Source organism: Salmo salar, chromosome ssa26, assembly GCF_905237065.1.
Source record: "Salmo salar chromosome ssa26, Ssal_v3.1, whole genome shotgun sequence".
NCBI lineage: Eukaryota > Metazoa > Chordata > Actinopteri > Salmoniformes > Salmonidae > Salmo > Salmo salar.
Genome location: NC_059467.1, coordinates 42293661 through 42365749, shown reverse-complemented (window position 1 = coordinate 42365749; position 72089 = coordinate 42293661). Strand labels below are relative to the sequence as shown.

Genomic DNA, 72089 nt, shown 5'->3' with positions numbered 1-72089 from the left:
TGTGTGAGTGATATGGGGGCCCATATTTCGACCAGGACATGGGCCCACAGCTGCACTGTAAATCACTCACCTCCGCTCATCAGGAGGGACCAAAATGGCTGCCATCCTTACCCTGAACTAAGGGGGGGGGGGGCTCTGCACCTGCCACCATATAACAAACACCTTTCTTCTTAAGTCCTCTCAACAAGTCACACTTATGGCTAAGAAAGACAAGACCCACACCGAAACAGCACTAGTGTTACTCACTCACAATGGAGTTTCTAAAACCCCCACAATGATGTGGATTTATCATTGTGCATTATCACAATACTATGACACTAATGTTTTCAGAATTCCATACACTTGACAATCATGGACTATCCCATGAGACACTTTTAATGAAATGTATCCTGATTGGTGCATTCATCTATGTAGCACAAAACACTTCCTGTCCATTTCCTGAATCAAGACGTAGCTTTTAGGAGAGCTGAAATGAGTTGTAAATGATACATAACGCCCCTTGAAAACGTGTCACAGGGTAGTTTAATCCCCTACAGGCCTCAAATTCAAATCTGGACGTCAAATCCCTTTCCCCTGATTTTGTTCATTCTTCCCCTCTAATCAGGGACTGATTTAGACGTGGCACACCAGGTGGGCGCCATTAACTATCAAGTAGAACAGAAGACCAGCAGTACCCGGGACCTCGTAGGGTGAGATTTGAATACCCCTGCCCTACAGGTATAGAGGGCTCTGAAATTGACTTCTACTAATCTGATTATACATAGAGTACCAGTCAAAAGTTTGGACACATACTCATTCAAGGGTTTTTCTTTATTTTAAAAGTTCTCTACATTGTAGAATAATGGTAAAGGCAAATATAAAAAAAAAATTTTTTGGTTACTACATGATTCCATATGTGTTATTTCATCGTTTTGATGTCTTCACTATTATTCTAAAATGTAGAAAATAGTAAAAATAAAGAAGAATCCTTGAATGAGTAGGTGTGTCCAAACTTTTGACTGGTACTGTATACATCAACTGAAGTTGACATATACACATTCAGGTATTGTAATGCATTATAGTATTTAGGCATGTGGATTGCTCATTTGCGGTGGAAACTTAAAAATAATCGGAGTCCTGTTTAGTACAAAGGCTCGTTAGCTAACGACGTTTACATTTTTAGGAAGTCTTTTATCATTTAAATTCCACTCTAGCTTCCTCATACTATTGTACTCAGTTTTCTCCTTTCCTCTAGCCGAATGTTTTGTAATGAGTTTCAATAGAGCAGAACTAGAGTTCACCCACATCAACGCTATGCCTACCAAACATCAATACTGGTACTTTATCTATGTGGGGTTAAGGACACTGAAAACACTGGTTGGTGAAATAAGAGGAAAGAGAGACAAACAGGTCTGTCTGGACAATGTGTTCTACTGCTAACAGACAATAGGGTTCAGTGTCTGTCTGGAGAATGTGTTCTACTGCTGACAGACAATAGGGTTCAGTGTCTGTCTGGAGAATGTGTTCTACTGTTGCCAGACAATAGGGTTCAGTGTCTGTCTGGAGAATGTGTTCTACTGCTGACAGACAATAGGGTTCAGTGTCTGTCTGGAGTAACTGTTCTACTGCTAACACACAATAGGGTTCAGTGTCTGTCTGGAGAATGTGTTCTACTGCTGACAGACAATAGGGTTCAGTGTCTGTCTGGAGAATGTGTTCTACTGCTGACAGACAATAAGGTTCAGTGTCTGTCTGGAGAATGTGTTCTACTGCTGCCAGACAATAGGGTTCAGTGTCTGTCTGGTTGTATCTGTTCTACTGCTGACAGACAATAGGGTTGAGTGTCTGTCTGGAGTATCTGTTCTACTGCTAACACACAATAGGGTTCAGTGTCTGTCTGGAGAATGTGTTCTACTGCTGACAGACAATAGGGTTCAGTGTCTGTCTGGAGAATGTGTTCTACTGCTGACAGACAATAGGGTTCAGTGTCTGTCTGGAGTACCTGTTCTAATGCTGACAGACAATAGGGCTCAGTGTCTGTCTGGAGAATGTGTTCTACTGCTGACAGACAATAGGGTTCAGTGTCTGTCTGGAGAATGTGTTCTACTGCTGACAGACAATAGGTTTCAGTGTCTGTCTGGAGAATGTGTTCTACTGCTGACAGACAATAGGGTTCAGTGTCTGTCTGGAGAATCTGTTCTAATGCTGACAGACAATATGTTTGTGGGGAATCTGTTCTAATGCTGACAGACCATATGTTTCTGGGTAATGTGTTCTAATGCTGACAGACAATAGGGGCACATAGGGTCAGTGTTTGCTGGGGAATGTGTTCTAATGCTGACAGACAGTAGGGGCAGCGTAGGGTGATTGTTTGTGGAGAATGTGTTAATACTGACAGACCACGTAGGGTGCTGACAGACCACGTAGGGTGATTGTTTGTTGGGGAATGTGTTAATGCTGACAGACAACGTAGGGTGATTGTTTGTTGGGGAATGTGTTAATGCTGACAGACCAAGTAGGGTGAGTGTCTGCTGGAGAATGTGTCTAATGCTGACAGACCAAGTAGGGATGTTTGTGGGGAATGTGTCTAATGCAGACAGACCATGTAGGATGATTGTTTGTGGGGAATGTGTTAATGCAGACAGACCAGCGGAATAGGGTGATTGTTTGTGGGGAATGTGTTAATGCTGACTGACCGTAGGGGCACGTAGGGTGATTGTTTGTGGGGAATGTGTTAATACTGACAGACCACGTAGGGTGCTGACAGACCACGTAGGGTGATTGTTTGTGGGGAATGTGTTAATGCTGACAGACCACGTAGGGTGATTGTTTGTGGGGAATGTGTTAATGCTGACAGACCACGTAGGGTGATTGTTTGTGGGGAATGTGTTAATGCTGACAGACCACGTAGGGTGATTGTTTGTGGGGAATGTGTTAATGCAGACAGACCATGTAGGATGATTGTTTGTGGGGAATGTGTTAATGCAGACAGACCACGTAGGGTGATTGTTTGTGGGGAATGTGTTAATGCAGATAGACCACGTAGGGTGATTGTTTGTGGGGAATGTGTTAATGCTGACTGACCACGTAGGGTGATTGTTTGTGGGGAATGTGTTAATGCAGACAGACCATGTAGGGTGATTGTTTGTGGGGAATGTGTTAATGCAGACAGACCACGTAGGGTGATTGTTTGTGGGGAATGTGTTAATGCTGACTGACCACGTAGGGTGATTGTTTGTGGGGAATGTGTTAATGCAGACAGACCACGTAGGGTGATTGTTTGTGGGGAATGTGTTAATGCAGACAGACCACGTAGGGTGATTGTTTGTGGGGAATGTGTTAATGCTGACTGACCACGTAGGGTGATTGTTTGTGGGGAATGTGTTAATGCAGACAGACCACGTAGGGTGATTGTTTGTGGGGAATGTGTTAATGCAGACAGACCACATAGGGTGATTGTTTGTGGGGAATGTGTTAATGCAGACAGACCACATAGGGTGATTGTTTGTGGGGAATGTGTTAATGCAGACAGACGACGTAGGGTGATTGTTTGTGGGGAATGTGTTAATGCTGACTGACCATGTAGGGTGATTGTTTGTGGGGAATGTCTTAATGCTGACTGACCACGTAGGGTGATTGTTTGTGGGGAATGTGTTAATGCTGACTGACCATAGGGGCACGTAGGGTGATTGTGGTGGATACGAGATAGAGTCTAGAAATCAGAGATCCTTGTAGTCAGCTTGTGAGTGGTGATAGGATACAAACATTTCTACAAAAGTCTCCGTAGAAATAGACTAAACTTTTTATTTAATAGGCAAGTCAGTTAAGAACAAATCCTTATTTACAATGACGGCCTAGGAACAGTGGGTTAACTGCCTTGTTCAGGGGCAGAACGACAGATTTTTACCTTGTCAGCTCAGGGATTCGATCCAGCAACCATTCGGTTACTGGCCCAATGCTCTAACCACTAGACTACCTGCCGCCAGAGACATCTTTATTTAAATGGGTTTAATCCTTTGTGTAAATACTTGGTTTTAAAATGTTTTTTAGGTTGAGTATCCAGAATGAAGGTGCTGATTATAAGGTATGCATTTGTTCACTGATCTGTCGATGGATTACCACAACCTACAATTAGGCTTTTTACCATTGATTACCCCACAGAAAAGGTTACATTACACAATTAAGCATTGTATTAGGTCAAGGAATAAAGGCCTCATCGTAGGTTTAAACACTTCCTTATGGGTTTAAACCTAAAAATGAAAATCAATCACACTTTTGAGTGACTTTCTGTTAAATTGTTAAATCCAAGAAGTCACTTCCATTCATTGTAATTGTTGTATTTCTTTGTCTGTTTACCTGCAGTGGAGCGGTCGGTCTGTGTGGGCCGCTCCTCCCACTGCCAAGTAATCACTCATTAGATAGAGCAAAGCCAAACAAACTCTCATTTAATAATAGAAAACAAGATGAGAGAGGGGGAAGGAGGGAGCGGGGGCAGATGATAATCTGTGTGGGTGCAACAGCAAACCCTCCTCTAGAGGGAACTCGCCGCGGTTCAGTGAGATCTGAACCGGCATCAGTCAACAACCAGGGCGCATTCCAGCGGGCTTCCTAGCGTTTGTGTTTATCAGCGGTTTTGGGTGTGTGTGTTTGTGTGAGCGGCACTGGTGCGTGGCCGGTGTGTGTGTGTGTGTGTGTGTGTGTGTGTGTGTGTGTGTGTGTGTGTGTGTGTGTGTGTGTGTGTGTGTGTGTGTGTGTGTGTGTGTGTGTGTGTGTGTGTGTGTGTGTGTGTGTGTGTGTGTGTGTGTGTGTGTGTGGTACTCACAGCAGACAGAGCAGTGTGTTCTTCTTCAGGGGCGTTGGTGACCTCAGCTGACGCGGGCCAGGAAGTGGTGTGTGACCATGGCTCGTCACCTGCATGGGAGAGGCCAAGAAGGGTGTGAGTGTGTGTGAACGTGCACACATGTACTAGGAATCATGCTAACTCCTGTTCTAAACACAACACAGTTATGGTGTCTTTCCCTTCAGCCATGTTGTGAAAATCACAACTCACTCACCTCTCTGACACCTCAATCCCTCAATTTTTCAACAATCATTTTCCTCAGCCATTGAAACCAATGCTCTCAACAGCGCTCAGTATCCGACTACATTGAAAAAAGAGACATTCTTCCCCGTAGGCCCAGGGCCACTCAGAGGTCAGGGTCCCTCAGAGGTCAAGCAGCAGGCTAATGGGAGAGTTGTGTGGAGAGAGAACATACTCAGAAAGAGCCAGCAGGAGGGCAAGTCTGGACAGGTCCTCTGGGAGGGAAACTAGTGTAGGTGGAGAGAGCAGGGAGGACAGGTAAGGGGAAGGTTAGACTGCAGGGCAGAAAGGTGAGAGAAAGGTTAGAGAGAAGGAGGTATATTTATGGTGAATGGCTTTTCTCTGATGTACAACATTAAGCTAATGTTGTTAACCTATCATTAATCCACTTATACTCAGAGATTGTACCCCAAACAATAACTGTTAGGCCTTACCATAATACCTTACCAAGTACCATAGCCAAGACCTTCCAGACCACACACTGTACTGTGGGTATTATACATATACATGATTGAACATATAGTATGTACACATTAAACCCACTCACCTTGAATGAATCTATGTAAAACTCAGATGTATGCCAGAAGGCTCTGTCAGTGCTGTGAGCCAGCGTTTGATTGATTTACAAGTGATGTTTTGCCAATTCCTTAATGTGTTGTGAATTACAAAAGGAGAAACAAGAGGTTCAGTGGCCCTCTCTGGAGATGTGTTCCTGTGGCTGACCAACGATAAGGTTTAACAGCTGTTTCAGTTTGTTATCGTCAGTCAGCATATTTGACTGTGTGACTAATAATAATGTCAATTCACTTCAGCTTTACCTCCCTCTGCTAGTCAGCTGAGTGGAGAGGAAGAACAGCTGGGTGTGGTTTTATTCTCACTCACTCACTCACTCACACTCACACACTCACTCACTCACTCACTCACTCACTCACTCACTCAGTCACTCAGTCACTCACTCACTCATTCACACTGACATTCATGGTGAGACACACAGACAGATACAAGTCAGGTTTGGTTTGGGGCTGTTTGTGCACAGCTGAGATGACATTACAAGGCCAACAGTAAGAAAGTCCTGGCAGGTGGTACGTTCGGGGAGGAGGACTGGAAGAAGGGAGGAGGAGGAGAGAGGGAAGGGTGTGGGGCCCTCCAGACTTGTGTAACCTGTGGTTTGCACCATGTCGACATGACAGAACAGAACCACCTCATGGTATGAGGTACAGTATCTCACATTTCATCAGACTAACCCTACCTGCTCTTTACCTCACAAACACACACACACACACCCCTTTGCACCTCCACCCTGTACACACACTCCTTCATCCCCAAAAATCCCAGCAGCACCCCCCACACCCCTCCTTTTCAAACTCTGTCTCCCCTCCCAGATTTCACAAATGACCATAAATGAGGTCTTTAATTTGTAGAAAGTATGCCTGGCTGCCTCTGGCTGGAGCAGACAGCTAGTGATAATACGGTCAATATAAATTCATTCTAGTATCAGTTGATGCAGCAGACAGCAGAAGGATGAATGTCTGTGGCAGTGGTTCTCCATGAGGCTGGAGAGTGGAGGAATGATAGGTGGGTTGAAGTGTATGGCAGCTAGCCCCGCCTCCTCCACAAGGCCAACCAGAAAAGTCATCTCTTATGCATTGTCCGGGTTCCTCCGTGATTTAACTAATCATCATCACTCTTTTATCCAGAGCTTGTCAGGGGACCAGCAGAACCTGCTTTCATTGGTTGCCAGCGCTACATAATTAATGCTGTCTGTGTCATCAAGCTGTTTTTCCTTTATCTCTCCTCCTGTTATCTCTCCTAAATGTTGGCAGAGAGGACAAGATGGTTGTTGGGTTTCGGGGCTCGACCACAGTGTTCTCCTTCTGGAATGGGTGTAGTAAATGTCTGTCTGGGTCTTTATTCCTGTGACTGAGCGTGGTGCTTTTTGCTGGCTATGAATGAGACATTTACATGCTGTGGTGGTAATTTAACCTTTATTTAACTAGGAAAGTCAGTTTTAAATTAAGAACTAATTCTTATTTACAGTGACGGCCTACCCCAGACAACACTGGGCCAATTGTGTGCTGGGTTATGGGAATCCCAATCACAGCTGGATGTGATGCAGTCTGGATTTGAACCAGGGACTGCAGTGACACCTCTTGCACTGAGATGCAGTGTTTTAGACTACTGTGCCACTGGTGGTCAGGATTTATACACATACTGAGTATTCATAGATAGATATGGGACACACACGCACACACCCAGTCACACGGTGTTACCAGATATGTGAATGTGTTCATGTCCTTCCTGAGATATGTTACTGTTGCATACATTGTACAGTATGTGTGGATTCACACTGACATGTTTATGGGTGAGCATACACCTCCTTTCTCTTCCTGGTCTCTCTGCAGTGTCCCTCTCTCTCCTTCCCTCCACTCTGCATTCACACTTCTTCAAATGAAGGCTGCTCTTTGGTCCTCACATTTATCCAGCAGCTTCCCCACCACACCACACTGGCCGCCAGGAGACGGATAACATTACAGTGACAAATCAATTTCTTTCACTTGCCTTTTTGTCTCCATCTGAACAGTCCCTGTCAGTGGTTTTATGAGAGGGATTACCCATAATCCTCAGAGTCATCTGGACGCCTGCAGTCCCTGTCCCACAGTCCTCTGGTCTCCCATGGTGCCGAGTGGCTGGAAACTTCCTCAGCAGCCAGCCAATTAGCTGTCCTAATGAAGATTAGCATGGCAACGACATTGTAATCAGACTGGCCGGATCTCTTCGCATCTTAGTCCGGGGCCATTGCTGGAAATAAGAGCCTGTCATTGAGCATTTTGGTTAATTACAAACACAAACAATCACATTCAGATGCATGCACCGCGCAACACACACACACACACACACACACACACACACACACACACACACACACACACACACACACACACACACACACACACACACACACACACACACACACACACAAGCGCGCACACACACACACACACACACACACACACCCTCTACGGAGTAATATAAATACATGGTCCAGTACAGTATTGAATATAAATGTATTTCTATTGACAGTACCGTAATGGATTGGGGTTATAATGTGTTATTTCTATTGACAGTACCACAATAGATTGGGGTTCTGTGTTATTTCTATTGACAGTACCATAATAGATTGGGTTCTAATGTGTTATTTCTGTTGACAGTACCTCAATATATTGGGTTCTAATGTGTTATTTCTGTTGACAGTACCGTAATGGATTGGGTTTCTAATGTGTTATTTCTATTGACAGTACCGTAATAGATTGGGGTTATAATGTGTTATTTCTATTGACAGTACCGTAATGGATTGGGGTTATAATGTGTTATTTCTATTGACAGTACCACAATAGATTGGGGTTATAATGTGTTATTTCGATTGACAGTACCGTAATGGATTGGGGTTATAATGTGTTATTTCTATTGACAGTACCACAATAGATTGGGGTTATAATGTGTTATTTCTATTGACAGTACCGTAATGGATTGGGGTTATAATGTGTTATTTCTATTGACAGTACCTCAATATATTGGGTTCTAATGTGTTATTTCTATTGACAGTACCGTAATGGATTGGGGTTCTAATGTGTTATTTCTATTGACAGTACCACAATAGATTGTGGTTATAATGGGTTATTTTTATTGATATTACTGTAGTGGATTGGGTTTATAATGTGTTACTCGGTAGGGTCATAATTGTTTTGGACAGTTCCGAGCTGTATTGCTGACAGACAGTGAGCTGCTCTTTGGCTCAGGTTTGGGGCTGGATGCAAGCAGGCTGTTAGGAGGGCTGTCAGCTGAGGGACAATAGAATGGTAGACTGGAGCCCTTCTCCCTGCAGGAGAACAAATCTTCCCTGTCAGAAAGAGACAGCGCAGAAAACTTCATCCACCTCGGGCCCTGACAATACACTCTTAACAGCTATGTCTTCTGGCCCTGGCCTGTGGAAAAATCCCCCATTCGGCCATGCATGAATGAGTCTGAATTGGCCCTGAAATGTGGATTTATGAAATGTGAGGGAAATACTGAATGATACTGAGGACTTTGAATGGAGCTGTGTAGCTGTTTTGGATGTTAATGGTTTGGTAATGATTCTGAGCGGAACAGGTGGCTGTCTAGGAATCTGCAAGGGAACAGAATGTCATGAGGGAAGCAATCTGATGAAGTCACTCTCCGAGGGGGAAGACTAATGCCCATGCTCTCAATTGAGATGGCCGTGTGCCGAGCCACAAGCTGGGCCAAATGGAATTAAGAGAACACGGAAACGTTTACCGAGAGGTTAGGCAGCGATGTCTGTGTGGACTCAACAAAAATCAATTTGCGAACTTCCAAATCTAGTCCATGATTAATGAGAGGTTAATTTCATGGTCGGAGCGTCAATTTCCTCTCCGAAAATTAGATCTATTCCCCGATGCTAGCAGACTGGTGGAATATATAAATGTTTTGGAACTTTTGGGAACTTACATGATATGTCTTTCCACCACACATTGCTCTTGCTCTTTCTCTCTCAACCCGTGGGAGGGCGAGGGAAGAGGGGGAAAAGGTTCTTGGATCAGGTTGTATCCTGTTTAATGTTAAATACTGCACCTTCAGAAAGTATTCACAACCCCTTGACTTTTTACACATTTTGTTCTGTTACAGCCTGAACTTAAAATTGATTACATTTAGATTTTTTTTGTCATTGGCCTTAACACAATGCCCCATAATGTCAAAGTGGAATTTTGTTTTTTGAAATTTGTACTAAATAATAAAGAATCGAAAGCTGAAATGTCTTGAGTCAATAAGTATTAAACCCCTTTGTTATGACAACCATAAAAACATGTTCAGGAGTAAAAATGTGCTTAACAAGTCACATAATAAGTTGCATGGACTCAGTCTCTGTGCAATACTAGTGTTTAACATTTATTTTATAATGACTGCCTCAGCTCTGTACCCCACACATACAATTATCTGTAAGGTTCCTCCGTCGAGCAGTGAATTTCAAACACAGAACACAGATTCAACCACAAAGACCAGGGAGGTTTTCCAATACCTCGCAAAGAAGGGCACTGATTGGTAGACATTGAATATCCCTTTGAGCATGGTGAAGTTATTTATTTCACTTTGGATGGTGTATCAATACACCCAGTCACTACAAAGATACTGGCGTCCTTCCTAACTCGGTTACTGCTCAGGGATTCACCATGAAGCCAATGGTGACTTCAAAACAGTTAGAGCTTAATGGCTGTTATGGGAGAAAACTGAGGTTGGATCAACAACATTGTAGTTACTCCACAATACTAACCTAAATGAAAAGAAGGAAGATTATACAGAATAAACATTTTCCAAAACATGCATCCTGTTTGCAACAAGACACAAAAGTAATACTGCAAAATAATGTGGCAAAGCAATTCACTTTTTGTCCTGAATACAAGGTGTTATGTTTGGGGCAAATCCAATACAACACATTACTGAGTTACCACTCTCCATATTTTCAAGCATAGTGGTGGCTGCATCATGTTATGGGTACACTTGTAATTGTTAATTCTGGGGAGTTTTGGAGGATAAAAAATAAACGGAGCTAAGCACAAGCAAAATCCTGGAGGAAAACCTGGTTCAGTCTGCTTTCCACCAGACACTGGGAGATGAATTCATCTTTCAGCAGGACAATAACCTAAAACACAAGGCCAAATATACACTGGAATTGCTTACCAACAAGACAGTGAATGTTCCTGAGTGGGCAAGTTACAGTTTTGACTTAAATCTACTTGAAAATCTATGGCAAGACCTGAAAATGGTTGTCCATCAATGATCAACAACCAATTTGACAGAGCTTGAAGTATTTTGAAAGGAATAATGGGCAAATATTGTACAATTCAGGTGTGGAAAGCTCTTAGAGACTTACCCAGAAATACTCACAGCTGTAATCACCCCTGAACATGTATTGATTCAGAGGTGTGAATACTTATGTTAATGAGATATTTCTGTATTTCATTTTTAGAAGAAAAAAACTAAAATGTTTTCACTTTGTCACTATGTAGTATTGTGTGTAGATGGGTGAGGGGAAAAAACCCAATTCAATACATTTTGAATTCAGGCTGGAACAAGAAAATGTGTAATAAATCAAGGGGTATGAATACTTTCTGAAGGCACTACGTCATGTGGCGTAGCAAACGAAAACAGTACACGGTTAATTAAGTGGAACCACTGACATGTTCATGATTTACCCTCTACACAGCTGGAGGAAATATGGAGTGCTGTTGTTACACCCCAGACTACAGGTCCAAAGTAAACAGGAGGATAAGTGTGCCGGCCTGGTGAGAGTAACACCATGGATGAAACGTTTCAGTGTGACGGGGAGAATAAGTTCATACAGAAAGAGGTGCCTGGTTACAGAAGGGACACAGGAATAAAAACACGCAATAACTCAATAACTTCCTGTTTTAACCTCCAATAAGATCCAAGACGCTGATCCTCTCATCATCAACACGAGGGCCCCACAGGGGTGCATGCTCAGCCCCCTCCTGTACTCCCTGCTATCCCATTTCTGTGTGGCCACGCACGTCTCCAACTCAATCATCAAGTTTGCTGACAACACAACAGTGTTAGGCCTGATTACCAACAACGACGAGACAGCCTACAGGGTAAGAGGTGAGAGCCCTGGCGGAGTGGTGTCAGGAAAATAACCTCTCCCTCAACGTCAACAAAATGAAGGAGATGATCATGGACTACAGGAGACAGCAGAGAGAGCACACCCACATCACATCGACAGGGCCGCAGTGGAAAGGGTCAAAACTTCATATTCCTCGGTGTGCACATCACTGACTACCTGAAATGGTCGCTTCACAACCAACAGCATGGTGTAGAAGGCACAACAGCGCCTCTTGAACCTCTGGAGGCTAAAGAAAATTGGCTTGGCTCCTAAGACCCTCACAAACTCCTATAGATGCACTATCGAGAGCATTCTGCCGGGCTGTATCACCGCCTGGTATGGCAACTACACCGCCCGCAACCACAGGGCTCTCTAGAGGGTGGTGCAGCCAGCCCAATGCATCACCGGGGGCACACTGCCTGCCCTCCAGGACATCTACAGCACTCGGTGTCACAGGAAAGTCTAGAAGATCATCAAGAACCTCATCCTGCTACCATCTAGAAGGCTTAGACTGTACAGGTCCATCAAAGCTGGGATCAAGAGACTGAAAAACAGCTTCAATCTCCAGGCTATCAGACTGTTAAACAGTCATCCCTAGCCGGCCACCACCCGCTACCCTGCCCTGAACCTTAGATACTGTCACTATGAACATAGAGTCATTGAACACTGGTCACTTTAATAATATTTACATACTGTTTAACCCACTTCAGATGTATATAGTGTGTTCTAGTCATGGCTCATCCTATATAACTACTGCTGTACACACCTTTTCTATTCATATAATGTCCACACTGAATGTACACACCAATCATATATGTGACTCGTTTCAGGAAACTAGGCGTATGTCATGTACATCACTACTCCACAGGTGAGGCATTTGAACGTAAACATAATTTTTTCGAATCAAAATGTGTTTTTTTGTTGTTGGTAGAAATGCCTTCTGGAAAATGTGAACTTTCATGTGTTTTAATAACAAACTTGTATTCCATCCATAAATATGAATAAAATTGTTAAATTAATTAGTTGGTTTAGCTATGGAAAAAGTGAGGAACCTTCCTGCTAGCCATGATTGGCTGAGATAATAGCTGGGCTGGACATGCCGGGAGATGAATATGGATTGGTCTGGCATGTAGCATGTTTCTGTCTATAACGTCAACTGCTCAGTATGTGTTGATAGTACTGCACATTTCTACTGTTTTAAAGACATAACGTCAGCCATCGAGAACTACAAAAGTTTTGTTACTTTTCTCAACAACATTGATGCCCTGAATTTAGCGGGCGCAGTCGACAGATCAGTTGGAAAAAGTGATGGGCTACTTTCTGCACATGCCACGGTCAGTGTGAACCTGAGTGACTTGACACAATGCTGTCCAAAGATGCAACTACAAACAAAACTGAGCCAAATGGTTCCAGTCAGCCGTGAAGCATTCATCTATGTATACGGGTTACAGTCTAGCTACATTTTCCGATTTTATACATTTCAAATTTTGTCAGAAAGTCGTTTTCATTGCAAGTTAAAGCATACTGTTAGCTAGCTAGAGAACATTAGCTAGCCGGCTCACTAGCTAACGTTACGTGTATGACCCATTTGCATTGCTAGTTAAAGCCTAATGTTAGCTAGCTAACATTGAACCTAGTTGGTTAGCTCTTTAGCTACCTGCAGATTCCTACTACAGCTATGAAAACATTTGTATTGGTAGGAGTTGGGATTATTCCAGTTCATTGTTTAGCTAGCTTGCTACGTCTAAACAAAAGACTCCACTTCGCCAGATGATTGATTACATAACCCATCAAGTTAGCCAGGTGTGTCTGGGAGTGATTACGGCCATCTATTGTATTTCATAAACATGTGTACATGTCTAGACAATAGTGACCCATCCACTTAGCTAGAAGTGGCTGGGGGTTGGTTATAGCATTTCCTTCACATGACCCATCGATTTATACAAGTGTGTTGGGTAAGCATCATCTAATAATTATAAAATATTCATAAAATATTTTTATCTGGACACTTTCTGTTTTTGATATTTCTACTATGAAAGTAACCATTTCACTATACCATGTACACCTTCTGTATCCTGTGCATGTGACAAATAAACAGTGTGTGTTTACCAGAGACAGTAATGTGAAGAACAACATGACCTAAATCAAAGTCAGATTAGGATATAGACCAAGGACTAGATAAAGTTTATTTTTACCTGGAGTTTTTCCTTATTGTAGGCTACTACTTTTATCACTTTTAGTCTTGAAATCTGAGGTTGTTTACTAAACTACTCACTCTGTTTAGCACATGGCCTCACATGTGAATCCTTAAAGAGATTGGTGGGGATAAGGCTTAAGAGGGTGTGAATGATGCTGACTGGGTTTAGACAAAGAAGGGTTCTCCATATATATATGGAGAACCCTTCTTTGTCTAAACCCAGTCAGCATCATTCACAGTTAGTTTGAGGTTGTTTAGTAAACAAACTCAGATTTCAAGACTAAAAGTGATAAAAGTAGTATCTTACAATAAGGAAAAAACTCCAGGTAAAAATAAACTTTATCTAGTCATTTATCTAGTCCTATATACACTGCTCAAAAAAATAACACTAAAACACTAAAATAACACATCCTAGATCTGAATGAATGAAATAATCTTATTAAATACTTTTTTCTTTACGTAGTTGAATGTGCTGACAACAAAATCACACAAAAATAATCAATGGAAATCCAATTTATCAACCCATGGAGGTCTGGATTTGGAGTCACACTCAAAATTAAAGTGGAAAACCACACTACAGGCTGATCCAACTTTGATGTAATGTCCTTAAAACAAGTCAAAATGAGGCTCAGTAGTGTGTGTGGCCTCCACGTGCCTGTATGACCTCCCTACAACGCCTGGGCATGCTCCTGATGAGGTGGCGGATGATCTCCTGAGGGATCTCCTCCCAGACCTGGACTAAAGCATCCGCCAACTCCTGGACAGTCTGTGGTGCAACGTGGCGTTGGTGAATGGAGCGAGACATTATATCCCAGATGTGCTTAATTGGATTCAGGTCTGGGGAATGGGCGGGCCAGTCCATAGCATCAATGCCTTCCTCTTGCAGGAACTGCTGACACACTCCAGCCACATGAGGTATAGCATTGTCTTGCATTAGGAGGAACCCAGGGCCAACCGCACCAGCATATGGTCTCACAAGGGGTCTGAGGATCTCATCTCGGTACCTAATGGCAGTCAGGCTACCTCTGGCGAGCACATGGAGGGCTGTGCAGCCCCCCAAAGAAATGCCACCCCACACCATGACTGACCCACCGCCAAACCGGTCATGCTGGAGGATGTTGCAGGCAGCAGAACGTTCTCCATGGCGTCTCCAGACTCTGTCACGTCTGTCACGTGCTCAGTGTGAACCTGCTTTCATCTGTGAAGAGCACAGGGCGCCAGTGGCGAATTTGCCAATCTTGGTGTTCTCTGGCAAATGCCAAACGTCCTGCACGGTGTTGGGCTGTAAGCACAACCCCCACCTGTGGACGTCGGGCCCTCATACCACCCTCATGGAGTCTGTTTCTGACCGTTTGAGCAGACACATGCACATTTGTGGCCTGCTGGAGGTCATTTTGCAGGGCTCTGGCAGTGCTCCTCCTGCTCCTCCTTGCACAAAGGCAGAGGTAGCGGTCCTGCTGCTGGGTTGTTGCCCTCCTACGGCCTCCTCCACGTCTCCTGATGTACTGGCCTGTCTCCTGGTAGCACCTCCATGCTCTGGACACTACGTTGACAGACACAGCAAACCTTCTTGCCACAGCTCGTATTGATGTGCCATCCTGGATGAGCTGCACTACCTGAGCCACTTGTGTGGGTTGTAGACTCCGTCTCATGCTACCACTAGAGTGAAAGCATCGCCAGCATTCAAAAGTGACCAAAACATCAGCCAGGAAGCATAGGAACTGAGAAGTGGTCTGTGGTCACCACCTGCAGAACCACTCCTTTATTGGGGGTGTCTTGCTAATTGCCTATAATTTCCACCTGTTGTCTATTCCATTTGCACAACAGCATGTGAAATTTATTGTCAATCAGTGTTGCTTCCTAAGTGGACAGTTTGATTTCACAGAAGTGTGATTGACTTGGAGTTACATTGTGTTGTTTAAGTGTTCCCTTTATTTTTTTGAGCAGTGTATATAGTACCAGTCAACAGTTTGGACACACCTACTCATTGAAGGGTTTTCTTTATTTTTACTATTTTCTACATTGTAGAATAATAGTGAAGACATCAAAACTATGAAATAACACATATGGAATCACGTAGTAAACAAAAAAGTGTTTAAAAAATGTAAATATATTTTAGATTTTAGATTTTTCAAAGTAGCCACCCTTTGTCTTGATGACAGCTTTGCACACTCTTGGCATTCTCTCAACCAGCTTCATGAGGAATGCTTTTCCAACAGTCTTGAAGGAGTTCCCACATATGCTGAGCACTTGCTGGCTGCTTTTCCTCACTCTGCGGTCCAACTCATCCCAAACCATCTCAACTGGGTTGAGGTCGAGTGATTGTGGAGGCCAGGTCATCTGATGCAGCGCTCTATCACTAACCTTGGTCAAATAGCCCTTACACAGCCTGGAGGTGTGTTTTGGGTCATTGTCCTGTTGAAAAACAAATGAAAGTTCAGCTAAGCGCAAATCAGATGGGATGGCATATCACTGCAGAATTCTGTGATACAGTATCCATGCTGGTTAAGTGTGCCCTGATTTGTAAATAAATCACTGACAGTGTCACCAGCAAAGCACCACCACACCTCCTCCTCCATGCTTCACAGTGGGAACCACACATGCAGAGATCATCCGTTCACCTACTCCGTGTCACAGAAAGACACAGCGGTTGGAACCAAAAATCTCAGATTTCCACCGGTATAATGTCCATTGCTCGTGTTTCTTGGCCCAAGCAAGTCTCATATTATTATTGTGTCTTTTAGTAGTGGTTTCCTTGCAGCAATTTGACCATGAAGGCCTGATTCACACAGTCTCCTCTGAACAGTTGATGTTGAGATGTGTCTGTTACTTGAACTCTGTGAAGCATTTATTTGGGCTGGAATCTGAGGTGCAGTTAACTCTAACGAACTTATCCTTTGCAGCAGAGGTAACTCTTTGCCTTCCTTTTCTGTGGCGGTCCTCATGAGAGCCAGTTTCATCATAGCGCTTCATAGTTTGTGCGACTGCATTTGAAGAAACTTTCAAAGTTCTTGAAATTTTCCGCATTGACTGACCTTCATATCTTAAAGTAATGATGGACTGTCATATCTCTTTGCTTATTTGAGCTGTTCTTACCATAATATGGACTTGGTCCACATTAACACACAGTTTATGTAGCCTATGGAACACATCAATGGGAATCAACCAGTGGAGGCTGCTGATGGGAGGACATAATAATGTCTGGAATGGAGTATAATGGATGGAATGGAGTGTAATGGATGGAATGGAGTGTAATGGATGGAATGGCGTTTACGGGATGGAATGGAGTGTAATGGATGGAATGGATGGAATGGAGTGGAATGGATGGAATGGAGTGTAAGGGATGGAATGGAGTGTAAGGGATGGAATGGAGTGTAAGGATGGAACGGAGTGTAAGGGATGGAACGGAGTGTAAGGGATGGAACGGAGTGGAATGGATGGAACGGAGTGTAATGGATGGAACGGAGTGTAATGGATGAAATGGAGTGTAAGGGATGGAACGGAGTGTAAGGGATGGAATGGAGTGTAAGGGATGGAACGGAGTGTAAGGGATGGAACGGAGAGTAAGGGATGGAACGGAGTGTAAGGGATGGAACGGAGTTGAATGGATGGAACGGAGTGGAATGGATGGAATGGAGTGGAATGGATGGAACGCAGTGGAATGGATGGAACGGAGTATAATGGATGGAACGGAGTGTAATGGATGGAACGGAGTTGAATGGATGGAACGGAGTGGAATGGATGGAATGGAGTGTAAGGGATGGAACGGAGTGTAAGGGATGGAACGGAGTGGAATGGATGGAACGGAGTGTAATGGGTGGAACGGAGTGTAATGGATGGAACGGAGTGTAAGGGATGGAACGGAGTGTAAGGGATGGAACGGAGTGTAATGGATGGAACGGAGTGTAAGGGATGGAACGGAGTGTAATGGATGGAATGGAGTGTAAGGGATGGAATGGAGTGTAAGGGATGGAACGGAGTGTAAGGGATGGAACGGAGTGTAAGGGATGGAACGGAGTGTAATGGATGGAACGGAGTGTAATGGATGGAACGGAGTGTAAGGGATGGAACGGAGTGTAAGGGATGGAACGGAGTGTAAGGGATGGAACGGAGTGTAATGGATGGAACGGAGTGTAAGGGATGGAACGGAGTGTAAGGGATGGAACGGAGTGTAAGGGATGGAACGGAGTGTAAGGGATGGAATGGAGTGTAATGGATGGAATGGAGAATAAGGGATGGAACGGAGTGAATGGAATAGTATCAAACACATGAAAAGCATGTTTATGATGCCATTCCATTTAGTCAATAAAGATCCTATTAAATGACTATTCTAATTCCTAATTCTATAGAAACCACCATCTGAAAAAGTGGCACTATTGACTGACTCTAGTGTAGACATGAGGCCTGCTGTGGCATGCCATAAGATATGTCCTCGCTCTCTACAACACGCCAGAGGTGTGTGTCGCACACACACACACACACACACACACACACACACACACACACACACACACACACACACACACACACACACACACACACACACACACACACACACACACACACACACACACACACACACACACACACACACACACGTCAGCCAATGCCAGCAAGTCAGGGCAGGAATGCTGATGGCTCCTGTTGACACGGAACGAGGACATCTTCTGCAGGGACTGGGGCTCTTGGTACATCAGCACCTTCAGGACAGTCCACTGGTCAGGGATCCTTTCAACATGGATACCAGAGGTCTCCAGGACAGGCTTGAAGTGGTCCACCAGGGTTTCCAGTTCAGTGTCACCAAAATCTAGAATAATTGTATACATACATTACAACAAGCATCATGCAGTTTTAATTCTCTTCTCTACAGAAATATGATGATGAACCTGAACCCAACCTGACTGTCCTGTAATACAAAACATAAAGTAACCTGCTGCTGCATCTCCTGGCTCTGGTCAGTTGGTGAAGCTGACCAGCTTGGTGGAACACAGGACCTCTACACTGGTGTCCTGGAACCTGTCAGTCATACTCTCAACTAGCCTGTCAAGCATTTTGTCCTGTGATGTGACGAGGGTCAGGCTGTCACCTCTGGTCAGTGAAATTCCCTCATATCTGTTGGCCATTATGGCCTTCATCATGGGCCTTCTCTGATGAGAAAAGGCTAATTTTACCATCCTTTCAGAATTTTCCTTTACAACAAACTCTCTCACACTTTCTCTCCCTCCCTTATTGATGTAATCCTTTCTCTTAATTCTCTTAAGGTAAGTATTTCTTATTGCAGGTTAAATTAACATACCTGGTTGTGTACTTCTTAAGTACTGCCTGTGTTGAGCATGAGGAGCTGTGGACTTCTGCTATGGTGATGGTGGACCTCTGCAGACAGCCAGACAGGTTGCTCAGGTGTGTTAGTGTGTAATGCAGGAAGCCCCAGAAGTGGATAACAACAGCCTCCCTCGTAGTACTGTAGTATTTACTGGCCTTGGCCTGCTGGACACCTCAGACATTTTGGGCATCAGCAGATTGAATCTGAAATACACCAAGAACAAAGACATACAACTAGACAATTAATTGCTGTCCAAAAAACACTATATTAGATATGTCATATTTTATCAGTGCATAAAGCATTGAAACATGATGTTACCAATTGTAACTGTGTTTGTTGTTATTTACAGGACATTACATAGTGATGATGACTTTTGGACTATTTAACATAGCAATCTAGAGCCCCTACCTGTTCCAGGTGCTAGACAAGCCCCTGGTAACCTCGCAGGAAGTGGTCCAGTGCACGCAATAGGTGTCCTACCCATCGGGTCCCGCCAATTCTGGTGGGTACCAGTGGTGTGTGCCCAAGAGCCTGGAAGCTGTTACCAGGTTTACCCGGTTCAGTGGACTGGTGTGGTAGAAGGTGTGGAGCCCACTGAGGAGGTCTTCTACTTTCTGAAACATCACGTTGGACCGTATGGCATCAGAAAATGTCAGTTCAAGGTGGTGTGCCATACAGTGGATGCCGATGATGTAGGCCCTGTCCCCCTTCAGCCGACTGACCACACCATTCTTGGCTCCAATCATCACAGCAGCTCCATCTGTTCCCAGAGCGACCAACTTGTTCCACCAATCATCACACACTCCCTCCATGATGGCACTGATGGCGTTGCTTATGTGTGCCGCATCTGCCTTCTCCACTGACTTGATGCCAAAAGACTTTGACTCGATCTTGCCCTTGTGACAGAATCTGACATAAACAAACTTCTCTTTCACAGAACTGTCTGTGGAGCCATCTGACATAAACTAACTCCTTCTCTTTCACAGAACTGTCTGTGGAGCCATCTGACATAAACTAACTCCTTCTCTTTCACAGAAGTGTCTGTGGAGCCATCTGACATAAACTAACTCCTTCTCTTTCACAGAAGTGTCTGTGGAGCCATCTGACATGATGGAGAGAAATGTGATATTTATCAGGTTCTCTCTGATGTTGTTTCTCTCCACCTCTGCAATATGGTGCATAAACTATTTGGCCTGCTTCTCATTTCTATATGTTGAGCCCACAGCGATTCCTTTTTTTTCATCCAAACTGCAAAAATAAAACATAAAATTAATTCAATAATAATTAAATATACAATCATGTTATCCAATATAGCTGGCAGGTGATTTTTCTAAATTTGCCTTCTACCCTTTGTTTACTTAAGGATCAACACTATAAGGCAGTCAATTGTGTCACAATGGTTTAAATGTAAACAGCATCTGGAGACAAACATTAAAATAGAATGTTACAGAGACATAGGAAAGCATAGAGATCTATGTCAGCATCAGTAGGCCTAGGAGCTGTGGACTTCAGCTATGGTGATGGTGGACCTCTGAATATAATATTTGTCATCAGTGATGATAGCCATAGCCCTGCCCTAAAACTAATGGCCGAAGCTGCTTTTTGCATCTGACATTTAGATCTTTTTATCTAAATGATTCTTCCCACTCGGTCAGCACTGGACTGCCGAGTGGTGCAGGGGTCTAAGGCACTGCATCTCAGTGCAAAAGGCGTCACTACAGTCCCTGTATGGTATTTATACACTATTTTGAGGTGAACTGAAACTTATCAAGAGCTGAGAAATAACCTACAATACTGGACCACGTCTGCTAAATAGACTTGAATAAAATAGCTACAAATGTACTAGTCTAGCTACAAGAGTAACAACATTTTCACTTACTCACACAAGTCAGAAAGTGATCTCGCTTTCTTGCCAATGGGATGTACAGTCCTAAACAGTATGTTCATCTTCGTGCTGGTCTGCTCTGACATTGCCATTACCGCTGTCACAGAGGGTGTCAAGAGGAGAGGCTCTGATTGACCCGGGACACAGACTCGCAGGCAATGTCACACTTGCTGTGTTCATGGTCATGAATGTTCTCCAGCTTCATTGTATTATTTCTGATGAGAAATGAGTTGTTTCTGTTTTTATCTTTAGCATTCTGGCGACACCCAGAACAACTCATCACCACAGCCTCAGCCTCATACTGTAGCCAGCCTCTTGAAACTCCTTTATCTCCAAACCTCCATTTCTCACAAAACTTTATTTTTTTATGTGATTCGTCCTCCTTTTTGTAGGTGGGTTTTCGATTCAAAGGTTGGCTTACTCGAGGTAAATGTTGCCACATAACAGCTATTGTCACGTCCTGGCCAGTAAAAGGGTTAATTGTTATTGTAGTTTGGTCAGGACGTGGCAGAGGGTATTTGTTTTATGTGGTTCAGGGTGGTGTGTTAGTTAGGAGGGCGTTTGATTTATTATTTCCGGGTTTTGAGTTATGGTCTATGTTTATGTATTTCTATGTGTAGTCTAGTGAGTGTGTTTCTATGTTGAGTTAATTGGGGTGGACTTCCAATTGAAGGCAGCTGTTTGGTGTTGCCTTTGATTGGAAGTCCTATATTAGTTGGGTGTGTTTTGTCTTGTATTTGTGGGAGATTGTTCTGTGTTTAGCCTTGCCAGACTGTCTGTGGATCGGTCGTTCTCTTGTTTGTTGTTTTTGGTGTTCATTTTGATTTAATAAATGTTCAAAATGAACAAACACAGTCCTGCTGCATTTTGGTCCTCCTTCACCGACGATAACCGTGACAGCTATTTAATGAACGGTAACTAGCTGCAGACCCATGGCAAGTTAGCAATGTCGAGTAGCTGATGTCCCGTATGGTAAACAGTGCCGTGAAACTAGGAGCACTAGAGACGGTCTGTGGCTGGCAAACATGAGTAATTTCCTCAGAGCCATCATGCCAGATGTTTTATTACAAACATTTACTCGCCAGTGTGGCGGATAGCCTTCTGAAATTTACTCGCCAAACGGAAAATCTACCTGCATTTGGCGGGTGTTCATTTCGGACCACACACACACACACACACACACACACACACACACACACACACACACACACACACACACACACACACACACACACACACACACACACACACACACACACACACACACACAGCATCAGAAAAATAATCTGTGTGTCTGGGTCTAAACATGTGTGTTGCAGCTAGGTACAGTACATCCTGTATCTCCAAGGGGACACCATGTCTCTCTGTGATTAGGAAGTCAGTGGTGTAATCCATTACATGGGTTGTAATGTTTGTCATCAGTGATGATAGCCATAGCCCTGCCCTAAAGCTAATGGCCAAATCTGCTTTTTGCATCTGACATTTAGATCTTTAGGTTATCACTTTTTATTTAAATGATTCCTCCCACTCTGACAGCACTGGGCTCCCGAGTGGTGCAGGGGTCTAAGGCACTGCATCTCAGTGCATAAGGCTTCACTACAGTCCCTGGTTTGATTCCAGGCTGTATCACATTCGGCCGTGATTTGGAATCCCATAGGGCGGTACACAATTGGCCCAGCGTTGTCTGGGTTTGGCCAGGGTAGGCCGAACCCGTAAATAAATGGTAAATAAGAATTTGTTCTTAACTGACTTGCCTGGTTAAACAAATAACAATAAAAGAGCAATTTAAGTGTAATTGCTAAGGAGTAGACAAGGGCCAATGAAGACCTGGCCAACTTGTAATAAGGAAGTCTGTTTGCTCAAATAGAGAATGGCTGAGTCAAACAACATTGTGGTGTCCATGGATGGTAGCACATAGAAAGGTAAGCACACAAACTTTTCTCTCACACACACACAAACAGTCATGTTGGGAGGGCCATAATTCCCCATGTGAAGCGGTCCCTCCAGAGTGCTTATTTATATCCCTTGTCACTTCAGACCAGGGTCGTAAATCCTGCCATGCTTACCAAGCACAAATTTCCCCTTCATTAGGGATCCACACCCTGTGGAAGCACCAGTCGGAGGCCTGAAATAAATCAGGGATCCACACCCTGTGGAAGCACCAGTCGGAGCCCTGAAATAAATCAGGGATCCAAACCCTGTGGAAGCACCAGTCGGAGCCCTGAAATAAATCATGGATCCAAACCCTGTGGAAGCACCAGTCGGAGCCCTGAAATAAATCAGGGATCCAAACCCTGTGGAAGCACCAGTCGGAGCCCTGAAATAAATCAGGGATCCAAACCCTGTGGAAGCACCAGTCGGAGCCCTGAAATAAATCAGGGATCCAAACCCTGTGGAAGCACCAGTCGGAGCCCTGCAATAAATCAGGGATCCAAACCCTGTGGAAGCACCAGTCGGAGCCCTGCAATAAATCAGGGATCCAAACCCTGTGGAAGCACCAGTCGGAGCCCTGAAATACAGCCAAGTGACTAGAACAGGTTGTAACCTACTGGGAGCAATGCAGCAGACACAACATGTAAACACACACACACACACACACACACACACACACACACACACACACACACACACACACACACACACACACACACACACAAGATGGATCCTATTACTAACTTAAACTGATTCTTACTGTGGAATTCTAACTCATTATAACCTGCATATTAAATACATATCTTTGTTATTACTATGGAATAACATCACCTCGATATCATTGATAGTAGTGATTAAGTATTAGCTTATTCACTGTATCTATCCTGCGTGATCCAGGGGGTGGAATAATGAACAACATAATTTATGGTAAAGTGTAACACAGTATATGCTTCTTCTCATGCCACACACTGTACCACGTCAGTAACTGACAGTGGTGCGACGTCCTCTTTCTTCCCCACACCCCATAAATGTTCCTCTCTGTCTGTCTGTTTGTGTTTAACTATACTTGTGGGGACCAGAAGTCTCCAAGACAATAGTAAACAAACAAATAATTGACCAACTGGGAACATTTTGTTCGTCCCCTCAAGGTCAAATGCTATTTCTAGGGGGTTTGTGTGTCCACAGAGCTAATAGGATGTATCACTGTACTTGACCATGAGAGAGAAAGGATGACTGCATTCAGTCAGACCCAGTTGTTAGTCTTAGCTGGCTGGCTGGCTGGCTGGCTGGCTGGCTGGCTGACAGACAGACAGACAGACAGACAGACAGACAGACAGACAGACAGACAGACAGACAGACAGACAGACAGACAGACAGACAGACAGACAGACAGACAGACAGACAGACAGACAGGTAGGTCTCTGGATCCTGGCAACAGTAAATATCTCCCAGTCTCAGCTCTGCCTGTGGCTCACCTCCCAGTCTCACCTCCCAGTCTCAGCTCTGCACTGTGGCTCACCTCCCAGTCTCACCTCCCAGTCTCACCTCCCAGTCTGAGCTCTGTGGCTCTGCATCAGCTTTATCTGGCACACTCCCTCTGAAATTCAGACCACACACACACACACACACACACACTTACATGTACACACACATGTATGAACGCATACACACAGACACCCATACATAGTCTATACATATACACACATACGTACATTCTGTACACATTACAAACATGCAAGTGTGCAAAGATATACACACACATACACACACACACACACACACACACACACACACACACACACACACACACACAGGAAAAGGTGTGAGCAGGAATCACACAAATATAATAATGCAATTCCTTCCACACGACTTACTTGATGTGCCATCAGAGAGGTGAGAAAGCAGCTTGTCAGCACAGGCCAGGGGAGCAGCCTGGGGCTAGAGTTGGAGCTGCTCGGGCTTCCTGACGCTGTCTGGATACAGTGTGACAGGTGAGGCCCTGAGGCTAACAGCAGCACCGGGTACGTGTTTCCACAGAGGCCTAAGGGTAATGCGAATTCAAATTGACTTGGGTGAGCGTTAGATCAGCTCAGTGCTCATAATGTACTGCTGGAAGCACAGTTTAGTCCATCGACATGGAATGTTTGTTGCATTGCTATTAGCAGTGGTTAGCTATTAGCTTGTGGCAAACCAGCTGGCTTTTATTTATTTTTTTACTTGAGTAGCATGAGTACTCAGTCTAAGGGAACACAGGCCTAATAAAGACCATTAGAAAAGGCGATTAACAAAGAGGAAAGTCTGTAATTAGCACTCATAAAGATAGGATATTTTTTTCAAACAGTTACTGTTTAGTAGCTTAGTTGCTAGTGGATCTGAATCTGAGAAATGTCCTATAGCTTTGTGTATGGGATGGCAGGGCTGGTTTCCACGGGAGTTGGTTGTCACAGTGCTGTGTTAAAATCTGTGCGTTGCTGTGAATTGATGACAAACTTTCAGACGAGGACAAACATGGACCTGTTGATGTTCATGCTACAGTTGAAGTGGGAAGTTTACATACACTTAGGTTGGAGTCATTAAAACTTGTTTATCAACCACTCCACAAATTTCTTGTTAACAAACTATAGTTTTGGCAAGTCGGTTAAGACATCTTCTTTGTGCATGACACAAGTAATTGTTCCAACAATTGTTTACAGACAGATTATTTCACTTATAATTCACTGTATCACAATTCCAGTGGGTCAGAAGTTTACATACACTAAGTTGACTGTGCCTTTAAACAGCTTGAAAAATTCCAGAAAATGATGTCATGGCTTTAGAAGCCTCTGATAGGCTAATTGACATCTTTGAGTCAATTGGAGGTGTACCTGTGAATGGGTTTCAAGGCATACGTTCAAACTCAGTACCTCTTTGCTTGACATCATGGGAAAATCAAAAGAAATCAACCAAGACCTCAGAAAACAATTGTAGACCTCCACAAGCCTGGTTTATCCTTGGGAGCAATTTCCAAACGCCTGATGGTACCACGTTCGTCGATACAAACAATAGTACGCAAGTATAAACACCATGGGACCACGCAACGTCATACCACTCAGGAAGGAGACGCGTTCTGTCTCCTAGAGATTAACGTACTTTGGTTCGAATAGTGCAAATCAATCCCAGAACAACAGCAAAGGAGCTTGTGAAGATGCTGGAGGAAACGGGTACAAAAGTATCTATATCCATGGTAAAACGAGTCCTATATTGACATAACCTGAAAGTCCGCTCAGCAAGGAAGAAGCCACTGCTCCAAAACCGCCATAAAAAAAGCCAGACTACGGTTTGCAACTGCACATGGGGACAAAGATCGTACTTTCTGGAGAAATGTTCTCTGGTCTGATGAAACAAAAATCGGGGGGTGGCAGCATCGTGTTGTGGTGGTGCTTTGCTGCAGGAGGGACTGGTGCACTTCACAAAATAGATGGCATCATAAAGAGGGAAAATTGTGTGGATATATTGAAGCAACATCTCAAGAAATCAGTCAGGAAGTTAAAGCTTGGTCGCAAATGGGTCTTCCAAATGGACAATGACCCAAGCATACTTCCGAAGTTGTGGCAAAATGGCTTAAGAACAACAAAGTCAAGGTATTGGAGTGGCCATCTCAAAGCCCTGACCTCAATCCTATTGAGAATTTGTGGGCAGAACTGAAAAAGCATGTGCTGGCAAGGAGGCCTACAAACCTGACTTAGTTACACCAGCTCTGTCAGGTGGAATGGGCCAAAATTCACCCAACTTATTGTGGGAAGCTTGTGGAAGCCTACCTGAAATGTTTGACCCAAGCTAAACAATTTAAAGGCAATGCTACCAAATACTAATTGAGTGTATGTAAACTTCTGACCCACTGGGAATGTGATGAAAGAAATTAAATCTGAAATAAATCATTCTCTCTACTATTATTCTAACATTTCATATTCTTAAAATAAAGTGGTGATCGTGACTGACCTAAGACAGGGGATTTTTACTAGGATTAAATGTCAGGAATTGTGAAAAACTGAGTTTAAATGTATTTGGCTAAGGTGTATGTAAACTTCCGACTTCAACAGTATATGTTCTAAATCTTTGATGTTTTGGGGTTTCCATGAACTAAGCCGGTTGTTGTATAGAGTGAAGAAAGAGGCATGTACTGTAGGCTATATGATTCAGATGTTACACTTTATTAATAGATTCAGCTCGTTTCAAGACTTTTCAACAAAGAAGTTGTATGTATGTACAGTATGTGTCATTGTTATTATACATACAGTAAACAAACCATGAATAAACTGAGGCAAATTGAATAATATTACAAAGTATTGTTACATTTCATATTCTAATAAATATCTTTTATATATTTCATGTAAGCTTATAAGATAAGTACTGTTATAATGATGTAAGAAAATGGCCAAAACACCAAGTAGGAAAACAGAGGCAAAATGCTGCATAGCCTCTTGATTCCCTGAAAGAACATTCAGTATATCAATCATCTAACACTTACACTAGTGAGTCGTTTAATGGCAACAGAAAAGTCAAACCAAGATTTCAGAAGTTAGTCAGTGTTAATCTTCCAAATGTCAGAATCAATATCTTACATCTTCTCTGTGAAACATTTTCTTCAGGCTACTCCTTGAATTCCACTCCATTTTCTTGGCAAACTTGTAGACGCATCCAAAGAGATCAGGGAACATTGTCATCATGTCAACAGAATCCGCATCCTCAGTGCTTCAGAGAGAGAGAGACAAAATATTCAACCACCTTCAATGGTAAGAGAGTAAATAAAGTGAATGTACATGTTTTTAGACAAAACAATGAATGTCTTACTAGTGCTCATGAAGGTTGCGTATGAAGCGCAACAAACCCAATGTGTTGTCAGGGTAGGCCTTCTTTTTACCATCCAACTTGTCCATCAACTCAGGCGGCATCTGTGTACACAAATAAATAACAGTAAGTGTGACTACTACTAGACACTACACTAGGATGAATGTACAGGTAAAGTGTGTAGGTAAAGAGTGACTACTACTAGACTAGACACTACACTAGGATGAAGGTACAGGTAAAGTGTGTAGGTAAAGAGTGACTACTACTAGACACTACACTAGGATGAAGGTACAGGTAAATAACAGTAAGAGTGACTACTAGACTAGACACTACACTAGGATGAAGGTACAGGTAAATAACAGTAAGAGTGACTACTACTAGACACTACACTAGGATGAAGGTACAGGTAAATAACAGTAAGAGTGACTACTACTAGACACTACACTAGGATGAATGTACAGGTAAATAACAGTAAGAGTGACTACTACTAGACTAGACACTACACTAGGATGAAGGTACAGGTAAATAACAGTAAGAGTGACTACTAGACTAGACACTACACTAGGATGAAGGTACAGGTAAATAACAGTAAGAGTGACTACTACTAGACTAGACACTACACTAGGATGAATGTACAGGTAAATAACAGTAAGAGTGACTACTAGACTAGACACTACACTAGGATGAATGTACAGGTAAATAACAGTAAGAGTGACTACTACTAGACACTACACTAGGATGAATGTACAGGTAAATAACAGTAAGAGTGACTACTACTAGACTAGACACTACACTAGGATGAATGTACAGGTAAATAACAGTAAGTGTGACTACTACTAGACACTACACTAGGATGAATGTACAGGTAAATAACAGTAAGAGTGACTACTACTAGACACTACACTAGGATGAAGGTACAGGTAAATAACAGTAAGAGTGACTACTACTACTAGACACTACACTAGGATGAAGGTACAGGTAAATAACAGTAAGTGTGACTACTACTAGACACTACACTAGGATGAAGGTACAGGTAAATAACAGTAAGAGTGACTACTAGACTAGACACTACACTAGGATGAATGTACAGGTAAATAACAGTAAGAGTGACTACTACTACTAGACACTACACTAGGATGAAGGTACAGGTAAATAACAGTAAGAGTGACTACTACTAGACACTACACTAGGATGAATGTACAGGTAAATAACAGTAAGAGTGACTACTACTAGACTAGACACTACACTAGGATGAATGTACAGGTAAATAACAGTAAGAGTGACTACTACTAGACACTACACTAGGATGAATGTACAGGTAAATAACAGTAAGAGTGACTACTACTAGACACTACACTAGGATGAAGGTACAGGTAAATAACAGTAAGAGTGACTACTACTAGACACTACACTAGGATGAAGGTACAGGTAAATAACAGTAAGTGTGACTACTACTAGACTAGACACTACACTAGGATGAATGTACAGGTAAATAACAGTAAGAGTGACTACTACTAGACTAGACACTACACTAGGATGAATGTACAGGTAAATAACAGTAAGTGTGACTACTACTAGACACTACACTAGGATGAATGTACAGGTAAATAACAGTAAGAGTGACTACTACTAGACACTACACTAGGATGAAGGTACAGGTAAATAACAGTAAGAGTGACTACTACTAGACACTACACTAGGATGAATGTACAGGTAAATAACAGTAAGAGTGACTACTACTAGACACTACACTAGGATGAATGTACAGGTAAATAACAGTAAGTGTGACTACTACTAGACACTACACTAGGATGAAGGTACAGGTAAATAACAGTAAGAGTGACTACTACTAGACTAGACACTACACTAGGATGAATGTACAGGTAAATAACAGTAAGAGTGACTACTACTAGACACTACACTAGGATGAAGGTACAGGTAAATAACAGTAAGAGTGACTACTACTAGACTAGACACTACACTAGGATGAAGGTACAGGTAAATAACAGTAAGAGTGACTACTACTAGACACTACACTAGGATGAATGTACAGGTAAATAACAGTAAGAGTGACTACTACTAGACTAGACACTACACTAGGATGAAGGTACAGGTAAATAACAGTAAGAGTGACTACTACTAGACACTACACTAGGATGAAGGTACAGGTAAATAACAGTAAGAGTGACTACTACTAGACACTACACTAGGATGAAGGTACAGGTAAATAACAGTAAGAGTGACTACTACTAGACTAGACACTACACTAGGATGAATGTACAGGTAAATAACAGTAAGAGTGCCTACTACTAGACACTACACTAGGATGAAGGTACAGGTAAATAACAGTAAGAGTGACTACTACTAGACACTACACTAGGATGAATGTACAGGTAAATAACAGTAAGTGTGACTACTACTAGACACTACACTAGGATGAATGTACAGGTAAATAACAGTAAGAGTGACTACTACTAGACACTACACTAGGATGAATGTACAGGTAAATAACAGTAAGAGTGACTACTAGACTAGACACTACACTAGGATGAATGTACAGGTAAATAACAGTAAGTGTGACTACTACTAGACACTACACTAGGATGAAGGTACAGGTAAATAACAGTAAGAGTGACTACTACTAGACTAGACACTACACTAGGATGAATGTACAGGTAAATAACAGTAAGAGTGACTACTACTAGACTAGACACTACACTAGGATGAAGGTACAGGTAAATAACAGTAAGAGTGACTACTACTAGACTAGACACTACACTAGGATGAAGGTACAGGTAAATAACAGTAAGAGTGACTACTACTAGACACTACACTAGGATGAATGTACAGGTAAATAACAGTAAGAGTGACTACTACTAGACACTACACTAGGATGAAGGTACAGGTAAATAACAGTAAGAGTGACTACTACTAGACACTACACTAGGATGAATGTACAGGTAAATAACAGTAAGAGTGACTACTACTAGACACTACACTAGGATGAATGTACAGGTAAATAACAGTAAGAGTGACTACTACTAGACACTACACTAGGATGAATGTACAGGTAAATAACAGTAAGAGTGACTACTACTAGACACTACACTAGGATGAAGGTACAGGTAAATAACAGTAAGAGTGACTACTACTAGACACTACACTAGGATGAATGTACAGGTAAATAACAGTAAGAGTGACTACTACTAGACACTACACTAGGATGAAGGTACAGGTAAATAACAGTAAGAGTGACTACTACTAGACACTACACTAGGATGAAGGTACAGGTAAATAACAGTAAGAGTGACTACTACTAGACACTACACTAGGATGAATGTACAGGTAAATAACAGTAAGAGTGACTACTACTAGACACTACACTAGGATGAAGGTACAGGTAAATAACAGTAAGAGTGACTACTACTAGACACTACACTAGGATGAATGTACAGGTAAATAACAGTAAGAGTGACTACTACTAGACTAGACACTACACTAGGATGAAGGTACAGGTAAATAACAGTAAGAGTGACTACTACTAGACACTACACTAGGATGAATGTACAGGTAAATAACAGTAAGAGTGACTACTACTAGACACTACACTAGGATGAAGGTACAGGTAAATAACAGTAAGAGTGCCTACTACTAGACTAGACACTACACTAGGATGAAGGTACAGGTAAATAACAGTAAGAGTGACTACTACTAGACTAGACACTACACTAGGATGAATGTACAGGTAAATAACAGTAAGAGTGACTACTACTAGACTAGACACTAGGATGAAGGTACAGGTAAATAACAGTAAGAGTGACTACTACTAGACACTACACTAGGATGAATGTACAGGTAAATAACAGTAAGAGTGACTACTACTAGACACTACACTAGGATGAATGTACAGGTAAATAACAGTAAGAGTGACTACTACTAGACACTACACTAGGATGAATGTACAGGTAAATAACAGTAAGAGTGCCTACTACTAGACACTACACTAGGATGAAGGTACAGGTAAAGTGTGTAGGTAAAGAGTGACTACTACTAGACACTACACTAGGATGAATGTACAGGTAAATAACAGTAAGAGTGACTACTACTAGACACTACACTAGGATGAATGTACAGGTAAATAACAGTAAGAGTGACTACTACTAGACACTACACTAGGATGAAGGTACAGGTAAAGTGTGTAGGTAAAGAGTGACTACTACTAGACACTACACTAGGATGAAGGTACAGGTAAATAACAGTAAGAGTGACTACTACTAGACTAGACACTACACTAGGATGAATGTACAGGTAAATAACAGTAAGAGTGACTACTACTAGACTAGACACTACACTAGGATGAATGTACAGGTAAATAACAGTAAGAGTGACTACTACTAGACTAGACACTACACTAGGATGAATGTACAGGTAAATAACAGTAAGAGTGACTACTACTAGACACTACACTAGGATGAAGGTACAGGTAAATAACAGTAAGAGTGACTACTACTAGACACTACACTAGGATGAATGTACAGGTAAATAACAGTAAGAGTGACTACTACTAGACACTACACTAGGATGAAGGTACAGGTAAATAACAGTAAGAGTGACTACTACTAGACACTACACTAGGATGAATGTACAGGTAAATAACAGTAAGAGTGACTACTACTAGACACTACACTAGGATGAATGTACAGGTAAATAACAGTAAGAGTGACTACTACTAGACACTACACTAGGATGAAGGTACAGGTAAATAACAGTAAGAGTGACTAGTACTAGACACTACACTAGGATGAATGTACAGGTAAATAACAGTAAGAGTGACTACTACTAGACACTACACTAGGATGAATGTACAGGTAAATAACAGTAAGAGTGACTACTACTAGACACTACACTAGGATGAAGGTACAGGTAAATAACAGTAAGAGTGAATACTACTAGACACTACACTAGGATGAAGGTACAGGTAAATAACAGTAAGAGTGACTACTACTAGACTAGACACTACACTAGGATGAATGTACAGGTAAATAACAGTAAGAGTGACTACTACTAGACTAGACACTACACTAGGATGAATGTACAGGTAAATAACAGTAAGAGTGACTACTACTAGACTAGACACTACACTAGGATGAAGGTACAGGTAAATAACAGTAAGAGTGACTACTACTAGACACTACACTAGGATGAAGGTACAGGTAAATAACAGTAAGAGTGACTACTACTAGACTAGACACTACACTAGGATGAATGTACAGGTAAATAACAGTAAGAGTGACTACTACTAGACTAGACACTACACTAGGATGAAGGTACAGGTAAATAACAGTAAGTGTGACTACTACTAGACACTACACTAGGATGAAGGTACAGGTAAATAACAGTAAGTGTGACTACTACTAGACACTACACTAGGATGAAGGTACAGGTAAAGTGTGTAGGTAAAGAGTGACTACTACTAGACACTACACTAGGATGAAGGTACAGGTAAATAACAGTAAGAGTGACTACTACTAGACACTACACTAGGATGAAGGTACAGGTAAATAACAGTAAGAGTGACTACTACTAGACACTACACTAGGATGAAGGTACAGGTAAATAACAGTAAGAGTGACTACTAGACTAGACACTACACTAGGATGAAGGTACAGGTAAATAACAGTAAGAGTGACTACTACTAGACACTACACTAGGATGAATGTACAGGTAAATAACAGTAAGAGTGACTACTACTACTAGACACTACACTAGGATGAATGTACAGGTAAATAACAGTAAGAGTGACTACTACTACTAGACACTACACTAGGATGAAGGTACAGGTAAATAACAGTAAGAGTGACTACTACTAGACACTACACTAGGATGAATGTACAGGTAAATAACAGTAAGAGTGACTACTACTACTAGACACTACACTAGGATGAAGGTACAGGTAAATAACAGTAAGAGTGACTACTACTAGACACTACACTAGGATGAAGGTACAGGTAAATAACAGTAAGAGTGACTACTACTAGACTAGACACTACACTAGGATGAAGGTACAGGTAAATAACAGTAAGTGTGACTACTACTAGACACTACACTAGGATGAATGTACAGGTAAATAACAGTAAGAGTGACTACTACTACTAGACACTACACTAGGATGAATGTACAGGTAAATAACAGTAAGAGTGACTACTACTACTAGACACTACACTAGGATGAAGGTACAGGTAAATAACAGTAAGTGTGACTACTACTACTAGACACTACACTAGGATGAATGTACAGGTAAATAACAGTAAGAGTGACTACTACTAGACTAGACACTACACTAGGATGAAGGTACAGGTAAATAACAGTAAGTGTGACTACTACTAGACACTACACTAGGATGAATGTACAGGTAAATAACAGTAAGAGTGACTACTACTAGACACTACACTAGGATGAATGTACAGGTAAATAACAGTAAGTGTGACTACTACTAGACACTACACTAGGATGAAGGTACAGGTAAATAACAGTAAGAGTGACTACTACTAGACTAGACACTACACTAGGATGAAGGTACAGGTAAATAACAGTAAGAGTGACTACTACTAGACACTACACTAGGATGAAGGTACAGGTAAATAACAGTAAGAGTGACTACTACTAGACTAGACACTACACTAGGATGAATGTACAGGTAAATAACAGTAAGAGTGACTACTACTAGACACTACACTAGGATGAAGGTACAGGTAAATAACAGTAAGAGTGACTACTACTAGACACTACACTAGGATGAATGTACAGGTAAATAACAGTAAGAGTGACTACTACTAGACACTACACTAGGATGAAGGTACAGGTAAATAACAGTAAGAGTGACTACTACTAGACACTACACTAGGATGAAGGTACAGGTAAATAACAGTAAGAGTGACTACTACTAGACACTACACTAGGATGAAGGTACAGGTAAATAACAGTAAGAGTGACTACTACTAGACACTACACTAGGATGAAGGTACAGGTAAATAACAGTAAGAGTGACTACTACTAGACACTACACTAGGATGAAGGTACAGGTAAATAACAGTAAGAGTGACTACTAGACTAGACACTACACTAGGATGAATGTACAGGTAAATAACAGTAAGAGTGACTACTACTAGACACTACACTAGGATGAAGGTACAGGTAAATAACAGTAAGAGTGACTACTACTACTAGACACTACACTAGGATGAAGGTACAGGTAAATAACAGTAAGAGTGACTACTACTACTAGACACTACACTAGGATGAATGTACAGGTAAATAACAGTAAGTGTGACTACTACTAGACACTACACTAGGATGAATGTACAGGTAAATAACAGTAAGAGTGACTACTACTAGACACTACACTAGGATGAAGGTACAGGTAAATAACAGTAAGAGTGACTACTACTAGACACTACACTAGGATGAAGGTACAGGTAAATAACAGTAAGAGTGACTACTACTAGACACTACACTAGGATGAATGTACAGGTAAATAACAGTAAGAGTGACTACTACTAGACACTACACTAGGATGAATGTACAGGTAAATAACAGTAAGAGTGACTACTACTAGACTAGACACTACACTAGGATGAATGTACAGGTAAATAACAGTAAGAGTGACTACTACTAGACACTACACTAGGATGAAGGTACAGGTAAATAACAGTAAGAGTGACTACTACTAGACACTACACTAGGATGAATGTACAGGTAAATAACAGTAAGAGTGACTACTACTAGACACTACACTAGGATGAAGGTACAGGTAAATAACAGTAAGAGTGACTACTACTAGACACTACACTAGGATGAAGGTACAGGTAAATAACAGTAAGAGTGACTACTACTAGACTAGACACTACACTAGGATGAATGTACAGGTAAATAACAGTAAGAGTGACTACTACTAGACACTACACTAGGATGAATGTACAGGTAAATAACAGTAAGAGTGACTACTACTAGACACTACACTAGGATGAATGTACAGGTAAATAACAGTAAGAGTGACTACTACTAGACACTACACTAGGATGAAGGTACAGGTAAATAACAGTAAGAGTGACTACTACTAGACACTACACTAGGATGAATGTACAGGTAAATAACAGTAAGAGTGACTACTACTAGACACTACACTAGGATGAAGGTACAGGTAAATAACAGTAAGAGTGACTACTACTAGACACTACACTAGGATGAAGGTACAGGTAAATAACAGTAAGAGTGACTACTACTAGACACTACACTAGGATGAAGGTACAGGTAAATAACAGTAAGTGTGACTACTACTAGACTAGACACTACACTAGGATGAATGTACAGGTAAATAACAGTAAGAGTGACTACTACTAGACACTACACTAGGATGAATGTACAGGTAAATAACAGTAAGAGTGACTACTACTAGACACTACACTAGGATGAATGTACAGGTAAATAACAGTAAGAGTGACTACTACTAGACTAGACACTACACTAGGATGAATGTACAGGTAAATAACAGTAAGAGTGACTACTACTAGACTAGACACTAGGATGAAGGTACAGGTAAATAACAGTAAGAGTGACTACTACTAGACACTACACTAGGATGAAGGTACAGGTAAATAACAGTAAGAGTGACTACTACTAGACACTACACTAGGATGAAGGTACAGGTAAATAACAGTAAGAGTGACTACTACTAGACACTACACTAGGATGGATGTACAGGTAAATAACAGTAAGAGTGACTACTACTAGACACTACACTAGGATGAAGGTACAGGTAAATAACAGTAAGAGTGCCTACTACTAGACACTACACTAGGATGAATGTACAGGTAAATAACAGTAAGAGTGACTACTACTAGACACTACACTAGGATGAATGTACAGGTAAATAACAGTAAGAGTGACTACTACTAGACACTACACTAGGATGAATGTACAGGTAAATAACAGTAAGAGTGACTACTACTAGACTAGACACTAGGATGAAGGTACAGGTAAATAACAGTAAGAGTGACTACTACTAGACACTACACTAGGATGAAGGTACAGGTAAATAACAGTAAGAGTGACTACTACTAGACACTACACTAGGATGAAGGTACAGGTAAATAACAGTAAGAGTGACTACTACTAGACACTACACTAGGATGAAGGTACAGGTAAATAACAGTAAGAGTGACTACTACTACTAGACACTACACTAGGATGAATGTACAGGTAAATAACAGTAAGTGTGACTACTACTAGACTAGACACTAGGATGAATGTACAGGTAAATAACAGTAAGAGTGACTACTAGACTAGACACTACACTAGGATGAAGGTACAGGTAAATAACAGTAAGAGTGACTACTACTAGACTAGACACTACACTAGGATGAATGTACAGGTAAATAACAGTAAGAGTGACTACTAGACTAGACACTACACTAGGATGAATGTACAGGTAAATAACAGTAAGAGTGACTACTACTAGACACTACACTAGGATGAATGTACAGGTAAATAACAGTAAGAGTGACTACTACTACTAGACACTACACTAGGATGAAGGTACAGGTAAATAACAGTAAGTGTGACTACTACTAGACACTACACTAGGATGAAGGTACAGGTAAATAACAGTAAGAGTGCCTACTACTAGACACTACACTAGGATGAATGTACAGGTAAATAACAGTAAGTGTGACTACTACTAGACACTACACTAGGATGAAGGTACAGGTAAATAACAGTAAGTGTGACTACTACTAGACTAGACACTACACTAGGATGAATGTACAGGTAAATAACAGTAAGAGTGACTACTACTAGACTAGACACTACACTAGGATGAAGGTACAGGTAAATAACAGTAAGTGTGACTACTACTAGACACTACACTAGGATGAATGTACAGGTAAATAACAGTAAGAGTGACTACTACTAGACACTACACTAGGATGAATGTACAGGTAAATAACAGTAAGTGTGACTACTACTAGACACTACACTAGGATGAAGGTACAGGTAAAGTGTGTAGGTAAAGAGTGACTACTACTAGACTAGACACTAGGATGAAGGTACAGGTAAATAACAGTAAGTGTGACTACTACTAGACACTACACTAGGATGAAGGTACAGGTAAAGTGTGTAGGTAAAGAGTGACTACTACTAGACTAGACACTAGGATGAAGGTACAGGTAAATAACAGTAAGAGTGACTACTACTAGACACTACACTAGGATGAATGTACAGGTAAATAACAGTAAGAGTGACTACTACTAGACACTACACTAGGATGAAGGTACAGGTAAATAACAGTAAGAGTGACTACTACTAGACTAGACACTACACTAGGATGAAGGTACAGGTAAATAACAGTAAGTGTGACTACTACTAGACACTACACTAGGATGAATGTACAGGTAAATAACAGTAAGAGTGACTACTACTAGACACTACACTAGGATGAATGTACAGGTAAATAACAGTAAGTGTGACTACTACTAGACACTACACTAGGATGAAGGTACAGGTAAATAACAGTAAGAGTGACTACTACTAGACTAGACACTACACTAGGATGAAGGTACAGGTAAATAACAGTAAGAGTGACTACTACTAGACACTACACTAGGATGAAGGTACAGGTAAATAACAGTAAGAGTGACTACTACTAGACTAGACACTACACTAGGATGAATGTACAGGTAAATAACAGTAAGTGTGACTACTACTAGACACTACACTAGGATGAATGTACAGGTAAATAACAGTAAGAGTGACTACTACTAGACACTACACTAGGATGAAGGTACAGGTAAATAACAGTAAGAGTGACTACTACTAGACTAGACACTACACTAGGATGAAGGTACAGGTAAATAACAGTAAGAGTGACTACTACTAGACACTACACTAGGATGAATGTACAGGTAAATAACAGTAAGAGTGACTACTACTAGACACTACACTAGGATGAAGGTACAGGTAAATAACAGTAAGAGTGACTACTACTAGACACTACACTAGGATGAAGGTACAGGTAAATAACAGTAAGAGTGACTACTACTAGACTAGACACTAGGATGAAGGTACAGGTAAAGTGTGTAGGTAAAGAGTGACTACTACTACTAGACTAGACACTAGGATGAAGGTACAGGTAAATAACAGTAAGAGTGACTACTACTAGACTAGACACTAGGATGAAGGTACAGGTAAAGTGTGTAGGTAAAGAGTGACTACTAGACTAGACACTACACTAGGATGAATGTACAGGTAAATAACAGTAAGAGTGACTACTAGACTAGACACTACACTAGGATGAAGGTACAGGTAAATAACAGTAAGAGTGACTACTACTAGACACTACACTAGGATGAAGGTACAGGTAAATAACAGTAAGAGTGACTACTACTAGACACTACACTAGGATGAAGGTACAGGTAAATAACAGTAAGAGTGACTACTACTAGACACTACACTAGGATGAAGGTACAGGTAAATAACAGTAAGAGTGACTACTAGACTAGACACTACACTAGGATGAAGGTGCAGGTAAATAACAGTAAGAGTGACTACTACTAGACACTACACTAGGATGAAGGTACAGGTAAATAACAGTAAGAGTGACTACTACTAGACACTACACTAGGATGAAGGTACAGGTAAATAACAGTAAGAGTGACTACTACTAGACACTACACTAGGATGAAGGTACAGGTAAATAACAGTAAGAGTGACTACTACTAGACACTACACTAGGATGAATGTACAGGTAAATAACAGTAAGAGTGACTACTACTAGACTAGACACTACACTAGGATGAAGGTACAGGTAAATAACAGTAAGTGTGACTACTACTAGACTAGACACTACACTAGGATGAATGTACAGGTAAATAACAGTAAGAGTGACTACTACTAGACTAGACACTACACTAGGATGAATGTACAGGTAAATAACAGTAAGAGTGACTACTACTAGACACTACACTAGGATGAATGTACAGGTAAATAACAGTAAGAGTGACTACTACTAGACACTACACTAGGATGAATGTACAGGTAAATAACAGTAAGAGTGACTACTACTAGACACTACACTAGGATGAATGTACAGGTAAATAACAGTAAGAGTGACTACTACTAGACACTACACTAGGATGAAGGTACAGGTAAATAACAGTAAGAGTGACTACTACTAGACACTACACTAGGATGAATGTACAGGTAAATAACAGTAAGAGTGACTACTACTAGACACTACACTAGGATGAATGTACAGGTAAATAACAGTAAGAGTGACTACTACTAGACACTACACTAGGATGAATGTACAGGTAAATAACAGTAAGAGTGACTACTACTAGACACTACACTAGGATGAATGTACAGGTAAATAACAGTAAGAGTGACTACTACTAGACACTACACTAGGATGAAGGTACAGGTAAATAACAGTAAGAGTGACTACTAGACTAGACACTACACTAGGATGAAGGTACAGGTAAATAACAGTAAGAGTGACTACTACTAGACACTACACTAGGATGAAGGTACAGGTAAATAACAGTAAGAGTGACTACTACTAGACACTACACTAGGATGAAGGTACAGGTAAATAACAGTAAGAGTGACTACTACTAGACACTACACTAGGATGAATGTACAGGTAAATAACAGTAAGTGTGACTACTACTAGACTAGACACTACACTAGGATGAATGTACAGGTAAATAACAGTAAGAGTGACTACTACTAGACACTACACTAGGATGAAGGTACAGGTAAATAACAGTAAGAGTGACTACTACTAGACACTACACTAGGATGAAGGTACAGGTAAATAACAGTAAGAGTGACTACTACTAGACTAGACACTACACTAGGATGAATGTACAGGTAAATAACAGTAAGAGTGACTACTACTAGACACTACACTAGGATGAAGGTACAGGTAAATAACAGTAAGAGTGACTACTACTAGACACTACACTAGGATGAAGGTACAGGTAAATAACAGTAAGAGTGACTACTACTAGACACTACACTAGGATGAAGGTACAGGTAAATAACAGTAAGAGTGACTACTACTAGACTAGACACTAGGATGAAGGTACAGGTAAATAACAGTAAGAGTGACTACTACTAGACTAGACACTAGGATGAAGGTACAGGTAAATAACAGTAAGAGTGACTACTACTAGACACTACACTAGGATGAAGGTACAGGTAAATAACAGTAAGAGTGACTACTACTAGACACTACACTAGGATGAAGGTACAGGTAAATAACAGTAAGAGTGACTACTACTAGACTAGACACTACACTAGGATGAATGTACAGGTAAATAACAGTAAGAGTGACTACTACTAGACACTACACTAGGATGAATGTACAGGTAAATAACAGTAAGAGTGACTACTACTAGACTAGACACTAGGATGAATGTACAGGTAAATAACAGTAAGAGTGACTACTACTAGACACTACACTAGGATGAAGGTACAGGTAAATAACAGTAAGAGTGACTACTACTAGACACTACACTAGGATGAATGTACAGGTAAATAACAGTAAGAGTGACTACTACTAGACACTACACTAGGATGAATGTACAGGTAAATAACAGTAAGAGTGACTACTACTAGACTAGACACTAGGATGAAGGTACAGGTAAATAACAGTAAGAGTGACTACTACTAGACACTACACTAGGATGAAGGTACAGGTAAATAACAGTAAGAGTGACTACTACTAGACACTACACTAGGATGAATGTACAGGTAAATAACAGTAAGAGTGACTACTACTAGACACTACACTAGGATGAAGGTACAGGTAAATAACAGTAAGAGTGACTACTACTAGACACTACACTAGGATGAAGGTACAGGTAAATAACAGTAAGAGTGACTACTACTAGACTAGACACTACACTAGGATGAATGTACAGGTAAATAACAGTAAGAGTGACTACTACTAGACACTACACTAGGATGAAGGTACAGGTAAATAACAGTAAGAGTGACTACTACTAGACTAGACACTACACTAGGATGAAGGTACAGGTAAATAACAGTAAGAGTGACTACTAGACTAGACACTACACTAGGATGAAGGTACAGGTAAATAACAGTAAGAGTGACTACTACTAGACACTACACTAGGATGAAGGTACAGGTAAATAACAGTAAGAGTGACTACTACTAGACACTACACTAGGATGAAGGTACAGGTAAATAACAGTAAGAGTGACTACTACTAGACACTACACTAGGATGAATGTACAGGTAAATAACAGTAAGAGTGACTACTACTAGACACTACACTAGGATGAATGTACAGGTAAATAACAGTAAGAGTGACTACTACTAGACACTACACTAGGATGAAGGTACAGGTAAATAACAGTAAGAGTGACTACTACTAGACACTACACTAGGATGAATGTACAGGTAAATAACAGTAAGAGTGACTACTACTAGACACTACACTAGGATGAAGGTACAGGTAAATAACAGTAAGTGTGACTACTACTAGACACTACACTAGGATGAATGTACAGGTAAATAACAGTAAGAGTGACTACTACTAGACACTACACTAGGATGAATGTACAGGTAAATAACAGTAAGAGTGACTACTACTAGACACTACACTAGGATGAAGGTACAGGTAAATAACAGTAAGAGTGACTACTACTAGACTAGACACTACACTAGGATGAAGGTACAGGTAAATAACAGTAAGAGTGACTACTACTAGACACTACACTAGGATGAATGTACAGGTAAATAACAGTAAGAGTGACTACTACTAGACACTACACTAGGATGAAGGTACAGGTAAATAACAGTAAGAGTGACTACTACTAGACACTACACTAGGATGAAGGTACAGGTAAATAACAGTAAGAGTGACTACTACTAGACTAGACACTACACTAGGATGAAGGTACAGGTAAATAACAGTAAGTGTGACTACTACTAGACTAGACACTACACTAGGATGAATGTACAGGTAAATAACAGTAAGAGTGACTACTACTAGACTAGACACTACACTAGGATGAAGGTACAGGTAAATAACAGTAAGAGTGACTACTACTAGACACTACACTAGGATGAATGTACAGGTAAATAACAGTAAGAGTGACTACTACTAGACACTACACTAGGATGAAGGTACAGGTAAATAACAGTAAGAGTGACTACTACTAGACACTACACTAGGATGAATGTACAGGTAAATAACAGTAAGAGTGACTACTACTAGACACTACACTAGGATGAATGTACAGGTAAATAACAGTAAGAGTGACTACTACTAGACTAGACACTACACTAGGATGAAGGTACAGGTAAATAACAGTAAGAGTGACTACTACTAGACACTACACTAGGATGAATGTACAGGTAAATAACAGTAAGAGTGACTACTACTAGACACTACACTAGGATGAAGGTACAGGTAAATAACAGTAAGAGTGACTACTACTAGACACTACACTAGGATGAATGTACAGGTAAATAACAGTAAGAGTGACTACTACTAGACACTACACTAGGATGAAGGTACAGGTAAATAACAGTAAGAGTGACTACTACTAGACTAGACACTACACTAGGATGAATGTACAGGTAAATAACAGTAAGAGTGACTACTACTAGACTAGACACTACACTAGGATGAAGGTACAGGTAAATAACAGTAAGAGTGACTACTACTAGACTAGACACTACACTAGGATGAAGGTACAGGTAAATAACAGTAAGAGTGACTACTACTAGACTAGACACTACACTAGGATGAAGGTACAGGTAAATAACAGTAAGAGTGACTACTACTAGACTAGACACTACACTAGGATGAAGGTACAGGTAAATAACAGTAAGAGTGACTACTACTAGACTAGACACTACACTAGGATGAAGGTACAGGTAAATAACAGTAAGAGTGACTACTACTAGACTAGACACTACACTAGGATGAATGTACAGGTAAATAACAGTAAGAGTGACTACTACTAGACACTACACTAGGATGAAGGTACAGGTAAATAACAGTAAGAGTGACTACTACTAGACACTACACTAGGATGAATGTACAGGTAAATAACAGTAAGAGTGACTACTAGACTAGACACTACACTAGGATGAATGTACAGGTAAATAACAGTAAGAGTGACTACTACTAGACACTACACTAGGATGAATGTACAGGTAAATAACAGTAAGAGTGACTACTACTAGACACTACACTAGGATGAAGGTACAGGTAAATAACAGTAAGAGTGACTACTACTAGACACTACACTAGGATGAATGTACAGGTAAATAACAGTAAGAGTGACTACTACTAGACACTACACTAGGATGAATGTACAGGTAAATAACAGTAAGAGTGACTACTAAACTAGACACTACACTAGGATGAAGGTACAGGTAAATAACAGTAAGAGTGACTACTACTAGACACTAGACACTACACTAGGATGAAGGTACAGGTAAATAACAGTAAGAGTGACTACTACTAGACACTACACTAGGATGAAGGTACAGGTAAATAACAGTAAGAGTGACTACTAGACTAGACACTACACTAGGATGAAGGTACAGGTAAAGTGTGTAGGTAAAGAGTGACTACTACTACTAGACACTACACTAGGATGAAGGTACAGGTAAATAACATGGATAAAATGGCGTCTTGCTCACCTTGGACTTCCAGTTTGTGAAGGACCTCCCCTCAGCACACTGGTCCAAAGCATGAAGGAGTCTTGGGTCTGCTTTGCGACAGTTCTCTGCTTCCTTCTCGTTACCAATTTTTCGTAAGTACTCCACTCTCCTGAAAAACAACAGTGTACCTTTAAATGCATTCAACTGGGTCAGTGTCAAACAGCGATCACATTTCCACTGGGATAAATCGTCGTTAGAATTGAGCATTGCAACCCATTCGACAATGTCATGCTTTGTCCTCATTGCTCTGGGACCAAACCAACATTTATGAACTTCAATGGTTAAAACCTGAACCCATTAAAAAAGGTAAATGTCCACTGGAAAAAGTAAATCTTAACTAATCTTAACTAACCTTCTGATTGACAAGTGTTAGCACTGCTCCTCACCTCTCTTCTGCCCAGAAGTATGGGTGGGCCAGTGTGTCCTCCACTGTAGGTCTCTTCTCTGGCTCTTCATTGATCATCCACTCAATGAGGTCCCTGGTCACCTCATCATCAACATGTTCCAGTGTGTACTTCCCTTGAAAAATGTTCATTTCACAGTGGATGCCTTTGCCAAATGGATGATGTCCACCAGAGATGATGTAATACATTAACATCCCAGCCACCTGAAAAGTATATAATAATAATTTATAATGTATTACATTTCTATAGCGCTTTTGATAACAATCTCAAAGCACTTCAATAGCAAAAAACAAACAACCAATACATCATCATGAGTAGCCTAGCTATAGTTAGCTAGGTCAACCAATACATTATCATGAGTAGCCTAGCTATAGTTAGCTAGGTCAACCAATACATCATGAGTAGCCTAGCTATAGTTAGCTAGATCAACCAATACATCATGAGTAGCCTAGCTAGAGTTAGCTAGGTCAACCAATAGAGGCCGAGTCTTTGAGGACATGCATCCTCCAAAGATAGAGAGGGACAGTTCATGGCTTGATCAGAAGGTGGTGGTCAGGGAGATGGTTGAGGAAGTGTCTGGTGACGATCTTGTAGAGGGCTACTCTGGGAACCAGCAGGTGTCATGTCCCCACTGGACTTCTCCTCCTTCACAATATAGTATAGTATACATTCTAACCAAGTATGCTGACTTATTTAAAATTGAAAACTAACCTGAATATCGGTGCTCCTCTTATATCCGATCCCACTGTCTTCATCTAAAGTTTCTTTGGCCTTCCAACATTTTGTTCCTGCACTGATTGTGTGTAGAGTTGTTTGTTCCATGTTCAATTGTCGACTTATACCGAAATCGGCTAATCTCGCTCTGCCTGTAACATCTGAAGAGAAGATCATATAAAATGTATCATTGAAACATAGGTTAATAAACAACACATCAAATTAATATTTCTTTAGCCCAGATTTCTGTTGACTCACTACATGGTCTGGTCTTACCTATTAAAACATTCTGTGGTTTGATATCCCGGTGCAGAATTTTTGTGTTTAGACTATGGAGAACGCTTAGACTGCAGAGCACCTCGTGCACTATTTTCTTCAGGACAGGGGTTTTGTCCTCTGGTAGGTGGTCTTTGATGTATTCATCAAGGGTGTATTCACAGAGCTGAAGAACAAGGTAACCAAAGTGCTCGTCCTCTGCAAAGTCCACATATCTCACAATGCAGGGACTATCCAGCTGAGGTAGTCGTAAAAAACCCTCTTCTCTCTTCAGATCTTGATAGTTTGACTTGAGCATTCTCTTCACGGCTACCTCAGTACCATCATCCTTCAAGCCCAGAAAGACTTCAGTTCCATCACTTCCTTTGGCTATTTGGAAATCTGGATGGACCACAAGATTGAGATTTCCCAATCTGTAAATCTTGCCTGCATCTATGTTGCTGAGTACCTTCAACTGAGGCCTCCACCGCTCACTAACTTTGTGCCATTTCCGGGGTTTCAATTCATCGGTGGTGAAGGGAAATGGTTTAACACTGGAATTTTCACCATGTACACCGGATTCTTCAACTGGAATTGATGAAGTATCAAGATCTGGCTTCTCAGTCATGTCAGGTGTACTTTTCTCTACCGACAACTCTTCCTGAATTGTTTTCTTCTTCTTCTTCTTTTTCTTCTTCTTTTTTGATAGATTCATTCCCTGCAATTGTTCAGTTGCATCTGTTGGTGGGACTGGACTTTGTAGGGACATATCTAATTTCCTCAGCTTTTCTTTCAGGTCTTCATCCATCTGCATTTCGGCAGTAACAAGTATTTTCTCCGGCACAGAGGTTATCCCTTGTGATGTGATAATCGCAGGTACACAATCGAAGGTGTACAGATCTGCAAGCAGACCAAAAGTTAAAACACCTAAGTTTGAGGTCTGAGGATTGGAGATATATGCTTGATCAGTGAATGAGATGATCCTCTTGCATAACTCCTCAACAAAAGGGAGGGTCCAGCCATGTTTGTGATTTGGAGTTTTCTGAGTAATCACATACAGTAGTCTGACAACTGAAATGTTGTGATTTAGTCCTTGAGGGGTAATTTTGGATTCAAGTAGGAGATATTTCAGAAGAGTGGGTATTACTAACAGTGACAGTCTAAGAGATATTTCTTTCATAATGTTAAAAACAGCTGTCAAGCAATTCACTACCATATCTTGTAAATGTTTGGGAATTTTAGGCAAACGATTGGTCGCCTCTTCAAGGTAGAGATCAATTTTCTGAGATTCTCTCAGCCACTTTATGGATGCTTGAAGATACTGATCCGCATTTGTTCCAATGGCGTTAAAGGACATGTCATATAGTGTAAGATGATTCACAGGGTTCACCACCAGCATGTGTTTGCCATATTCATTGAAAACATCCTCCACTGATTTGAGTCCTATTGCACAAGAAAAATCATAAAAAATCTTCAATTTGACAAAATTCTCACTCTCTAAAGAGAATTTCTGAATCATGCTTGCTATCTTTTGGTCAGTAGCGGGATATGCTTTGAGATTTCTTTCAGCAAATGCTCCAGACATCATCAACTCTTTCACAATGTCTTCTCTGTCATTGTTTGCCGCCAGTTGAAGTGGAGTATAGATCTGGATTGGTGTCCCTTCTGGATCTGCTTTTGCTGCGATTAATCTACTCACTACACTGACAGGAGCTTTTGACATTGCGGCATAATGCAAAGGAGCCCAACCATTTGCTGATTGCATGTTGGGGTTAGCACCTTCTTCCAGAAGAAATGTACAAATATTGTCATTTGTAAATGCAACAGCAGCGATTAAAGGGGTAACATCATCATTCCACTCAGCACAAGGGTACAGTCTATTCAAGTCCTTGCCGCCTCTGATAAATTTCTTTAGTTTCTCCAACTTTCTGTCAATAATGCATTTTATAATTGGATCCGTTTTCCTTGGAACCACAGGCCCCGTTGGTAATTGTAATTGGAACTGGATTTGACCTGGGACGATATTCATTCTTCAAACATCTGCTTCTACAGGTACAGTAGATCTGTGGGATGACATCTCTATTATTACCTATGTTAAAAGGTTAAGTCAGGTACAGTCATATAAGCCTTGCTTAACCCTATTCTTGTTCATAACAATTGCAAAGACATTGGCAACGTTGTATTGTAGTCAACTTTGTTCTGAAGTTATCGGCGGCCATAGAGACAGATAAACATCTTGATTCTATGTTTAGTGGAGAACTTCTGCTTATAAAGTGATGCCGAAGGGCAAAAAAGCATCTAACGACCCAGGTAGCTGTTCTACTAATGGTCTGAGAAAGTCGGTAAATAAGTGTTGGGAAACAGGTCTGAGATTTTACGATGTGACTACAAAGGTTCTAGCGATGAACTTAGCAAGATGCTTTTGGGAAACCAGGCCCTGGACAATAAATGAACACAATTTCAAGCGCAAATTACATTTTCGAAAGACACCTTTTGCATGTGGAAATGTTATATAATTTTGTATAATCACCTTCAGGGTGAATAAACCATTGAAATTAAAAAAATATATATATGTTTTAAGTGAGAAGTAGGCATTGGTCGAAACAGAAAATAAATTCACATGAGCATCACAATGCCTACTTCACCCATGCTCGGCCAAGGTTTTCCAGCACACTGCTTTGACCTACTACAGTAGAAATGTTGGTCAATTGTACTTCAAACAATGTGTATGCAGGTTGCTTAGGATTCAAATCTTCTCAAACAGCCTAATTCATACTCTTCAGAGGAATATTGGATTTTACCGTGTCCTGCTATTAAAATAATGTACAGTGCATTCGGAAAGTGTTCAGATCCCTTGACTTTTTACACATTTTATTACGTTACAGCCTTATTCTAAAATGGATTAAATCGTTTTCCCCCTATCAATCTACACACAATAACCCATAATGACAAAGTAAAAACAGTTTAGACATTTTTGCAAATTTGTAAAAAAAAAAAAAAAACTTTAATATCACATTTACATAGGTATTCAGACCCTTTACTCAGTCCTTTGTCGAAGCACCTTTGGCAGCGATTACAGCCTTGCGTCTTCTTGGGTATGATGCTACAAGTTTGGCACACTTGTATTTGGGGAGTTTCTTCTCTTCTCTGCAGATCCTCTCAAGCTCTGTCAGGTTGGATGGGGAGCGTTGAGGCTTAACTATTTTCAGGTCTCTCCAGAGATGTTCGATCGGGTTCTAGTCCGGGCTCTGGCTGGGCCACTCAAGGACATTCAGAGACTTGTCCCAAAGTCACTCCTGTGTGGTCTTAGCTGTGTGCTTAGGGTCGTTGTCTTGTTGGAAGGTGAACCTTTGCCCCAGTCTGAGGTCCTGAGCGCTCTGGAACAGGTTTTCATCAAGGATCTCTCTGTACTTTGCTCCGTTTATCTGTCCCTCAATCCTGACTAGTCTCCCAGTCCCTGCCGCTGAAAAACATTCCCACAGCATGATGCTGCCACCACAATGCTTCACCGGATAGATGGTGCCAGGTTTCCTCCAGATGTGATGCTTGGCATTCAGGCCAAAGAGTTCAATCTTGGTTTCATCAGACCAGAGAATCTTGTTTCTCTTGGTCTGGGAGTCCTTTAGGTGCCTTTTGGCAAACTCCAAGCAGGCTGTCATTTGCCTTTTACTGAGGAGTGGCTTCCGTCTGGCCACTCTACCATAAAGACCTGATTGGTGGAGTGCTGCAGAGATGGTTGTCCTTCTGGAAGGTTCTCCCATCTCTACAGAGGAACTCTGGAGCTCTGTCAGAGTGACCATCGGGTTCTTGGTCACCTTCCTGACCAAGGTCCTTCTCCCCCGATTGCTCAGTTAGGCTGAGCGTTCAGCTCGAGGAAGAGTCTTGGTGATTCCAAACTGCTTCCATTTAAGAATGATGAAGGCCACTGTATTCTTGGGGACGTTCAATGCTGCAGACATTTTTTAGTACCTTTCCCCAGATCTGTGCCTCGACAGAATCCTGTCTCAGAGCTCTACGGAACATTTCTTTGACCTAATGACTTGGTTTTTGCTCTGACATGCACTGTCAACTGTGGGAACTTATATAGACAGGTGTGTGCCTTTCCAAATCATGTCCAATCAATTGAATTTACCTCAGGTAAAACATGTCAAACATGTAAAGTGTGGTGTACCGCAGGGCAGCTCTCTAGGCCCTCGACTCTTTTCTATTTTTACCAATGACCTGCCACTGGAATTAAACAAAGCACATGTGCCCGTATATGCTGAGGATTCAACCATATATGCATCAGCAACTACAGCTAATGAAGTCACTGAAACCCTTAACAACGAGTTGCAGTCTGTTTTGGAATGGGTAGCCAGTAATAAACTGGTCCTGAACATCTCTAAAACTAAGAGCATTGTATTAGACTTCAGCTGAATCTGGTAATGAATGGTGTGGCTATTGAACAAGTTGAGGAGACTAAATTACTTGGTGTTACCTTAGATTGTAAACTGTCATGGTCAAAACATATAGATTCAATGGTTGCAAAGATGGGGAGAGGTCTAGCCGTAATAAAGAGATGCTCTGCTTTTTTGACGCCACACTCCAAAAAGAAGGTTCTGCAGACTCTAGTTTTGTCTAATCTTGATTATTGTCCAGTCATGTGGTCCAGTGATGCAAGGAAAGACCTAGTTAAGCTGCAGCTGGCCCAGAACAGAGCGGCACGTTTTGCTCTTAATTGTAATCAGAGGGCTGATATCAATACTATGCATGCCAGTCTCTCTTGGCTAAGAGTTGAGGAGAGACTGACTGCATCACTTCTTTTTATAAGAAACATTAATGTGTTGAAAATCCCAAATTGTTTGCATAGTCAACTTACACACAGCTCTGACACACACACCTATCCCACCAGACATGCCACCAGGGGTATTTTCATAGTCCCCAAATCCAGAACAATTTCAAGAAAATGTACAGTATTATATAGAGCCCTTATTGCATGGAACTACCTTCCATCTCAGATTGCTCAAATAAACAGCAAACCTGGTTTAAAAAACAGATAAAGCAACACCTCGCGGCACAACGCCTCTCCCCTATTTGACCTAGATAGTTTGTGTGTATGCATTGATATGTAGGCTACATGTGCCTTTTTAAAAATGTATGTAGTTCTGTCCTTGAGCTGTTCTTGTCTAATGATGTTCTGTATTATGTCATTCTGTATTATGTTTCATTTTTGTGTGGATCCCAGGGAGAGTAGCTGCTTCCTTTGCAACAGCTAATGGGGATCCGAATAAAATACCAAACACCAAAATCAAGTTGTAGAAACATAACAAGGATGATCAATGGAAACAGGATGCAGCTGAGCTCAGTTTTGAGTCTCATGGCAAAGGATCTGAATACTTATTTAAATAAGGTTTTCCTTTTTTTGTTGTAATTGTGCCCAAAAAAATTAACCCTGTTTTCGCTTTGTCATTGTGGGATTTTGTGTGTAGATTGATGAGGGTAAAAAATAATTTCATACATTTTAAAATAAGGCTCAGTCTGTATCTTAACAAAATGTGGAAAAAGTCATCACCTGCTCTTTCCATGACAGAGTGACCAGGTGAATCCAGGTAAAAGCTTAATGACTATAACGAAATCGTCTAATCTTGCTCTTTTGAGAGTGTAATCGAACCCACAAATGCTGATGCTCCAGATACTCAACTAGTCTAAAGAATGCCAGTTATATTGCTTCTTTAATCAGAACAACAGTTTTCAGCTGTGCTAACATAATTGCAAAAGGGTTTTCTAATGATCAATTAGCCTTTTAAAATTATAAACTTGGATTAGCTAACACAACGTGCCATTGGAACACAGGAGTGATGGTTGCTAATGGGCCTCTATATGCCTGTGTAGATTTTCCATAAAAAATCTGCCCTTTCCAGCTACTATAGTCATTTACAACATTAACAATGTCTACACTGTATTTCTGTATATAACATCAATTCGATATTATTTTAATGGACAAACAAAATGGCTTTTCTTTAAAAAACAAGGACATTTCTAAGTGACCCCAAACGTTTGAACGTTAGTGTATCTATAATTATATAATTATAACTAATATGGCAGTGGGAAACATTTTATTGAATTGCTTACTTAATGTATTGTTGATCAGGTGTGAAGTAGCAACAAGAATGGAAATCAATTATGTCTGGAAAGAAATAAGCAGAAATTTAAATAAATGCATATTTTGTTGTTGTAAGATTAACATAGCTATGTAATGTGTGTTAGAACTACTTTAAAAGCACCACCTTCCAATGTCTACGTGGTGTGGTTTGGCACTCCTTGTCAGTGCTGCTGAAGCAGGCCACTCCTTATGACCTTCTGTTACGTGTTACGTTTTTCTTGTTCCCCATTTTCCCCTGTTAGTGTGTTTGTGTCTTGGGCATTACAGGTGTACCGAGTTGCGCTAACGATGGTGGGCGTGGCTGTAGCTGATTACAGAGAGGATATCTGTTTGCCGTGTGAGAAGAGAGAGAGGGGACACTTGTTTTGTTTGATGATTTGTTTGAATTTATCTTTGTTTGTGTTTCAGCCTGTTCTCTTGAGGTACTCCACCCTACCTAGGTCCTGGAGAAGGGAAAAGGTAGATCTGCCCATGGGTGTACATTCCCACGTAGATAACCCATTGTTTTATACACTAGGTTAGCCGGGCGGGTGTCACCCTTGTATTTTCTTGGAACCAGGTTGGACAGTGGGTTTGGGTTTAGAGTGTGCTAGGAAGGATTAGGTGTGTAGAAGAGGGACCTTTTGTTTATTTTCATTACTTGGACCCCGATCCCAAACATTCCCTTCTCTTACCTTCCCTTGTTGTGGTCAGGGGCGGAAATCCCGGGGGGGGGAAGGGGGGACACGACCCCCCCATCCTGGGAAAAATATGATTTGTCCCCCCCAATATATCACTGAAACATAACTATGTAATTTAAATGATATTAATAATACGCACTGAAAGCAATTGTGCTGATTTATAGACACTTAATAGCGCGTTTTTAAGTTTCAAAAGATTGCAACCCCCCCACCCTTTGCCTCACAATGGTTTGATCCACTGCCAGTTCCTTAGCTTGCTGAAAGGCACTCAATGAACGTAACTGACGTGAGGTTAATCCAGTCAATCGCGCACACACACTAGCTGAATATGCAGAGCTAGCGCGCAAATATTAACTATTAAGCTAGCTAGTACCTATTCCATTTATGTGGCGTCGTCAAAGATGGAATCAGCATGCAGATGATGTAAGTTAGTGCTTCAAAGTCCCTGTGATAAGGTTAGCGATAAACTGAAATCCAAACTGAACAGAACTACACTCTTCTACCATTGTCTTAAATATATTTAATGGTCTCGTTGCAAAAGCTAAATTGTCGCAAGTGAACTTTTATTAATTTATTTTATTTCACCTTTATTTAACCCGGGTAGCAAAGATTATAGCAAACACCACTGAAACTGAATTGGTGCTCGCTAGCTTTGCAAATTCAGCTATTGTTGGAAGCCAGCCAATATGAAACAAACTATTAAAATTACAAAAGGTTGCAGCATATGTTGTGTAAATGGTGAACTCATACAGCTGTCAACTCTTGTCATTTTAATCCGTTTCACATTTGCTAGCTACCTTTTAGATCGAAGCCCAAATAGAATGATTGAAGATGATAGAAGCCTATCTCCTACTGTAAATAACCTACACACTGTGTGTGTAGCCAGCCAGCCAGCCAGGTAGAAAAATGGCAGAAAAATAAAAGACGGACATCAGAGTATTTTTCAATACACCAAAACGCATAGTAAGAACCCTAGTAGCCTAATATCTCAAAGACTAGTTGATAAAATGTTCATAAGAAAGAAATGAAATTCTAATGGAAATGTTTCACAATGATGTCATTAGGCAGAGCAGGCAACAGATGGCACACAGACAGCAGAGTTGGGGACAGATATGCAGGGACAGACTGGCAGAGACAGGGAGTCTCAGGTAAGTTTGTTGAGTCTTTGTTTGGCAACATTATGAAAGGTTCTCCATTTTTTTTACTTGTAAAATAGGAACATAATTGGAAAATGCCATGGATACCCCCACTCTCAACTTAAACTGGTGACTGAACTAAGATTTGTTAAAGGCAATGGTATTGCTGTTGTGTAGTTTTGGGTACCGGTAGTTAGGAGTACGGCAAACACCTTATTTCTTTTGTTCCTCAATATACATTTACCATATTACAATGTAGGCTATGTGTTACAGCACTACTTTTGGTGTCCCCCTCAGGAATTGCTCTTGAGAAAATGTAATGTAATTGTCCCCTCCAAAGTTGATATCAGATTTTCGCCAATGGTTGTGGTTGTTAGTTTTTGTTTTCTTACTGATTCTTTATGGGTGTTTTATATTGTTTATTTAATTACTTTACTAAACCTCCCCTGAGGGCTAAAATTGAGTTCTGGTTGTGGTCTGATTTATTTGTCACTCATTACACCCCACATTTCTTCCCCTTTCATCTGTTTTACCTGGTGTGTTTAGGCCCAGGCATTTACGTCTCCTCCTCAGACGAGCTACACCCGAGGGGAGAACGTAATACCTTCGCTCCTCTATAAAAAACAAATACCAGGGCTACTTTAAAGATAATAACATAAAAACACATTACATGCAGCTAAATGTGGGTACATTTACACTGAAAAACATTTAGGCCTACATCTGCTATAACAAAATAAATTGTGGACATCAGTATAAGTCATTTGAAATTATTGATCAATTTAGCCAATAAAAATATTCAGTAGGTGAAATTATGAAACCCTGCCCTTAAATAAATGTAAGACATGTTAGGGTTGAACTGGCTATTTGTTTGCATAACTTATATAATATACTGGGGAAGCTATGCTACAATATTAAGTATATGAACTGCGGGTAAATCAACTGTTGAAGACAAGAAGAACTACAACCGGCAACAGGAAGTGCGTCACGACGCTGGGATCAGCCTACACGCTGACGACAGGAGGAGCAAGTTTAAACCACGCTCCTCCTCCCTCTGACAGGCCAGCATTGAGCGGGAACTATCTCTGTTAGAGTATAAAAGAGAGAACAATAGGATGTGTCGTTCTCTTCTCTGTTTGCCCTGCGAGGTATAACATTTACATTTAAGTCATTTAGCAGACGCTCTTATCCAGAGCGACTTACAAATTGTATAACAGCGAGACCTTATATACGAACCACACATATACCACACACGTGTTTGCATTAATTAAAGTGTGAGATTTGGCCCTTCATAATGGGGTGCTAAGCTTTAAGCTATACTTTTAAGCTGTTAAGTATAATGAAACTTTGTAGCGCAATATTAAAACAAAGAACTGGTATAATGCAAAGATGTGTGTGTGTAGGGAAGTAGGGTGCAGACAGGCGTGATCGAAACTGTGTTAAATGCAACAGCTTAAAGGGTTGTGAAAGGACAATGGAAAAACACTGAGAAAGAACATAACAGGAAACTTCAGTGCACAACAACGAGGGCGCAAACCCGAGACCCAGCTTCTGCAAAGATGACCACGGAACCACAGCGCTAAGGGGCTGGACTAGCTTAAGCGCCAACACCAGCGATGGGCCAGTAAATTTAAACCACGCTGAGCCTCTACTCTAACAGGCCTGTTCAGAAACAGGAACTATCTCTGTTAGAGTATAAAGCAAGGGGATTTTGGGGTGTTGGGGCTTCTCTGTTTCATCCTGCGTGATGTTACAGTGAACCCGTATATACGGAATTTGCCATTTATTAACTGCTGAATAAATATTGACATTAATATAAAATATAATTGACTCTTTGTTCCTATATCAGATTCGAACACATGCAGCCTTAACAAAAGTACAGCTAAATCAGAAGTTACTATGTGCTGACTATTTTGTTCTGATACCAGAAACGAACTGTCGCAACATTAACAGACACTTTTCTACATAATATCAGCAGAGGCATTTGACATATAGCAACATATTATACGCAATATCCTAAAAGTATAATAGATGTCCTCTATGTTGCAATATCATTTGGTTACGATGAAAGCATCACTTTCCATCATTTATGGAAGTTACGCTCTCTATATTACGACTTTGATCAGCATAGTTTACAATCCAATAAAGTGATAGATGACAGGATAATCTAACAAGACAGGGAAAATGATATCCTATTAAGCATTAGCAAATGTAAATGATAGTTAAATGTTACTTCCATTTGGTCATTGTGATAAGACCAACCAAACCTGCTAGTTAGGTGACTGTATTTCAGGAATTGAAACTCTGATGTCTAACGGAAACTTTGATAGTCGAAGATGTGAAAAGTATGATCTTATGTTAGCGTTAGAAATGTAAACGATAAGGTTACTTACATTTTGTCATCGTGATATCGGCACCAACTTGCTTGAGGAAGTGTCCACAGACTATAGAAAAACTCAACCACACCTCTTCATCATTTGACTGTGTTTCAGGAAATGAAACTGAAACGGATGGCCTACCCTGCCTGGTTCCTTCTTTATCACAAATCTTTCACCTACTATGTTTTGAGATTTCACTAAATACACTTGATCAGTTCTGTAAATATGTATCTCCTAATATGAAAAGTGTGTGTCCACATTTTTAAAATTTTTCAGAAACGTTGTGTTCTATGCTAGGAATAAAGTCTATTTGCACTTGTCATTAAAAAAAAAACACTTTGGCCCCAGTAAAATGTACAGATGTAGCAAAATAGTTAGGTAGTCATCGAGAAGCTTCACCTTGAACAATACTCTATAGAGGTAAACATGTGTAACTGTAGTTATTATTAGAAACGATCAACCTCTCTCACTTACCCACATGTGTGTTAGAACTACTTTAAAAGCACTACCTTCCAATGTCTACGTGGTGTGGTTTGGCACTCCTTGTCAGTGCTGCTGAAGCAGGCTACTATATATATATATATATATAGCCATTAGAATATACAGCAGTAGGAAGGGGAGTATATAGCCATTAGAATATACAGCAGTAGGGAGGGAGTTTATAGCCATTATAATATACAGCAGTAGGAAGGGGAGTTTATAGCCATTAGAATACACAGCAGTAGGAAGGGATTTTATAGCCATTATAATATACAGCAGTAGGAAGGGGAGTTTATAGCCATTAGAATATACAGCAGTAGGAAGGGGAGTTTATATACAGCAGTAGGAATGGGAGTTTATAGCCATTATAATATACAGCAGTAGGAAGGGGAGTTTATAGCCATTAGAATATACAGCAGTAGGAAGGGGAGTTTATATACAGCAGTAGGAATGGGAGTTTATAGCCATTAGAATATACAGCAGTAGAAAGGGGAGTTTATATACAGCAGTAGGAAGGGGAGTTTATAGCCATTAGAATATACAGCAGTAGAAAGGGGAGTTTATATACAGCAGTAGGAAGGGGAGTTTATAGCCATTAGAATATACAGCAGTAGAAAGGGGAGTTTATATAGAGCAGTAGGAAGGGGAGTTTATAGCCATTAGAATATACAGCAGTAGAAAGGGGAGTTTATATACAGCAGTAGGAAGGGGAGTTTATAGCCATTAGAATATACAGCAGTAGGAAGGGGAGTTTATAGCCATTAGAATACACAGCAGTTGGAAGGGGAGTTTATAGCCATTAGAATACACAGCAGTAGGAAGGGGAGTTTATAGCCATTAGAATACACAGCAGTAGGAAGGGGAGTTTATAGCCATTAGAACACACAGCAGTAGGAATGGGAGTTTATAGCCATTAGAATAAACAGCAGTAGGAAGGGGAGTTTATAGCCATTAGAATATACAGCAGTAGAAAGGGGAGTTTATATACAGCAGTAGGAAGGGGAGTTTATAGCCATTAGAATATACAGCAGTAGGAAGGGGAGTTTATAGCCATTAGAATACACAGCAGTTGGAAGGGGAGTTTATAGCCATTAGAATACACAGCAGTAGGAAGGGGAGTTTATAGCCATTATAATATACAGCAGTAGGAAGGGGAGTTTATAGCCATTAGAATATACAGCAGTAGAAAGGGGAGTTTATATACAGCAGTAGGAAGGGGAGTTTATAGCCATTAGAATATACAGCAGTAGGAAGGGGAGTTTATAGCCATTAGAATACACAGCAGTTGGAAGGGGAGTTTATAGCCATTAGAATACACAGCAGTAGGAAGGGGAGTTTATAGCCATTAGAATACACAGCAGTAGGAAGGGGAGTTTATAGCCATTAGAATACACAGCAGTAGGAATGGGAGTTTATAGCCATTAGAATAAACAGCAGTAGGAAGGGGAGTTTATAGCCATTAGAATATACAGCAGTAGAAAGGGGAGTTTATATACAGCAGTAGGAAGGGGAGTTTATAGCCATTAGAATATACAGCAGTAGGAAGGGGAGTTTATAGCCATTAGAATACACAGCAGTAGGAAGGGGAGTTTATAGCCATTAGAATACACAGCAGTAGGAAGGGGAGTTTATAGCCATTAGAATACACAGCAGTAGGAAGGGGAGTTTATAGCCATTATAATATACAGCAGTAGGAAGGGGAGTTTATAGCCATTAGAATATACAGCAGTAGGAAGGGGAGTTTATATACAGCAGTAGGAATGGGAGTTTATAGCCATTAGACTATACAGCAGTAGAAAGGGGAGTTTTATATACAGCAGTAGGAAGGGGAGTTTATAGCCATTAGAATATACAGCAGTAGAAAGGGGAGTTTATATACAGCAGTAGGAAGGGGAGTTTATAGCCATTAGAATATACAGCAGTAGAAAGGGGAGTTTATAGATTAGAATACACAGCAGTAGGAAGGGGAGTTTATAGCCATTAGAATACACAGCAGTAGGAAGGGGAGTTTATAGCCATTAGAATACACAGCAGTTGGAAGGGGAGTTTATAGCCATTAGAATACACAGCAGTAGGAATGGGAGTTTATAGCCATTAGAATAAACAGCAGTAGGAAGGGGAGTTTATAGCCATTAGAATATACAGCAGTAGAAAGGGGAGTTTATATACAGCAGTAGGAAGGGGAGTTTATAGCCATTAGAATATACAGCAGTAGGAAGGGGAGTTTATAGCCATTAGAATACACAGCAGTTGGAAGGGGAGTTTATAGCCATTAGAATACACAGCAGTAGGAAGGGGAGTTTATAGCCATTAGAATACACAGCAGTAGGAAGGGGAGTTTATAGCCATTAGAATACACAGCAGTAGGAATGGGAGTTTATAGCCATTAGAATAAACAGCAGTAGGAAGGGGAGTTTATAGCCATTAGAATATACAGCAGTAGAAAGGGGAGTTTATATACAGCAGTAGGAAGGGAGTTTATAGCCATTAGAATATACAGCAGTAGGAAGGGAGTTAATAGCCATTAGAAACACAGCAGTTGGAAGGGGAGTTTATAGCCATTAGAATACACAGCAGTAGGAAGGGGAGTTTATAGCCATTAGAATACACAGCAGTAGGAAGGGGAGTTTATAGCCATTATAATATACAGCAGTAGGAAGGGGAGTTTATAGCCATTAGAATATACAGCAGTAGAAAGGGGAGTTTATATACAGCAGTAGGAAGGGGAGTTTATAGCCATTAGAATATACAGCAGTAGGAAGGGGAGTTTATAGCCATTAGAATACACAGCAGTTGGAAGGGGAGTTTATAGCCATTAGAATACACAGCAGTAGGAAGGGGAGTTTATAGCCATTAGAATACACAGCAGTAGGAAGGGGAGTTTATAGCCATTAGAATACACAGCAGTAGGAATGGGAGTTTATAGCCATTAGAATAAACAGCAGTAGGAAGGGGAGTTTATAGCCATTAGAATATACAGCAGTAGAAAGGGGAGTTTATATACAGCAGTAGGAAGGGGAGTTTATAGCCATTAGAATATACAGCAGTAGGAAGGGGAGTTAATAGCCATTTGAATACACAGCAGTTGGAAGGGGAGTTTATAGCCATTAGAATACACAGCAGTAGGAAGGGGAGTTTATAGCCATTAGAATACACAGCAGTAGGAAGGGGAGTTTATAGCCATTAGAATACACAGCAGTAGGAATGGGAGTTTATAGCCATTAGAATAAACAGCAGTAGGAAGGGGAGTTTATAGCCATTAGAATATACAGCAGTAGGAAGGGGAGTTTATATACAGCAGTAGGAAGGGGAGTTTATAGCCATTAGAATATACAGCAGTAGGAAGGGGAGTTTATAGCCATTAGAATACACAGCAGTTGGAAGGGGAGTTTATAGCCATTAGAATACACAGCAGTAGGAAGGGGAGTTTATAGCCATTATAATATACAGCAGTAGGAAGGGGAGTTTATAGCCATTAGAATATACAGCAGTAGAAAGGGGAGTTTATATACAGCAGTAGGAAGGGGAGTTTATAGCCATTAGAATATACAGCAGTAGGAAGGGGAGTTTATAGCCATTAGAATACACAGCAGTAGGAAGGGGAGTTTATAGCCATTAGAATACACAGCAGTAGGAATGGGAGTTTATAGCCATTAGAATAAACAGCAGTAGGAAGGGGAGTTTATAGCCATTAGAATATACAGCAGTAGGAAGGGGAGTTTATATACAGCAGTAGGAAGGGGAGTTTATAGCCATTAGAATATACAGCAGTAGGAAGGGGAGTTTATAGCCATTAGAATACACAGCAGTTGGAAGGGGAGTTTATAGCCATTAGAATACACAGCAGTAGGAAGGGGAGTTTATAGCCATTATAATATACAGCAGTAGGAAGGGGAGTTTATAGCCATTAGAATATACAGCAGTAGGAAGGGGAGTTTATATACAGCAGTAGGAATGGGAGTTTATAGCCATTAGACTATACAGCAGTAGAAAGGGGAGTTTATATACAGCAGTAGGAAGGGGAGTTTATAGCCATTAGAATATACAGCAGTAGAAAGGGGAGTTTATATACAGCAGTAGGAAGGGGAGTTTATAGCCATTAGAATATACATCAGTAGAAAGGGGAGTTTATATACAGCAGTAGGAAGGGGAGTTTATAGCCATTAGAATATACAGCAGTAGGAAGGGTAGTTTATAGCCATTAGAATACACAGCAGTTGGAAGGGGAGTTTATAGCCATTAGAATATACAGCAGTAGGAAGGGGAGTTTATAGCCATTAGAATACACAGCAGTTGGAAGGGGAGTTTATAGCCATTAGAATACACAGCAGTAGGAAGGGGAGTTTATAGCCATTATAATATTCAGAAGTAGGAAGTTGAGTTTATAGCCATTAGAATATACAGCAGTAGAAAGGGGAGTTTATATACAGCAGTAGGAAGGGGAGTTTATAGCCATTAGAATACACAGCAGTTGGAAGGGGAGTTTATAGCCATTAGAATACACAGCAGTAGGAAGGGGAGTTTATAGCCATTAGAATACACAGCAGTAGGAAGGGGAGTTTATAGCCATTAGAATACACAGCAGTAGGAATGGGAGTTTATAGCCATTAGAATAAACAGCAGTAGGAAGGGGAGTTTATAGCCATTAGAATATACAGCAGTAGAAAGGGGAGTTTATATACAGCAGTAGGAAGGGGAGTTTATAGCCATTAGAATACACAGCAGTAGGAAGGGGAGTTTATAGCCATTAGAATACACAGCAGTTGGAAGGGGAGTTTATAGCCATTAGAATACACAGCAGTAGGAAGGGGAGTTTATAGCCATTATAATATACAGCAGTAGGAAGGGGAGTTTATAGCCATTAGAATATACAGCAGTAGGAAGGGGAGTTTATATACAGCAGTAGGAATGGGAGTTTATAGCCATTAGACTATACAGCAGTAGAAAGGGGAGTTTATATACAGCAGTAGGAAGGGGAGTTTATAGCCATTAGAATATACAGCAGTAGAAAGGGGAGTTTATATACAGCAGTAGGAAGGGGAGTTTATAGCCATTAGAATATACATCAGTAGAAAGGGGAGTTTACATACAGCAGTGGGAAGGGGAGTTTATAGCCATTAGAATATACAGCAGTAGGAAGGGGAGTTTATAGCCATTAGAATACACAGCAGTTGGAAGGGGAGTTTATAGCCATTAGAATACACAGCAGTTGGAAGGGGAGTTTATAGCCATTAGAATACACAGCAGTAGGAAGGGGAGTTTATAGCCATTATAATATACAGCAGTAGGAAGGGGAGTTTATAGCCATTAGAATATACAGCAGTAGGAAGGGGAGTTTATATACAGCAGTAGGAATGGGAGTTTATAGCCATTAGACTATACAGCAGTAGAAAGGGGAGTTTATATACAGCAGTAGGAAGGGGAGTTTATAGCCATTAGAATATACAGCAGTAGAAAGGGGAGTTTATATACAGCAGTAGGAAGGGGAGTTTATAGCCATTAGAAATACATCAGTAGAAAGGGGAGTTTACATACAGCAGTGGGAAGGGGAGTTTATAGCCATTAGAATATACAGCAGTAGGAAGGGGAGTTTATAGCCATTAGAATACACAGCAGTTGGAAGGGGAGTTTATAGCCATTAGAATACACAGCAGTAGGAAGGGGAGTTTATAGCCATTAGAATACACAGCAGTAGGAAGGGGAGTTTATAGCCATTAGAATACACAGCAGTAGGAATGGGAGTTTATAGCCATTAGAATAAACAGCAGTAGGAAGGGAGTTTATAGCCATTAGAATATACAGCAGTAGAAAGGGGAGTTTATATACAGCAGTAGGAAGGGGAGTTTATAGCCATTAGAATATACAGCAGTAGGAAGGGGAGTTTATAGCCATTAGAATACACAGCAGTTGGAAGGGGAGTTTATAGCCATTAGAATACACAGCAGTAGGAAGGGGAGTTTATAGCCATTATAATATACAGCAGTAGGAAGGGGAGTTTATAGCCATTAGAATATACAGCAGTAGGAACGGGAGTTTATATACAGCAGTAGGAATGGGAGTTTATAGCCATTAGAATATACAGCAGTAGGAAGGGGAGTTTATAGCCATTAGAATACACAGCAGTAGGAAGGGGAGTTTATAGCCATTAGAATACACAGCAGTAGGAATGGGAGTTTATAGCCATTAGAATACACAGCAGTAGGAAGGGGAGTTTATAGCCATTAGAATATACAGCAGTAGAAAGGGGAGTTTATATACAGCAGTAGGAAGGGGAGTTTATAGCCATTAGAATATACAGCAGTAGGAAGGGGAGTTTATAGCCATTAGAATACACAGCAGTTGGAAGGGGAGTTTATAGCCATTAGAATACACAGCAGTAGGAAGGGGAGTTTATAGCCATTATAATATACAGCAGTAGGAAGGGGAGTTTATAGCCATTAGAATATACAGCAGTAGGAAGGGGAGTTTATATACAGCAGTAGGAATGGGAGTTTATAGCCATTAGAATATACAGCAGTAGAAAGGGGAGTTTATATACAGCAGTAGGAAGGGGAGTTTATAGCCATTAGAATATACAGCAGTAGAAAGGGGAGTTTATATACAGCAGTAGGAAGGGGAGTTTATAGCCATTAGAATATACATCAGTAGAAAGGGGAGTTTATATACAGCAGTAGGAAGGGGAGTTTATAGCCATTAGAATATACAGCAGTAGGAAGGGGAGTTTATAGCCATTAGAATACACAGCAGTTGGAAGGGGAGTTTATAGCCATTAGAATATACAGCAGTAGGAAGGGGAGTTTATAGCCATTAGAATACACAGCAGTTGGAAGGGGAGTTTATAGCCATTAGAATACACAGCAGTAGGAAGGGGAGTTTATAGCCATTATAATATTCAGAAGTAGGAAGGTGAGTTTATAGCCATTAGAATATACAGCAGTAGAAAGGGGAGTTTATATACAGCAGTAGGAAGGGGAGTTTATAGCCATTAGAATACACAGCAGTTGGAAGGGGAGTTTATAGCCATTAGAATACACAGCAGTAGGAAGGGGAGTTTATAGCCATTAGAATACACAGCAGTAGGAAGGGGAGTTTATAGCCATTAGAATACACAGCAGTAGGAATGGGAGTTTATAGCCATTAGAATAAACAGCAGTAGGAAGGGGAGTTTATAGCCATTAGAATATACAGCAGTAGAAAGGGGAGTTTATATACAGCAGTAGGAAGGGGAGTTTATAGCCATTAGAATACACAGCAGTAGGAAGGGGAGTTTATAGCCATTAGAATACACAGCAGTTGGAAGGGGAGTTTATAGCCATTAGAATACACAGCAGTAGGAAGGGGAGTTTATAGCCATTATAATATACAGCAGTAGGAAGGGGAGTTTATAGCCATTAGAATATACAGCAGTAGGAAGGGGAGTTTATATACAGCAGTAGGAATGGGAGTTTATAGCCATTAGACTATACAGCAGTAGAAAGGGGAGTTTATATACAGCAGTAGGAAGGGGAGTTTATAGCCATTAGAATATACAGCAGTAGAAAGGGGAGTTTATATACAGCAGTAGGAAGGGGAGTTTATAGCCATTAGAATATACATCAGTAGAAAGGGGAGTTTACATACAGCAGTGGGAAGGGGAGTTTATAGCCATTAGAATATACAGCAGTAGGAAGGGGAGTTTATAGCCATTAGAATACACAGCAGTTGGAAGGGGAGTTTATAGCCATTAGAATACACAGCAGTAGGAAGGGGAGTTTATAGCCATTAGAATACACAGCAGTAGGAAGGGGAGTTTATAGCCATTATAATATACAGCAGTAGGAAGGGGAGTTTATAGCCATTAGAATATACAGCAGTAGGAAGGGGAGTTTATATACAGCAGTAGGAATGGGAGTTTATAGCCATTAGACTATACAGCAGTAGAAAGGGGAGTTTATATACAGCAGTAGGAAGGGGAGTTTATAGCCATTAGAATATACAGCAGTAGAAAGGGGAGTTTATATACAGCAGTAGGAAGGGGAGTTTATAGCCATTAGAATATACATCTGTAGAAAGGGGAGTTTACATACAGCAGTGGGAAGGGGAGTTTATAGCCATTAGAATATACAGCAGTAGGAAGGGGAGTTTATAGCCATTAGAATACACAGCAGTTGGAAGGGGAGTTTATAGCCATTAGAATACACAGCAGTAGGAAGGGGAGTTTATAGCCATTAGAATACACAGCAGTAGGAAGGGGAGTTTATAGCCATTAGAATACACAGCAGTAGGAATGGGAGTTTATAGCCATTAGAATAAACAGCAGTAGGAAGGGGAGTTTATAGCCATTAGAATATACAGCAGTAGAAAGGGGAGTTTATATACAGCAGTAGGAAGGGGAGTTTATAGCCATTAGAATATACAGCAGTAGGAAGGGGAGTTTATAGCCATTAGAATACACAGCAGTTGGAAGGGGAGTTTATAGCCATTAGAATACACAGCAGTAGGAAGGGGAGTTTATAGCCATTAGAATATACAGCAGTAGGAAGGGGAGTTTATAGCCATTAGAATATACAGCAGTAGGAACGGGAGTTTATATACAGCAGTAGGAATGGGAGTTTATAGCCATTAGAATATACAGCAGTAGGAAGGGGAGTTTATAGCCATTAGAATACACAGCAGTAGGAAGGGGAGTTTATAGCCATTAGAATACACAGCAGTAGGAATGGGAGTTTATAGCCATTAGAATACACAGCAGTAGGAATGGGAGTTTATAGCCATTAGAATAAACAGCAGTAGGAAGGGGAGTTTATAGCCATTAGAATATACAGCAGTAGAAAGGGGAGTTTATATACAGCAGTAGGAAGGGGAGTTTATAGCCATTAGAATATACAGCAGTAGGAAGGGGAGTTTATAGCCATTAGAATACACAGCAGTTGGAAGGGGAGTTTATAGCCATTAGAATACACAGCAGTAGGAAGGGGAGTTTATAGCCATTATAATATACAGCAGTAGGAAGGGGAGTTTATAGCCATTAGAATATACAGCAGTAGGAACGGGAGTTTATATACAGCAGTAGGAATGGGAGTTTATAGCCATTAGAATATACAGCAGTAGGAAGGGGAGTTTATAGCCATTAGAATATACAGCAGTAGGAAGGGGAGTTTATATACAGCAGTAGGAAGGGGAGTTTATAGCCATTAGAATATACAGCAGTAGAAAGGGGAGTTTATATACAGCAGTAGGAAGGGAGTTTATAGCCATTAGAATATACAGCAGTAGAAAGGGGAGTTTATATACAGCAGTAGGAAGGGGAGTTTATAGCCATTAGAATATACAGCAGTAGAAAGGGGAGTTTATATACAGCAGTAGGAAGGGGAGTTTATAGCCATTAGAATATACAGCAGTAGGAAGGGGAGTTTATAGCCATTAGAATACACAGCAGTTGGAAGGGGAGTTTATAGCCATTAGAATACACAGCAGTAGGAAGGGGAGTTTATAGCCATTAGAATACACAGCAGTAGGAAGGGGAGTTTATAGCCATTAGAATACACAGCAGTAGGAATGGGAGTTTATAGCCATTAGAATAAACAGCATTAGGAAGGGGAGTTTATAGCCATTAGAATATACAGCAGTAGAAAGGGGAGTTTATATACAGCAGTAGGAATGGGGAGTTTATAGCCATTAGAATATACAGCAGTAGGAAGGGGAGTTTATAGCCATTAGAATACACAGCAGTTGGAAGGGGAGTTTATAGCCATTAGAATACACAGCAGTAGGAAGGGGAGTTTATAGCCATTATAATATACAGCAGTAGGAAGGGGAGTTTATAGCCATTAGAATATACAGCAGTAGGAAGGGAGTTTATATACAGCAGTAGGAAGGGGAGTTTATAGCCATTAGAATATACAGCAGTAGGAAGGGGAGTTTATAGCCATTAGAATATACAGCAGTAGGAAGGGGAGTTTATATACAGCAGTAGGAAGGGGAGTTTATAGCCATTAGAATATACAGCAGTAGAAAGGGGAGTTTATATACAGCAGTAGGAAGGGGAGTTTATAGCCATTAGAATATACAGCAGTAGGAAGGGGAGTTTATAGCCATTAGAATACACAGCAGTTGGAAGGGGAGTTTATAGCCATTAGAATACACAGCAGTAGGAAGGGGAGTTTATAGCCATTAGAATACACAGCAGTAGGAAGGGGAGTTTATAGCCATTAGAATACACAGCAGTAGGAATGGGAGTTTATAGCCATTAGAATAAACAGCAGTAGGAAGGGGAGTTTATAGCCATTAGAATATACAGCAGTAGGAAGGGGAGTTTATATACAGAAGTAGGAAGGGGAGTTTATAGCCATTAGAATACACAGCAGTAGGAAGGGAGTTTATAGCCATTATAATATACAGCAGTAGGAAGGGGAGTTTATAGCCATTAGAATATACAGCAGTAGGAAGGGGAGTTTATATAGAGCAGTAGGAAGGGAGTTTATAGCCATTAGAATACACAGCAGTAGGAAGGGGAGTTTATAGCCATTAGAATACACAGCAGTAGGAAGGGGAGTTTATAGCCATTAGAATATACAGCAGTAGGAAGGGGAGTTTATAGCCATTAGAATACACAGCAGTAGGAAGGGGAGTTTATAGCCATTATAATATACAGCAGTAGGAAGGGGAGTTTATAGCCATTAGAATACACAGCAGTAGGAACGGGAGTTTATATACAGCAGTAGGAATGGGAGTTTATAGCCATTAGAATATACAGCAGTAGGAAGGGGAGTTTATAGCCATTAGAATACACAGCAGTAGGAAGGGGAGTTTATAGCCATTAGAATACACAGCAGTAGGAATGGGAGTTTATAGCCATTAGAATACACAGCAGTAGGAATGGGAGTTTATAGCCATTAGAATAAACAGCAGTAGGAAGGGAGTTTATAGCCATTAGAATATACAGCAGTAGAAAGGGGAGTTTATATACAGCAGTAGGAAGGGGAGTTTATAGCCATTAGAATATACAGCAGTAGGAAGGGGAGTTTATAGCCATTAGAATACACAGCAGTTGGAAGGGGAGTTTATAGCCATTAGAATACACAGCAGTAGGAAGGGGAGTTTATAGCCATTATAATATACAGCAGTAGGAAGGGGAGTTTATAGCCATTAGAATATACAGCAGTAGGAACGGGAGTTTATATACAGCAGTAGGAATGGGAGTTTATAGCCATTAGAATATACAGCAGTAGGAAGGGGAGTTTATAGCCATTAGAATATACAGCAGTAGGAAGGGGAGTTTATATACAGCAGTAGGAAGGGGAGTTTATAGCCATTAGAATATACAGCAGTAGAAAGGGGAGTTTATATACAGCAGTAGGAAGGGGAGTTTATAGCCATTAGAATATACAGCAGTAGAAAGGGGAGTTTATATACAGCAGTAGGAAGGGGAGTTTATAGCCATTAGAATATACAGCAGTAGAAAGGGAGTTTATATACAGCAGTAGGAAGGGGAGTTTATAGCCATTAGAATATACAGCAGTAGGAAGGGGAGTTTATAGCCATTAGAATACACAGCAGTTGGAAGGGGAGTTTATAGCCATTAGAATACACAGCAGTAGGAAGGGGAGTTTATAGCCATTAGAATACACAGCAGTAGGAAGGGGAGTTTATAGCCATTAGAATACACAGCAGTAGGAATGGGAGTTTATAGCCATTAGAATAAACAGCAGTAGGAAGGGGAGTTTATAGCCATTAGAATATACAGCAGTAGAAAGGGGAGTTTATATACAGCAGTAGGAATGGGGAGTTTATAGCCATTAGAATATACAGCAGTAGGAATGGGAGTTTATAGCCATTAGAATACACAGCAGTTGGAAGGGGAGTTTATAGCCATTAGAATACACAGCAGTAGGAAGGGGAGTTTATAGCCATTATAATATACAGCAGTAGGAAGGGGAGTTTATAGCCATTAGAATATACAGCAGTAGGAAGGGGAGTTTATATACAGCAGTAGGAAGGGGAGTTTATAGCCATTAGAATATACAGCAGTAGGAAGGGGAGTTTATAGCCATTAGAATATACAGCAGTAGGAAGGGGAGTTTATATACAGCAGTAGGAAGGGGAGTTTATAGCCATTAGAATATACAGCAGTAGAAAGGGGAGTTTATATACAGCAGTAGGAAGGGGAGTTTATAGCCATTAGAATATACAGCAGTAGGAAGGGGAGTTTATAGCCATTAGAATACACAGCAGTTGGAAGGGGAGTTTATAGCCATTAGAATACACAGCAGTAGGAAGGGGAGTTTATAGCCATTAGAATACACAGCAGTAGGAAGGGGAGTTTATAGCCATTAGAATACACAGCAGTAGGAATGGGAGTTTATAGCCATTAGAATAAACAGCAGTAGGAAGGGGAGTTTATAGCCATTAGAATATACAGCAGTAGGAAGGGGAGTTTATATACAGAAGTAGGAAGGGGAGTTTATAGCCATTAGAATACACAGCAGTAGGAAGGGGAGTTTATAGCCATTATAATATACAGCAGTAGGAAGGGGAGTTTATAGCCATTAGAATATACAGCAGTAGGAAGGGGAGTTTATATAGAGCAGTAGGAAGGGGAGTTTATAGCCATTAGAATACACAGCAGTTGGAAGGGGAGTTTATAGCCATTAGAATACACAGCAGTAGGAAGGGGAGTTTATAGCCATTAGAATACACAGCAGTAGGAAGGGGAGTTTATAGCCATTAGAATATACAGCAGTAGGAAGGGGAGTTTATAGCCATTAGAATACACAGCAGTAGGAAGGGGAGTTTATAGCCATTATAATATACAGCAGTAGGAAGGGGAGTTTATAGCCATTAGAATACACAGCAGTAGGAAGGGGAGTTTATAGCCATTAGAATACACAGCAGTAGGAAGGGGAGTTTATAGCCATTATAATATACAGCAGTAGGAAGGGGAGTTTATAGCCATTAGAATATACAGCAGTAGGAAGGGGAGTTTATATACAGCAGTAGGAAGGGGAGTTTATAGCCATTAGAATATACAGCAGTAGATAGGGGAGTTTATAGCCATTAGAATATACAGCAGTAGGAAGGGGAGTTTATAGCCATTAGACTATACAGCAGTAGGAAGGGGAGTTTATAGCCATTAGAATACACAGCAGTAGGAAGGGGAGTTTATAGCCATTAGAATACACAGCAGTAGGAAGGGGAGTTTATAGCCATTAGAATATACAGCAGTAGGAAGGGGAGTTTATAGCCATTAGAATACACAGCAGTAGGAAGGGGAGTTTATAGCCATTAGAATATACAGCAGTAGGAAGGGGAGTTTATAGCCATTAGAATAGACAGCAGTAGGAAGGGGAGTTTATAGCCATTAGAATACACAGCAGTAGGAAGGGGAGTTTATAGCCATTAGAATACACAGCAGTAGGAAGGGGAGTTTATAGCCATTATAATAGACAGCAGTAGGAAGGGGAGTTTATAGCCATTATAATATACAGCAGTAGGAAGGGGAGTTTATATACAGCAGTAGGAAGGGGAGTTTATATACAGCAGTAGGAAGGGGAGTTTATAGCCATTATAATATACAGCAGTAGGAAGGTGAGTTTATATACAGCAGTAGGAAGGGGAGTTTATAGCCATTAGAATACACAGCAGTAGGAAGGGGAGTTTATAGCCATTAGAATACACTGCAGTAGGAAGGGGAGTTTATAGCCATTAGAATACACAGCAGTAGGAAGGGGAGTTTATAGCCATTAGACTATACAGCAGTAGGAAGGGGAGTTTATAGCCATTAGAATATACAGCAGTAGGAAGGGGAGTTTATAGCCGTTAGAATATACAGCAGTAGGAAGGGGAGTTTACAGCCATTAGACTATACAGCAGTAGGAAGGGGAGTTTATAGCCATTAGAATACACAGCAGTAGGATTGGGAGTTTATAGCCGTTAGAATATACAGCAGTAGGAAGGGGAGTTTATATACAGCAGTAGGAATGGGAGTTTATATACAGCAGTAGGAAGGGGAGTTTATAGCCATTAGAATATACAGCAGTAAGAAGGGGAGTTTATAGCCATTAGAATACACAGCAGTAGGAAGGGGAGTTTATAGCCATTAGAATATACAGTAGTAGGAAGGGGAGTTTATATACAGCAGTAGGAATGGGAGTTTATAGCCATTAGAATATACAGCAGTAGGAAGGGAGTTTATAGCCATTATAATATACAGCAGTAGGAAGGGGAGTTTATAGCCATTAGAATACACAGCAGTAGGAAGGGGAGTTTATAGCCATTAGAATATACAGCAGTAGGAAGGGGAGTTTATAGCCATTAGAATATACAGCAGTAGGAAGGGGAGTTTATATACAGCAGTAGGAATGGGAGTTTATAGCCATTATAATATACAGCAGTAGGAAGGGGAGTTTATAGCCATTAGAATATACAGCAGTAGGAAGGGGAGTTTATATACAGCAGTAGGAGGAGGGGTTTATAGCCATTAGAATATACAGCAGTAGAAAGGGGAGTTTATATACAGCAGTAGGAAGGGGAGTTTATAGCCATTAGAATACACAGCAGTAGAAAGGGAGTTTATACCATTAAATATACAGCAGTAGGAAGGGGAGTTTATAGCCATTAGAATACACAGCAGTAGGAAGGGGAGTTTATAGCCGTTAGAATACACAGCAGTAGGAAGGGGAGTTTATAGCCATTAGAATACACAGCAGTAGGAAGGGGAGTTTATATACAGCAGTAGTAAGGGGAGTTTATATACAGCAGTAAGAAGGGGAGTTTATAGCCATTATAATATACAGCAGTAGGAAGGGGAGTTTATATACAGCAGTAGGAAGGGGAGTTTATAGCCATTAGAATACACAGCAGTAGGAAGGGGAGTTTATAGCCATTAGAATACACAGCAGTAGGAAGGGGAGTTTATAGCCATTAGAATACACAGCAGTAGGAAGGGGAGTTTATAGCCATTAGACTATACAGCAGTAGGAAGGGGAGTTTATAGCCATTAGAATATACAGCAGTAGGAAGGGGAGTTTGTAATAACAAAACAGTATATAAGGGTTCCTCAAATTTTTGAGGCTTGGAACCCTAAAAACAACAGGTCCCCTAATGGACCAGTTTGTTTGCTTGTCTAGCCTATCAGTTACATTGGCTCTCTATGGCCAGGCCCAGAACAAACAGTGAGACAGAGGGGTGTCACTGGAACAGTTAAGTGTTTACTTCTCTTTCCTCCCAACTGGTGAGGTAAAAGTCTCCGTAAACATTTTTCCA

At 40.8% G+C, this 72089-nt stretch overlaps 1 protein-coding gene across 4 annotated transcripts; it reads right to left on the bottom strand.

Annotated features, from left to right (window-relative positions):
* Nucleotides 1–27238: 27238 nt before the first annotated feature.
* LOC106562560 (sensor for unfolded proteins in the ER ire1) lies at nt 27239–56670 on the bottom strand. 4 transcript variants are annotated; one of them, XM_045708158.1, is made up of 8 exons: nt 56382–56400; nt 52145–52199; nt 46055–48096; nt 45776–45939; nt 45047–45267; nt 44640–44769; nt 27900–28000; nt 27239–27800 (listed from the first exon to the last, which is right to left on the bottom strand). In XM_045708158.1, the coding sequence occupies exons 3-8, from the start codon at nt 48060–48062 to the stop codon at nt 27659–27661; spliced, it is 2766 nt and encodes a 921-aa protein (XP_045564114.1). In that variant the 5' UTR covers nt 48063–48096; nt 52145–52199; nt 56382–56400; the 3' UTR covers nt 27239–27658. The 4 variants fall into 4 exon arrangements, 3 of the variants coding, with proteins under 3 accessions (XP_045564114.1, XP_045564113.1, XP_045564115.1); XR_006762162.1 differs by lacking the exon at nt 52145–52199 and having other exon boundaries at nt 45013–45267; nt 56382–56670; XM_045708157.1 differs by lacking the exon at nt 52145–52199 and having other exon boundaries at nt 56382–56669.
* Between the last annotated feature and the right edge of the window lie 15419 nt (nt 56671–72089).

Coding starts and splice junctions, on each gene's coding strand:
- LOC106562560 (XM_045708157.1), bottom strand. CDS start 48,062: ATGAATATCGTCCCAGGTCAAATCCAGTTCCAATTACAATTACCAACG. Junction 45,940..46,054: donor ACCACAGAATGTTTTAATAG/GTAAGACCAGAC, acceptor TCTTCTCTTCAG/ATGTTACAGGCAGAGCGAGA. Junction 27,801..27,899: donor CGCAACCTTCATGAGCACTA/GTAAGACATTCA, acceptor CTCTCTCTGAAG/CACTGAGGATGCGGATTCTG.